This window comes from Eleutherodactylus coqui, chromosome 8, assembly GCF_035609145.1.
Source record: "Eleutherodactylus coqui strain aEleCoq1 chromosome 8, aEleCoq1.hap1, whole genome shotgun sequence".
Lineage (NCBI taxonomy): Eukaryota > Metazoa > Chordata > Amphibia > Anura > Eleutherodactylidae > Eleutherodactylus > Eleutherodactylus coqui.
In genome coordinates, this window is record NC_089844.1 from 169985386 (window position 1) to 170057474 (window position 72089).

The 72089-nt window shown below is 49.7% G+C and overlaps 2 protein-coding genes across 2 annotated transcripts; both read right to left on the reverse strand.

The window, feature by feature from the left end:
- Window positions 1–5444: 5444 nt before the first annotated feature.
- Window positions 5445–8241, reverse strand: LOC136578013 (sulfotransferase 1A1-like). Its single transcript, XM_066577919.1, has 4 exons — window positions 8145–8241; window positions 7806–7900; window positions 5797–5977; window positions 5445–5714 (listed from the first exon to the last, which is right to left on the reverse strand). Exons 1-4 carry the CDS (start codon window positions 8239–8241, stop codon window positions 5602–5604), a joined length of 486 nt encoding a protein of 161 aa, XP_066434016.1. The 3' UTR covers window positions 5445–5601.
- Window positions 8242–8846: 605 nt separating this feature from the next.
- Window positions 8847–56748, reverse strand: LOC136578014 (sulfotransferase 1A1-like). The gene is made up of 3 exons (XM_066577920.1): window positions 56612–56748; window positions 12332–12457; window positions 8847–8872 (listed from the first exon to the last, which is right to left on the reverse strand). The coding sequence occupies exons 1-3, from the start codon at window positions 56742–56744 to the stop codon at window positions 8847–8849; spliced, it is 285 nt and encodes a 94-aa protein (XP_066434017.1). The 5' UTR covers window positions 56745–56748.
- Window positions 56749–72089: the final 15341 nt, after the last annotated feature.

Sequence of the window (72089 nt, forward strand, 5' to 3'; positions counted from 1 at the left end):
CACAAGTTGGTTCAGGTAATTGTCTTTAATTACTCTCAAGAACTTATCACCCCTGTGAGATTTGCAGGTTTCGTTCTCCCATGTTATATCTGGATAATTAAAGTCCCCCATGATAATTACTTCGTTTCGCTTTGACACCTCTTCTATCTGCCTTAGTAGTAAGTTTTCAGTTTCTTCTGTTGCTTTTGGTGGTCGATAGAAGACCCCTATCAGGATTTTGTTATTTTTTCCTCCCTGTATTTCTACCCACAGAGATTCCACCTGTTCGTCTCCTACCCCTATATCCTCCCGTAGCCTCGGCTTCAAGTTTGATTTGACATACAGACATACCCCTCCCCCTTTCTGGTTCCTTCGGTCTCTTCTGAAGAGATTGTACCCCTGCAAATTTACCGCCCAATCGCACTTATCATCAAGCCATGTTTCAGTAATTCCGACTATATCATAGTTTTCATCAGTCATTCTCGCTTCAAGCTCACCTACTTTACCGATCAGACTTCGTGCATTCATGGTCATACAATTTATATCATTTTTTTTGTTTTTTAAATTTGTTTTGTTGCTATTCGTACTTATGGCTGATCGATCAGTTCTAACTGTACTAACCCCACCCCCTGCTCGACCCCCATTCCCTTTGCTTGGACCCGGATCGCTAGTTACACTGGCTACCCCACTATTTCTCATTTTACCCTCCCCCCCAGTCCCTAGTTTAAACACTCCTCCAGCCTTCTAGCCATCTTTTCCCCCAGCACAGCTGCACCCTCCCCATTAAGATGCAGCCCGTCCCTACGGTAGGGCCTGTAGCCAACAGCAAAGTCAGCCCAGTTCTCCAGGAACCCAAATCCCTCCTTTTTACACCAACTCCGGAGCCACTTGTTTACCTCCCTAAGTTCCTGCTGCCTTTCTAGTGTGGCTTTAGGTACAGGCAGTATTTCCGAGAAAACCACCCTGGAGGTCCGCGCCCTAAGCTTGGACCCTAAGTCCCTGAAATCATTTTTGAGGGCCCTCCATTGACCTCTAACTTGTTCATTGGTGCCAACGTGCACCATGACTGCTGGATCCTCACCAGCCCCTCCCAGTAATCTGTCAATCCGATCCGCGATGTGTCGAACTGGAGCGCCAGGAAGACAACACACCGTTCGACGATCCCGGTCTTTATGGCAGATTGCCCTCTCTATCCCCCTAATAATTGAGTCTCCCACCACTAGAACCTGTCTAGCCTGCCCTGCGCTCCCTGTCCCCGTCTCACTGGAGCAGTCATCCCCCTGGCATTCAGAGGGCACCTTCAAGTCACAGCGTCGCAGAATAATTTGGGGGTATAAATTTATGGCAATGTCTGATACCCTCAAGAATGGAATGAACCTCAGCCCGAGATTCTTGCATAAGTGGAGAATATGAAAGGTCTGAAGAAAGTCAAGACTTTGTCCTCTTCACAACCATTGTCTGTGTTTTGTTTTTCTAATAAAAATTCTGAAATTTATTGTAGGAATGTTGCCATCCAATAGGTGGTGCTACAGAGCTAGTATTACCATCTTTCCATGTGCAGTTCAAGTAAAAATAAGAGGCATCATAAAACTGTCACATTCTGCAGCTCAGTGGACTAATTAAGCATCTGTGTCTTTGTTTAGATTGAGCGATAAACTAAAACCAAAAAACGTTGAGCGATCACCTTGCGCTTCAAGCGGGGGATGCAGAAGACAAGCCGTATCACTTGTCTTCTGCATCCAGCTTTTCTCTGCTTGGAGCGCCGAGCTGTTATACAGCTGAGCGCTCCGAGCGGGGTATGAAGAAGGCAGCTGGACAGCTGTGTTCTTCCTACCTCGCCTGTCTTCAGGTAGCGGGATACAGCTGAAACAATAGTATCAGCTGTATCCCACTGTGAATCACTGATAAGTTGTTGCTGAAGGATCAGCAATCAGTTAACGAAAACTGCACAATCTCAGTGCAGTTAGACCGAACGATTATCGCTCAAAAGATGGCTTTGAGCGATTTGAGGGAAAATCGGTGTCCAAGTCAGCCTTAAGTCTCAAATTTCTGTTTGTGAACATTTATTTAGATCAAAAGGTGTATCTCCCACCCCTCCCCCTCACCTCCGCATCTGTGTGTTATAATTGTGTGCCATCCAAACCAGTTTCATTTTAGCCTGATGAAGTGTGGATAACAGAACCATCCGAAAGCTCGCTGTAACATCATGTATTTTTGTTAGCCATTAAAAGGTATCATATCTACAAGATTGCCTGGTTTCTCTTACTGAGAACAATCACACTAGACATTGGATGTAAGCAGAAGTCTAAGGATCTATCTGGCCCGGACAGAAGACTTCTGGAGGACAGATCATCTTTTGTGCTCAATAGTGGCCCAAAAAAGGGGGATAAGACCTCAAAATTAACCATAGCTTGATGGTGGCTACCAGATCTTGTTATAGCAGAAAGGAATATTTCCCTCTGATGGAATTCAGGTTCATCTACTAGACCAACAGCAACTTTATGAGCAGGAGGTGCTCAAGTTCCAACTGAAAGCATCTGCCGGGTGACATGGTGGAGAACTCTTAATACCTTCATTTGCCATTATAGACTAGACTTCTCAGCAAGGGAAGAATCTTCCGTTGGACCTTCAATATAAAATTTTTGGTATTTCCCACCCTTAAGAAATTGTGCTATAATACACATACACACTAATTATATTTATATATATATATATATATATATATATATATGAGCTGCTGTTTCAGATGGTAGAATTTATTATGCTGGCCTTTGTTGCTGTAGTCCAAACAGCAGCACTTAACTTCCCTCCCAATCAAGTTTTTTTTTAGTTAATGCTTCTGGTACCTTCTTTTAAAATACACAAAGGGGGAGGGGCTTAGGACCCTTTTATAGGGCTGCTCTATACCTTTTAACTCTTTGTGTCATCTGTTCAAAACATGAGGTAGGGGAATAAATATGTATATGCGCTGCTTTTGAACTACAGGAAAGAAGAACATATTAAACTCACCCTATATAACCACCTTATAATGTGGCAGGCTTAGGTACAGCGGATCTGTTCTAGTTTACCTATAAATAATGCAGTCACCATATAATGTACTCAATTAACAGCTCTCTACAGTGATAGTCATTACAGTGCAGTTACCTCCAGTGATCACAGGTGACATTTCAGCTTGCAATCGTCCATATACGGTTTTCTTCTCTCTATAGAGAATAGGGACTTTCACCTTACCCCCCATGAATGACCCAACTCCGTAATAGGGACTCCCTCTCCCCATATGCATGCCCCTACTGGGTAATTATGACACTCCCATATGCATGGCCCCACTCTGTAATAGGAACCCCCCCCCCATGCATGGCCCACTCAGTAATAGGGACTCCCTCCTTACCCCCCCATAAATGACCCCACTCGGTAATAGGGACTCCCCCCCCCCCCCAATATTCATGGCCCCACTTGGTAATAGGAACCCCCCCCCCCCTTCCCTCAAATGACCAAACTCAGTAATAGGGTCGTTCTCCCCCCCCCCCCCCTTCCCCATCCGCCCATATGCATTTCCCCACTCAGTAATAGGGATTCACCCATCCTCCACATGCATGGCCTCACTAGATAACAGGGACTCCCGCCAATGTAAATAAACCACATATTGGCTTAACAAAGCAGTTAGCAACCGAAACGTTGTCTTTTCTTACATGGGCTCAATAAAGACTCAGTCCCTTTTATGGATGTGACAATTACCTCATATACACGGACACCCTAGGATACTGCTTTAGAGGTAACAAATGTGTGGGACCCCCCTCATATGCATGGCCCCACTTGGTAATACGGATACCCCATATGCATGGCTCCATTCAGTAATAGGGACTCCCCCCCCCCCCCTTAATGACCCAACTCTGTAATAGGGACTCTCCACCCCCACCCCCCATATGCATGGCCCCACTCGGTAATAGGGACTCTCCCGTATGCATTGCTCCACTCGGTAATAGGGACACCCCCCTTACCCCTCATAAATGACCCAACTCATTATTAGGGACTCCCCCACCCCCATATGCATAACCCAACTTGGTAAAAGGAACTCCCTCCCCCCTCTCCCCCATATGCATGGCCCCACTAGATAATAGGGACTTCCCCCTTACCTCCTGAATGACCCAACTCGGTAATAGGGACTTACATCCCCCCCCCCCATATGCATAGCCCCACTTGGTAATAGGGACTCCCCTCCCTCCCCCATATGTAGGCCCCACAAGGTGATAGGGACACCCCCCCCCCCATGCATGCCCCCACTCGGTAATAGGGACTTCCCTGCCCCCATGCATAGCCCAACTCGTAATAGGGACTCCCTCCACGCATGGCCCTACTCAGTGATATGGTCTCCCCTCCCATATGCATTGCCCCACTCAGTAATAGGGTTTCCCCTCCCATATGCATGGCCCCACTCGGTAATAGGGTTTCCCCTCCCATATGCATGTCCCCACTCGGTAATAGGGTCCCCCCCCCCCAATGTATTGCCCCACTCGATAACAGGGACCCCCCCTTCACCATATGCATGGCCCTACTGGGTAATAGGGACTGCCCCCCTATGCATGGCCCCACTAGGTAATAGGGACTCACCACTTACCCCCATCCATTGTACGTCTCTCTACCCAAGACAAGATATATCTCAAACTACACACTCAACATGTTGATTCTGGTGTGTGCATACACCAATAAATACCTCTCCCCAGACACGACTATCTGCCTTGGCTCTCGGTCCAGAACAATGATGGTTCAGAAGTCATGTCTGAAAGAATCACACACTGTATACTCCTGACTGAAGGAATTAAAATGAAATTGAATCTAAATATTCATACATTCAGTATTTTCCTGACACTCGGGAATAGGGATCCCCTATGTGGCCCCACTTGGTAATAGAGATCCCACTATGTAGACCCACCTTTATAATGAGACACCCTCTGTGGTCCCGCCTAATAATTGGACCCTCTGTGTAGGCCCATCTAGTAAAAGGGATCCCTCTACATAGATTCACCCTTAGTGGCCCCACCTAATAATTGGACCCTCTGTGTGGCCCCATCTAGTAACAGAACTCCCTTTATCACCCCAGAACTGGTATCTGATCCATGGTAGAGATTACCTTCATCATTAATACACACAATAGCAGTCTGGCAATGTTACACGCATAGCTTCGTTACTCCTCCTCTCCCCGATACTCGCTGTACTCCGAGCACTGGAGCCAGGAGGAGGAGTAAAAAAGCTATACGGTGCACATCGCACGCAGCATCAGACAGCTAGTGCGTGTATTAATGATGAAGGTAATCTCCACTACAGACCTAATCAGGTGTGGGGGTCATTAAGGTGCCAAAAGCCCGACAGCGCTGTTACCTCCTCGCCCCCAGCCTAGACTTTAAGCAATGACCCGTACACAAATTGGCTGCCATTTACCTGCCAGAAGACGTATTCCTCCACTGCTATAAATCATGAAATGTCTTTATTTTTGGAACGGGGTAAATACAGAAGAAAAGGTGATAAGAAGTCATGGGGCAGTAATTGTATTCTTTAGGATGTCTGTCCATGTGCAATGCGGGCAGAGACTGGGAATGGAAGGGAGACAGTCAGTAGGTCATTGACTCAGACCTCGAAGCGGAAGGTCAGGTCGGTGTCAGACATCTCCCTCTTATAACAGGCATCAAGTAATTCATTGTGAGCCACAGTGAGATGGTTCTTCCAGTCGCCGCAAATTCCTAGAAAGGCAGAAGTGCAGGATTTAGTGACCATAAGTAACACGCTATCAGTAGTTAATAGTAACGCGGAAATAGACGGTACCTTTCCTCATGAAAGGAGAGACCTCGTGGTCCATAACATGGGTCGGGATGGAGCTGTAGTTGGCCATGTGGTTTTCCTTCATGGTCTTGAAGGTTGTACGCTGGTGGATCTTCTCCAGAACATCCTCAGGTAGATACTTCCCCATGTACTTCATCACCTTCCTGATCTCACGTTTTGAGTCCTGTACCAAGCAGATGGAGAAGTTTAGAAAACCGCCTCAACCCCTCATCCAAGGGTACGTCAAGGGTAAGAAAGTTGCACAGAATTTGTAGAGTATCATTAAAGGAGCTGTACAAGAATTTCAAGTTATTCCCTATCCACAGGGCAAAGTGTAACTTGCTGATCGATGGGTCTCATGTCCCCCATCCTCCTCAGTGCGATGTTACTGCACCCCCCAGTAAGGAAGAGACTGAATGAAGCGCTGGTCATATAAGTATACCAGTGATACATTCACTTCTCGCTCGGGTATTTCCATCAGCCCCATTGAAGTGAATGGAGTACTGACCGCACATGAGCAGCCAATGCTGCATTCAGAGTGACGTCACTGCGGGGAGAGAAGCGATCCCCATAAGGACAGGAGAGCAGGACATGGGAGTCCTGTTCTCAAGATTGAGGTGAGACCCCCATTAATCAGTTATTCCCTATCATGTGGTTAGTGGATAACTTGAAATTCTCTTCTGCGCAGCAACGACCCCAGTTGGGACTAGTTGAACAGTGAGCGTCTTCTTCTTGTTGAACTGAGCTAAATGATCTGGCTCAGCAAAAAGCGAAAAAAACTGTCATCATTGCAGGTTATGTGGGCTTAGAGCGGCATCTATGGGTGTGTGGCACCGCTCCATGAAGTCCTACTTCCCCCACCCCCATCGTTTACTTACAGGAGCCGGCTCGTTAGCGGCCGGCCCATCACTACTAACAGGGACTGTGCAATTCTATGAAACCAAAGGTTACTCGGTGACTAAATGTACCTTCATACTGCGCAGCAGGGGTGCTATAACATTGCTGCTTCCTGGGTCACTGTACTGACCGCAGGAGACGGGAGAGAGGAGACATGTTAAACTCTACATAGAGCGCTCAGCATCAAGCAACAGACAGCGCAACGCATGTGGGATTGTTAGGCTGAAGCCTGTATTGGGTGCTGGCTGGGCACTTTAGTAAGCAGAATCAAAGAAGGGGCACTATAAGCAGATGGGGCCACAGAGGGGACACTAGTAGTAACTGGGGCCACAGTGGGGACAACTAGGAATTAGGGCCATAGATGGGGCAATATTACAAATTTGGGCATTAATAAGAAGCTGGGCCTTAGAAGGGACACTACTAGGAAGCAGGGCCACAGAGGGGACATTATGGGGAATTGGTAAAGTCATCTTGGTATTCTGGGTCGGATGGAGAAGAAAAGGGAAAGTGAACAACTCCAGTCAGAGAGGACATAACCTGTTATCATTAGAGGTAACGGTACTGTAATTACTAATATGGTCTGCAGAGAGCCTGTCTAGAGCAGATATCTACCACTATATAGCGGCAATATTGGTCTTTGTATAGTATTTTTCTCAGTAACAGTATGGCGGTATTATTTGGCTCTTATATAGTTTCACTATTAGCAGTACTGATCTTTGCAGTGGTCTTACTTTAGTAACACTATGGTGGTATTAGTTACTATATGGTGATACTATGTGATCATGGTGGGTCCTTTTTTTCTTGTTTAGAGGTTGGTATGTAGATATCTTGGTTCTGTTATCGTATCTATGGAATGAGCTTGGTTCTGGTATTGTCTCTGTAGTAAATATCAGATTATTATAGAACTTTAGACTCCTTGGGGGTCCACAGTTTCCAGACAGGCCAAGACCCTTGGTAACCGTAATCGGCCCCTGGTGTGCACAATATAGCTACTGATTTGGCTAACCCCCGTCTGTCTAATATAAAGTGAACATTATCTTGGTCATTTCCAGGGTGCTCTGCACTCGGATCTAATCCACAATGGATACCTAGGATGAGTAAATATCTATTGCTACCTCTAACAGGTCCTCGTAGAACAGGTAGAGGACGTCCTTCTGCTGTCTGATCTTCCACCAGCACTTCACATGGTCACTCCATGGCCCAAAGGCAACTATGGGAGAAAGGACAAGTATGAGCATGGACAGGACATCTAGAAGGTGCCTGCTGAGGGTCGTAATTCTATAACAGCGGGGGTCTCACAGGCTGCAGACCACCGGTTTAGTAACTGGTATGTGTTTGGTAGAGGAAGCATTTCCTTGCACCAGAGAAGGCTGCAGTCCAGTTCCCCTACTACAGACCCCTATAGGAGTTAACCCTTATGCTACCAGCATAATGAGAGGATACATTACTTGTACCTGTTCCTTTTAGGATCTTCTGGATATTCTTCAAGCGTCCCCGGATCTGGGTGCACATAGGACATGCGATAAGAGTGATAATATGACACAAATACATCCTTAGGCCTCATGTCCACGGGGAAAATCAGATCCGCTGCAGATTCTCCATGTAGAATCTGCAGCGGGTCCCTCCTGCCCCGCGGACATGAGCGCCGAAAATAGCAATTTAAAAGAATTTACCTATCCGGCGCGGGCGACGAAGCTCTGCTCTTCCTCACGGCCGGATCTTCATTTTCGGCCGGCGGATGAATTCCTGACGCCGGCGGCACGTCGCCGGCACGTCGTCGACGTGCCGCGCGCATGCGCCAGGCACATCCGCCGAGCCGAAGCAAGGGAGATGCGGCCGTGAGGAAGAGAAGAGCTTCGCGGTCCGCTGCGGGTGAGTAAATGCTTTAAATTCCTATTTTAGGTCTCCCGCGGATCCGGACGGCTTCCATAGGCTTCAATAGAAGCCCGCGGGAGCCGTCCCCGCGGGAGACCCGCATGAAAATGGAGCATGGTCCAGATTTTTTCATGCTCCATTTTTTTTTAAATCACTTTTATTGACGATCCGCGGGTATTTATGTACCCGCGGGTGGTCAATGCATCCCTATGGGGTGCGGATCCGCATGCATGAAATCCGCTGCGGATCCTAAATCCTATTTTCCCCGTGGACATGAGCCCTTAGGGTTCCGAGCCACGTAAATTATCTGCAGGGAGAAAAGGCGACAAGAAGTTACTGATTCTGCCATGAAAGGAGGGCGAACTAGAGATAGAGATGTGATCGGCCTGATGAGGGAACACATTGATTTATGAACCAGGCTCTACGCAAGAGAGATGGCCCTGGGTATAGGAGCAGGGGGTGATCAGGGTCTACAGGAGGGGAGAAAGCTATTGAACGTGTATGACCACCTTAACTCCTTGACACTAGATGGCATACATAGACGCCCAGCAGCAGCAGGGTTTGTATGGATGGTGAGCCCATCCTGCTCCATGCACAGCGAGGGCCAACTGCCTCTGACACCATCCACAACAACTGCAAGCAGCAGTCACACCACTTTTGACAGCGGAATTCAAATGACCCAATCGGCATTAGGGTGTCCCGAATGGCTCCACAGTGATGAGATTGTGCAACACTCCAGAGGGGTGACCCTGGGCACCTGGCTAACGTGAAGAGCTGGGAAGGTTAAGTGCTGACGTGTCACTCGCCATGCTCTGGTCCCGGAGGGATGACATGCTGTCAAGGCCAGTGTAGATTGCATGCCAGGCTTCAACACTCCTTTGGCTGGGAGTGCCAATAAAGGGGATGATAGTGGTGTGTGTGGGTGTTGTAGTAGATATCACTTGTGATGCAACAGTTCCCACATACCATTATTCTATGCGGCGGAGTAATAAACACAGAGAAAGATATAGATATATAACCTCGAGTCCTTAGGAACAGTTAATGCCCAGTATAACTTTTACCTGAAAAAAGACTTGAACAGGTATTACAGGTACAAGTCACTTGACGTACTGACAGGCTATAGCTCAGAGGTAGGGAGGATACACAGGATCAATACAGTCCAGAGGAGGAGGGGGGGTAAGGAGTCCCCCCACAGACTCTTTGGCAGGCAGTTACTCCAGAAAAGGCTTAGCCTAGATACACCCCACATACGCATGGGTGTCACAATCAAGCACCTCTGTGCGGTGATCCTAGAGTCGGATGGCCGCATAGAAAAACACCTGTATTGTGAATGGGTACCTGCTTTTTTTTTTTTTTTAAGAAGTTGGGGTCGGTTCTCTCTCCTCACATCAACACTACATGGTGAACATAATAAACATTTAAATACTAATAAATAAAAAAAGGCAAAATTGCACTTCTATTGGTCATCCCATCTCCAAGTAGAAACTTAATGAAGTGATCAAAAAGTCGTAAAAAAAATAAAAAAATAAAATTATATATGTATAAATTTGGTATCGTCGTAATCCTACTGACCCACGGAATAAAGTTATCATGTAATTTTTGCCGCTGTGTGTACACTGTAAAAACAATTCCCTCCCACCAAAGATATTGAAATAGTGTCTTCTTCCATTTTACACCATATATAAATGTTTACATTAATGTGAATGATACATTAAAAATAGTAGAATTGAAAAATATAACTTGCCCCACAAAAATAAGCCCTCAGACAGCCACATTGTTGGAAAAATAAGAGTTAAGATTTTTTGTAAGTTGGAGAAGCAAAAAACAAAACAAAACAGTGCCTTTAAGGCACAGGTATCAAACACAAGGACCGCTGCCTCATTTTATGTGGCTCGCGGCGTGCCGACAGACGCTCACCACTGTAGTGATTACCAGCTGGGGTGCCGTAGCTCCCCACTGGAAATCACGTTGGCAGCGCTGATTCTGGCGCACACTCTGACGTCAGTGTGCAGCCAGGATCCTCCTCCCCTGAGTCCTCTGCTCCTCAGTTCCGCAGGAGAGGACTCAGGGAGGAAGTGTGCCAGGCTACACGCTGACGTCAGTGTGCATCCAGGCTCAGCGCGAGCAGAGGAGGAGCGGTGCTGACAGCAAGGAGGAAGTATATGGGTTGGGGTTAATATTGTTATGGGGTTAATATTACTGACGGGGATTTATTACTATGGGGGGTTACTATTACTGTGGGGGTACCCTGTTACTACTGGGGCTACTATGAGAGTCACTATGACTACTGCGACCACTAGAGGGGGGTGAGGGTGTCACCATTAGGGCTCGTTCACGAGGGCGTAATAGTGTTTCGGTCGTACAAATACACTGCGTATTTCCACAATAGAGAAAAAAAAAACACGCAGATGGGCCCACTGAAATGGTGCGCAAATAAGCAGTGAATACACAGGTTTCCTGCGCATTCACCATGTATTTGCGCGGCCCATTCACTTTAATGGCCTATTGCGGTACGTAGTATGTAACATAATAGGTCATGCTTTGTGAAAATCTATATTCATGTGAATGACTCATTGAAATCAAATCTGTATGGCTTGAGAAAGGTGCTTTGTTGTGCACTGAAACGCGTCGCCTTATTAAAAGTTTCGTCAGACTTTAAACTCCTGGACTACTATTATGCATCTTGGAGCACAGCTCTGCATTGTGTTGAGGACACTCTGAGGAGGGGGCATTTGTGGATCATACCCCCCTCCTTTCAAGTAAGTGTCACACCTCACTATTACTTTCATGTGAATTTGTCCTCAGTTGACTCCATCTTTGAGCGCAGATTCTTTTTTCTGACTTCATGTTTTCATTGAAATCAATGGCTTCTATTCACTGCATATTTTGTACGCAAATACGCTGGTGTGAACAGGACCTCACTATACTGTCTTACAATCGGCCCTTTGAAGGTCACTATAAGCCTGATGTGGCCCTCGGTGAAAAGGAGTTTGACACCCCTGCTTTAAAGGGAAAAAGAGACTGTGCAACTCTTTATATAGGCTGTTTGCAGGCAAGTAGGCAGATTAGGTTCTACAGCAAGTCCAATAGACCTGGATACATTGTAGTAGGGGGACCAAACTCTACAAGACAGATTTTGCTCAAGCAAGAAATGGACCAGACTCTTCCAATAGGCACTGCAAAAAAACAGACCAGGTTCTAAGGGAAGACAGATAGCAAAAGAATCAGGCTGTAAAGAAGGAAAGACCGACCTGTTATATGGACCAGCCTGTTATCTAGAGAGAGGTAGACCTCATCATACAAGCCTTCTATACTGATAAATCAAGAACTACAGCAAGAGTTATAGGCCAGCCATTATAGCATGGGAGGGAAAATGTAAAAGGCCTGGCTATAAGGGGAGGAAAAACGGGGATTCACACCAAAGTGAAGGAAATCAAGACTCCATATCAAACCAGACTCCAGTGAGATCAGCTGTGGTCTACAAAGAACTCACTACCTTGGACTTCTTCTACCAGAAGCTGCTTGGCAGGAGGTGCACGGGTAAATGAGTTTTAATCACGCGGGGAGAGTCCATAGCATCAAGGATCTCCGTTCCTGAGGAAGAGGTGACAAGTTGGACTTATGTATGAAGGAATGTGATGACAACATAAGACATGGACTCCTACAAGGCCGATGGTTCATCAAGGTTTTGGTGTTACCTGCTCATTTATTGGGAAATTCAAACCCCAAAAAAACACTGTAAAATAACTTTATTGGCACCACTTACCTGACGACATGTCAGGCACCGCATACTCCAGAAAGGGCACCCGCTCAAATATGGCTCCACGTTGGCTTTTTGCAACATCTCCATTTTGGAGCATTAAGTCCACAACCTTGCTCACCCAAGTGGTACCTGTAAAGAGTCAACATCTATGGCGTGGTTAGCGGATGGCCGAGCAGGACGCATGAGATCAGCGCTCCCGGTCTAACCTCTCCTAAAACCATCATCCACCTCCAAATAACGGCGAAATCACCACCAATGAGCCAGGCAAGGAAGCGGGCGACGGCAGAGGCTAAAACCCCGGCGGAAAACAAAAGAAAAAGCGGCATGGAGCGCTATCTCGGGACGCCGGGGTCACACACGAGAAAGTGCAGGATGGCACCGGAGAGCGCCGAGACCTTCCTCCCACAGGCAGCCGGCTCAAAACAGAAGCGCTCACCTTCACAACCCCCGCAGGCAGAAGCGGTGAGAGGAGCGGCAGCAGCGGACCACAGCGCCGATATCCCACAGAGGGGAACACAGAAAATAAAGATGGCGCCGACCCCAGAGAACACACGTGGAGTAGAACCTCCCGCGGAGCACCCACACCAGCAGCACTCACCCCTGCAGCGCTCACCAGCCAGCAACTCATCAGGAGAAGATGAGCAGAGGGGACCACAAGACACAAGCAACGAGGAGCAGGAGACCTCCCAAACTGCCCAAAGGAACAGCAAAACTGTGAGTAAAGGGCATGATAGCCCACTTGCACCCATACCGCATAAGTCACCCTACAGGGAGTCACAAACAGCCCCCAATGCAAACAAGAAGGCAGACAGCACGGGGTGGTCAATATCATCAGACCCAAGTCCCGCCAGCAGCCCAGAGCGCACCACAAACATTCAAAACACGAGCAAGGAAGATAGCGATGCGTGGAAAACGCGCATCATGTCTATACCCACCAAAGATGAACTTTATGCCCTGTTCACCAGACTCGAGACATCTAACAAACAAGCGCTAGAGCGGATTCACACAGACATACAGCAAATGGGCCACAGACTCCTAGAGGTAGAGGAAACCCAGGAAGAAACAACAGCTATACTCGAATCACACAAACAAGCCATTCAGTATCAGGCAGACCAAATCCACAACCTCACAATGCACCTCGATGATCTCGAGAATAGAAACTGAAGAAATAATTTGCGCATCCGAGGTGTAACAGAGGAAATCGAGGGCCACCAATTAGAAGATTGGGCACAAACACTCTTCTCACAGCTCCTAGGTCGCTCATCAGACAACCCTGTCATGATGGACAGAATCCACAGAGCATTGGGGCCAAAAGCAACAGACCCCAAACGGCCCAGAGATATAATTTGCAGAATTCATTTCTACAAGGAAAAAGATGCTATCCTGCGTGCCGCTAGGGAGAAGGGAGACCTCCTACATAAAGACAGACCGATTATAATATTGCAAGATCTCGCGCGCCACACACTCCGGCTCAGAGGAGCCCTGAAACCGCTCTTAACAACACTTAAAGATAACAATATACCATACCGCTGGGGGTTCCCGTTTTCCCTGACGGCCACAAGGGAGGGCAAAACAGCAACACTGCGCTCACTGGGAGATTTACCCAAGTTTCTAGGAACACTCCAGCTTCCGCAGATCAATCTCCCAGACTGGCCCACAATGCCGAACCTGCTTACGCAGAAGACCAAAGAACAGTGGCAAATGGCTCAACCAAAACAACGACGCGAACGACGTAGAGGACCCATAGCAGACACCTGAAAGCGTACCTTGGTACACCATGTGACCCACATAGTCCCAGGACTTTGAGTCAGGGCCCACGCCCCATTAACAAAAAGTTCTGAACCATCGTTGACACAATTTGCCTGTTGATTGTTCTAATATAGCTTGCTTAAAGTTTCTAGAGTTCGTGCTCAGATTGTATTGCAGTTTAAACTCGCCAAAATTTGGAGGCACCATATATGAATAGGACCCCTTACGGGTACCTCAGCTTACCCATATTCACTCTGGAGGGGAAGACGACCGGAGCCCAACCCCACTCTTGCAGACCTCCCGCCACTTCCCACCCAGGGTGAACCGTCGCATAATATAGCGACAACTAGCACTTTGCTAACACCTCACCACGAAATCACGTGCAGCTGTCTGTAGTTGCACAAGGTTTGTTATACAAAACCTTACTTCTACCTCCCCTCACTCTTTCTTTCAGTCTTCTTTTCCTCCCCCCCCCCCCCAAGATCTACCCTCCCCCACCCCCACTCAACCTTAAGGTAACAACGGTAATTGAGACCACAAATGGATGACATCTCATTCGGCACATACAACGTAAGAGGGGTAAACAAACCCGCCAAGAGGGGACAGATATTGGATCACCTTCATAGACACAAAATTATGGTAGCCCTATTACAGGAGACACACTTTCAGGCCCATAAAATTCCCAAAATCAAAAACCGCAACTATACCACTTGGCACCATAGCCCACACCCCACCAAAAAAGCAGGAGGCACATCAATTGCAATCCATAGACAGTTTCCCCATAAATTTATCTCCTCATCAGTAGATCCAGAGGGACGATATCTTTTTTTTAAAATTCAAACTGGAAGTGAAATCTTGACTTTTGCTAACGTATATTTCCCAAACCAAGCACAGGTACGCTTTGGAATCCGGATACTGGGGGCACTAAGGGCCTTTGCGGACGGCTCCAACATTATCCTTGGAGGTGACCTTAACCTTAGCCTGGACCCCGCGCTCGACTCCTCCGAGGGTAAGTCTAAAACCACACACACAGCACTACGCAGACTCCGCAAGGAGCTCCACAACCTTAGACTGGTTGATCTATGGAGGACATTACACCCAAAAACAAAAGACTACAGTTTCTACTCGCCCTCCCACAACTGCTACCAGCGCTTAGATTATTTACTTGTCTCGCACAAACTCCTTGACCGAAACCCCCTCAGTTCGATAGGGTCACTCATATGGTCTGATCACGCTCCGGTATGGGGATCGCTGAGAGGAAAACCCGGGGAACAGAAGGAGTTTAACTGGCGTCTAAACGATAACCTGCTGAATGACGCAATATGCATGCAGGAAATTCAGCAGACTATCGAAAATTTCACGAACGACCACACCTCTGACCCCACCCCTGCGCCGACTAAATGGGAAGCACTTACGTGCGTGATCCGCGGAGTCCTCATCTCACATGGGGCACGGTTAAAAAGAGAAAGGGCCATTACCTTAAAAAGCCTCCTTGACCACCTAAGTCACCTGGAGAACCTAAACAAAAAAGCAACACAAGATACCAGAACAGCAGAAATATCCGCAACCCGAAATAAAATACTCCTCCTCATGGACCAGATCTCATTATGCCAAAGGGATAGAGCCCGGGGAAAATTTTATGAATATGGCAACAAATGTAGCAGAGGACTAGCCAGGGCCCTGAATCCCCGAGCACCGCAGACATACGTCTTTGCAACCCAAACCCCAGGAGGCGGGCTGGTCCATACCAACACCGAAATAATTGACAATTTCTATAACTATTATCACAACCTGTATAACCTACCGGACAAATACAGGGAACAAAACATAGAACTGACCCAGGACAGAAACGAGTACCTAACCAGTCATGCCCAAAAACGGATATCAGAGACAATGCAGGCGGCCTTAGAGGGAGACATCTCCCCTCAGGAAATAAAAGAAGCGATCCATTCCCTCAAAAACGGTAAAAGCCCGGGACCTGATGGCTACACCCCACGCTTTTTCAAACTTTTGGGAGAAAAATTAACCCCCCTAATGCTTAACGCATTTAACGCCATATCGGGGTCCTGCCCCTTTCCCGCCCAGGCACTACAGGCAGTAATAACTGTAATACCTAAACCAGGTAAAGACCCAGCTGCCTGTGGTAGCTATAGGCCGATATCCCTTCTAAATATAGATACGAAAATATTTGCAAAAATCCTGACAACACGTCTTCAGACGTGTATCCCAACACTGGTACATAGAGACCAGGTGGGCTTTGTCGCGGGGAGGGAGGCAGGGGATAGCACAATAAGAACACTGGCGTTGATGTCTAGAGCCCGTAAGCTCGGGGAGCCCCTATGCCTACTCTCGGTGGATGCCGAGAAGGCGTTTGATAGGGTGAGCTGGGGATTCATGGAGGCGACATTACAACGCACTGGCCTTGGGCCCAGGTTCATGGACTGGGTGATGGCATTATATAGAGACCCCTCAGCCCGCGTAAGGGTCAACGGCCTACTGTCACGCCCGATCCACATCCACAACGGCACCCGACAAGGCTGTCCCCTGTCCCCCTCCCTGTACATCCTAGTCATGGAGACTCTGGCGAGTGCTCTTAGGACGAATCCCAACCTGCAAGGAATTAGAACAGGAGAAAATGAACATAAAGTAGCTTTATACGCAGATGATTTGTTAATTTACATCAGAAACCCAAGAATAGCACTCCCTAACATACTAGAAGAGTTTAAAAGATTTGGTAGACTATCCAATTTTAAAGTCAATCTAAGCAAGTCACTGATCCTTAACGTAACCCTACCAAATACAGAAGTCGAAACCTTAAAACCATCTCTCCCATTCCGATGGAAAACCAAAGAAATAACGTACCTAGGAACGGTGCTCAGTACAGACCCGGGCAAACTATTTACAAAAAACTATGTGCCTCTCTTAACCAAATTAGAGTCAGACTTTAATAGGTGGAAAGGAGTCTCCTTGTCCTGGTTTGGAAGGATTAGCACAGTAAAAATGAATGCCCTCCCGAGGTTTCTTTACATCCTCCAGACAGTCCCAGTCGCCCTACCGGGCTCTTTTCTGGCACGGGTTAGGAAGGTGATCATGAGCTTCATATGGGGAGGGGCCAAACCTAGGCGCAGGTGGAAAGCCCTAACCAGCCTAAGAGAATCAGGCGGCATGGGGGTCCCGAATATAGCCCTATACTACAGAGCGACGCTGTCCAAACGAATTCTTGATCTCCTTCACGGCAGATCACAGAAGCTATGGGTTGAGACGGAGCAGGACATGACACATTTCCAGGGCAAGGGGATCATATGGCTACCAGGCAAAGGGAAACACAGAGGGATGGGACTATCCCCATTCATAGAAGACATGGTGACAGCTTGGATAGGCCCTGCGACTAAGACGGGCTTGATTCACAGGCCGGGCCCACTGACACCCTTGGTAGGAAACCCTGATGCCCCCTCCTTCCCACGGGGCTCCGCGTTGACCAACATGATCACAAACACAATCCCAAGAGTACGGGACATGATCTCTGATACCGGTATTAAACCGCTACACGAGATCATAGAGGAGCAGCGGCCCCATACCGGAGCGTGGTTTCAGTACCTGCAATTACGCCACTATGTCGGCTCGTTAGGGGATATACATCAGCTGAGGCGCCCCATCACTCCCTTCGAAAACCTATGCATGACAACACCCACAGACCACCACAAAATCTCAAACCTATATCGTATGCTCTTGGTCGAAGATACACAACACTGTAATGAGGCGTTGGAGCGGGAATGGGGGAGAGAGCTGAACACTATGCCCTCAGAGGAGTCATGGGCAAGGGCCTATACTTTGACTCACAAAATAAATACATCCAGCAAGTCACAGGAATTAAATTATAAAATCTTAACTAGATGGTATCAGACACCAGCAAGATTGGCGAGGATGTTCCCCCAGTATCCGGATACCTGCTGGAGATGCATGACGGGAACTGGAACATTTATACATATTTGGTGGGACTGTCCACTGATCTGTCCCCTCTGGCGGGAGATAAACTCCCTCTACACCGCAGTTAGCAGAAACCAAATACAACTAACCCCCGAGATCGCATTACTGTCAATGTTCCCGGGCCCGCTGGCACAATCAAAAAGCTCCCCGTTAAGATTCTTCGTCCTGGCAATGCGCCAGATAATCCCTAAGAAATGGAAATCACCAACCCCCCCCTCCAGACTAATGTGGCTAGAGGAGTTAGACCACATAAAATATATGGAGGAGCTATGTGCCAGGGACGAGATGAGATTTGACAAGTATCAGACCACCTGGATGTCGTGGAATCAGTTTCGCCTCTCCCGCGATCTCGACCTCTGGCTAGAAAGGGGGTTGCCCCCTAATACGAACGCAGTCAGCAACCCCTTCTGACCCCATTAGACCTTGAAACCGTAACCCCCACCTCAAGGCGTAAGATGTCGCCCCCCTCAACCTTCTCTCCCCCCCTTTATTCTTAATACCTTAACCCTCTTAACTTCACTCTCTACTTCCATAGTTATCTTCATAGGAAGTCATCACATTAGAATTGTTCAGCTTTTCTTCGTTTGTTTTATTCAATCAGTAACTGAATCCAGAGACTTAAGACCTCAACGTGAGAGTTACAAATTACAAATGTTGATAGCATCACGGTTAATGTTATAATTTAGATAGTCTGTTTTAAGGAACAAGAAAGTAGGCCAGTTAAGGAAAGACAAGCTCTGTTACTGTAAAAATGTTTATTTGATGAAAATGACACTACCATTTTGTAATCCTCATAACTATAATACAGACAAAATAAAAAACTTTTGAACCATAAAGAGTCAACATCTATTGAGCATGGTCATGTGAAGGTCCCCGTTGTCAATGGTAATTAGAGGAGTTGTGGGAATTGACACTGTGCACGGTGCCAATAGTCATGGGTTACTGCTCTACGACTTCAGTTATTGAAAACAGTCTGTAACTTTTGTTGTTAAGTGCAGTTATGCTAGAGAGATAATTCCACACCAAGCCAGGTACGTCTCCTGCCATCAAGCACACCATGGACACAGCTCAGCCGTACTGGAGGAAACGGCTGGCATGTCACTGACCGCCAAGGGCGCTCAGCAGCTGACCAGGAGGAACCCGCCCTGCCGGCAGCCTCCCGAGTAGCTCCTGCAGCCATCCAGAAGGCACCTGCCCTGCCGGGGGCTTAAGTAGCCCCTGCACCCATCCTAGGGAAACCCGCCCTGCCGACAGCCTCCTAAATAGCCCCTGCACCCGACCCAGACCAGGAAGCTTCTCTATTCTGCCTGCCCCAGTCTTCCACACCAGTGTGGAAATCACCATGTGTCAAGCAGCTTAGGCTGCCTGTCCACGGGCATTGCGGTCGCCGCAGGAAACGGTAGACGGATCTCCCCTGTCAACCTATCTGACAGCTAGGCTGACCATGGAGAATCACAACTATTCGCGAAAGCTTCAGACAGCGTGATTTGCCAGCGATTTACCGCCAGCATCACGCCCGTGGACACCAGATGCATTTATGCAAACAAACCCATTCAAGTCAATGGCGGCACCAGGTTACGACCGTTGTCACACACGAACATGCCCGGTTGGAGGCTCAGCGGCGCAAGCCAGCGGTCGGTCTGCTCTGTCAGACCCTGCAGCAGTTCGTGGGCCATGTGCCTCTTCTCTCCTAAGCTGAGTAGTTTTAGCACGGCCTGCTGACGCTTGCCCACCGCTGTGCTGCCACGCCGCGCGACACCGACTCCTGGCGACGTGCTGCTGCTGACACATCTTGATTGCGAAAGAGAGGTTGCGTAGGAGGAGGAGGAGGAGGGTGGTTTAGTGGAGGAAGAATACACCGCCGCAGATACCACCACCGAGCTGGGGCCCGCAATTCAGGGGGTGGGTAGGACGTGAGCGGTCCCAGGCTCTGACTCTTTCCCAGCCTCCACTAAATTCACCCAATGTGCCGTCAGGGAGATATAGTGGCCCTGCCCGCCTGCGCTTGTCCACGTGTCCGTTGTTAAGTGGATCTTGGCAGTAACCGCGTTGGTGAGGGCGCGTACAATGTTGCGGGAGACGTGGTCGTGCAGGGCTGGGACGGCACATCGGGAAAAGTAGTGGCGACTGGGAACTGAGTAGCGCGGGGCCGCCGCCGCCATCATACCTTTGAAAGCCTCCGTTTCCACTGGCCTATACGGCAGCATCTCCAGGCTGATAAATTTGGCTATGTGCACGTTTAACGCTTGAGCGTGCGGGTGCGTGGCGGCGTACTTGCGCTCCAACACTTGCGCTAGCGACGGCTGGACGGTGCGCTGAGAGACATTGGTGGATGGGGCCGAGGACAGCGGAGGTGAGGGTGTGGGTGCAGGCCAGGAGACGGTAGTGCCTGTGTCCTGAGAGGGGGGTTGGATCTCAGTGGCAGGTTGGGGCACAGGGGGAGAGGCAGCGGTGCAAACCGGAGGCGGTGAACGGCCTTCGTCCGACCTTGTGGGGTGCTTGGCCATCATATGTCTGCGCATGCTGGTGGTGGTGGCTCCCTGGCTGATCTTGGCGCGACAAAGGTTGCACACCACTGTTCGTCGGTCGTCTGCACTCTCAGTGAAAAACTGCCAGACCTTTGAGCACCTCGGCCTCTGCAGGGTGGCATGGCGCGAGGGGGCGCTTTGGGAAACAGTTGGTGGATTATTCGGTCTAGCCCTGCCTCTACCCCTGGCCACCGCACTGCCTCTTGCAACCTGCCCTGCTGCTGCCCTTGCCTCCCCCTCTGAAGACCTGTCCTCAGTAGGCGTAGCAAACCAGGTGGGGTCAGTCACCTCATCGTCCTGCTGCTCTTCCTCCGAATCTCTGTGCGCTTCTCCCTCGGACTTACTCCAATTACTACTACCTGAGTGATAGACAACTGTGTCTCATCGTCATCGTCCTCCTCACCCACTGAAAGCTCTTGAGACAGTTGCCGGAAGTCCCCAGCCTCATCCCCCGGACTCCGGGAACTTTCCAAAGGTTGGGCATCGGTCACGACAAACTCCTCCAGTGGGAGAGGATTCGGAACCATTGCCGCCCATTCTGGGCAGGGGCCCGAGAACAGTTCCTGGGAGTCTGCCTGCTCCTCGGAATGTGTCATTGTAATAGAGTGAGGAGGCTGGGAGGAAGGAGGAGCAGCAGCCAGAGGATTCAGAGTTGCAGCAGTGGACGGCGCAGAATTCTGGGTGGTCGATAGATTGCTGGATGCACTTTCTGCCATCCACGACAGGACCTGCTCACACTGCTCATTTTCTAATAAAGGTCTACCGCGTGGACCCATTAATTGTGAGATGAATGTGGGGACGCCAGAAACGTGCCTCTCTCCTAATCCCGCAGCAGTCGGCTGCGATACACCTGGATCAGGAGCTCGGCCTGTGCCCACACCCTGACTTGGGCCTCCGCGTCCTCGCCCGCGTCCACGTCCTCTAGGCCTGCCCCTACCCCTCAGCATGGTGTATTACCAGTAGTGCAGAAACAGAATGCTGTAATTAAATGTGCCGCTTATTGGCCTGTGGTTGGAGGCTGACTTTGTTTACGGAACGCACAGCAGAGCCAGGAAAGAATTTTGCGCAAGCCTGCTGTAACACTTAGCTGGCTGCTTATTAATTAGGACTACTACCCCCAGCAGAGACGCAGTACACTGAGGACGGTCACAGGCAGCCCAAATAGATTTTTTTTCCCCAAATTCTTTGGAACAAGTCCACTGCCTATATAGACAGTATATCTCTTTCACCTTTTTCACTGTCCCTGCCTCAGCACTACTGGCCCTATACTATGTAAAATTACTGCAGACTGTTTCCCTCTGGAGAGGATGACAGCGGTGATGTGTAACGCACAGCAGAGCCAGGAAAGAATTTTGCGCAAGCCTGCTCTAACACTTAGCTGGCTGCGTATTAATTAGGACTACTACCCCCAGCAGAGACGCAGTACACTCAGGACGGTCACAGCAGCCCAAATAGAATGTTTTTTCACAAATGTTTTTGGAAAAGCCCACTGCCTATATACACAGTATATCTCTTTCACTGTCCCTGGCTCACCACTACTGGCCCTGGACTATGTAAAATTACTGCAGACTGTTTCCCTCTGGACAGGATGACAGCGGTGATGTGTAACGCACAGCAGAGCCAGGAAAGAATTTTGCGCAAGCCTGCTCTAACACTTAGCTGGCTGCGTATTAATTAGGACTACTACCCCCAGCAGAGACGCAGTACACTCAGGACGGTCACAGCAGCCCAAATAGAATGTTTTTTCACAAATGTTTTTGGAAAAGCCCACTGCCTATATACACAGTATATCTCTTTCACTGTCCCTGGCTCACCACTACTGGCCCTGGACTATGTAAAATTACTGCAGACTGTTTCCCTCTGGACAGGATGACAGCGGTGATGTGTAACGCACAGCAGAGCCAGGAAAGAATTTTGCGCAAGCCTGCTCTAACACTTAGCTGGCTGCGTATTAATTAGGACTACTACCCCCAGCAGAGACGCAGTACACTCAGGACGGTCACAGCAGCCCAAATAGAATGTTTTTTCACAAATGTTTTTGGAAAAGCCCACTGCCTATATACACAGTATATCACTTTCACTGTCCCTGCCTCACCACTACTGGCCCTGGACTATGTAAAATTACTGCAGACTTAGGACGCAATGCTCTGCATGGCCGATATACAAAAAAAAAAAAAGTGCAACACTGCAAAAAGCAGCCTCAACAGTACTGCACACAGTCAGATGTGGCCCTAAGAAGGACCGTTGGGGTTCTTGAAGCCTAAAATCACTCCTAACACTCTCCCTATAGCAGCTCCACCATCAGCAGCACTTTCCCTGAGCTATGTCAGAATGCATCTGTGGCGAGCCGCGGGAGGGGCCGATTTATATACTCGGGTGACACCTGATCTCGCCAGCCACTCACTGCAGGGGGGTGGTATAGGGCTTAAACGTCGCAGGGGGAAGTTGTAATGCCTTCCCTGTCTTTCTATTGGCCAGAAAAGCGCGCTAACGTCTCAGAGATGAAAGTGAAAGTAACTCGAACATCGAGTGGTGCTCGCCTCTAGTAACGAGCATCTCGAACACGCTAATACTCGAACGAGTATCAAGCTCGGACGAGTACGTTCGCTCATCTCTAGTACCGATCCATCTGGTGAGAATTTGATGGATGCAGATAAGGCTTGTAAGATATCAGTACAAATAACAAAAGACATGAATTACAACAAGCCCCTGCAGAACATTCTCTCAGAGACAGTACAGTACTAACAGCATTCAGCAGTGATACAGACATCCAACCAATCACAGAACTGACATTTACCCAAAAAGCAAAAACATACCTCAAAATCCCTACATGCTTTCCACTTTCAAGACAATTAATTTATGTAATTCATTACAAGTTTCTTATTTCATCAACATCTTTCTTTCTATGACCTTGAATTTTATCTCTCTATGAAATAGAACAACAACCAAGACTCTAGAAAGTGGCCAGAACATTCAGACTCCAAACAACACCAATCATTAGCAACAACAAGAGGTATATTTCTCTGCACAGACTATCAAACACGGACGGCAGGGGAATAGTTAAACACATAGAAAAGACAACATGCTAAGCGCTTTTGACATGGCAGCATTTTTAACCCTTGTATTCTTAAAAGCCCCCACAGCCGTGAGGAGGGTATAACTTTCTTACACTTTCTTACACTTGTATGACGGAGACTAAGACGTACAACAAAGATTAGATTACATAACATCAAGACATACAAGACAAACAATGATGGTTATTTGTCACATAATTGTCAACAGATTCTGCATGAACTTGCTTTATGTCCCAAAGGAACACAGACTATAAAGGATTCCCTTTCTCTGATAACTGCCGTATCTACACTTGCCTCAATCCATCTGTCTAGCTTACTTTTATCCAACCTTTGACTATCTCTGAATCTTTCCCAAACTCGTTGGTCTAAGGTTCCCAAAATTCTAAACACCTGCTTTTCTCAACAACTTACTACATTCTCTAGCTGTTTTCTATATTGTCTGTTCTTTTTAAGTCCTATCTGTTGATATATTTTATAGGCTTGCCTACAAATGTCCTTCCCTTTCCCCAATCTTATTATTTCAATGGGTGTCAAGAAAGTCTGAGACTGGTCGGACCCCATTCTAACTATGGACTTAGCTCTCGATTTACCACTATTGTCCCTACTGCCGAGTCCGCAACTGGCAGGATACTTATGGACTTTTCAGTCCCTTCTGCCACGTCCGCAACGGGCAGGATATTTATTTAGGGCCCTCCTGCCAAGTATTGGCAGGATACTTCTCTTCTGCGAGTCCGCAACTGGCAGAAATACTTATGGACTTTTCAGTCCCTTCTGCTACGTCCGCAACAGGCAGGATATTCATTCGCAATATCTTTACTTCTTACGGGGATAGAGGAAGGACCACAGCTTGCCTTGCTGGGCGGCTTTTAGTAATCTTATTACAAATTACAGCTAACATTATGAGTGCGGCAAAAAGCAATAATTTCTACAGCAGACAGCATGGCAATATACACACAAGGGTTCTTCCGTCTAGCACGGTTACTAAGAACACCGTAAATAACAGGCAGTAGCGTCCTATAAAGATGCAGCGACTCACCTCCTGTCAACACGTTACCGAAGTCAGGGGAGCCCAGAGCTGAAGTGGTAAGTCAAGGGCTTACCTTACACCGGTGTTTTGTAGATCTGGGGTCCCGTGGCCTCTGGTCCGGCTGGTCGGCAGGTAGGGTCGTCAGGTATCGGCTGCAGGTAAGAAGTTAACTTTTGCCCCACGTTCTGGCGCCAAGTAATGTTAGGGGGGTCACAAGAGGACCCGTTAGCTGATGCTGTCTGCTTCCCAATCTGTTTGAATCTTGCGAGTATACTCTGAGGAGTTCAATGGATACCACACCGTATGTTTTAACCAAAGAAATGCCTGTTTAATGTACAATGTATTCAATCTTTATACATTTCTATGAAGCAAGTGGCTTTATGCCAGATACAATTAAAATTAATACGCACATGTATTGATTTAAAACATCTCAGCCTCTTATCAGTATGTCTTCCTCTGTGTAGGTGTAATCGGGAGGTACATTCCTGTAAGCTTGTTAGTAAGTTTCAACTAGAATTGTTTAAAGATAAGAACAGGACAGAAACCTAGTGGTAATCCAATTAATATTTCCAGGTGGATCATTCTAACTGCAATCTAACATTTTTCTCAAGTGAAAGTTGAAATTAATACAAAATATATGTGTATTATAGCAGACAAGCAAAGAGACAAAATGGAGCCTTTGTAGTCCATTTTAAAAGCGTCAAACGTTACACGTATTTGTGGTTAAGCTTAAGAAGATGAAATACACTTATCTTTCTCTTTAGAAAAGCATAAACACGAATTAACCCCTCACAATATGACTGCCCCACTGACCTCCTGCTGCAATACTGACCAAAATGCCTGCCCCACTGACCTCCTGCCACCATACACACCATATGACTGCTCCACACACCTCCTGCTGCAATAATGACCATATGACTGCCCCACTGACCTCCTGCCACCATACAGACCATATGACTGCCTCGTTTGCCTCCTGCTGCAATACTGACCATATGATTGCCGCACTGACCTCCTGCTACAATACTGACCATATGACTGCCCCACTGACCTCCTGCCACCATACAGACCATATGACTGCCTCGTTTGCCTCCTGCTGCAATACTGACCATATGACTGCCCCACTGACCTCCTGCCACCATACACACCATATGACTGCCCCACTGACCTCCTGCCACCATACAGACCATATGCCTGCCCCACTGACCTCCTGCCACCATACACACCATATCACTGCCCCACTGACCTCCTGCTGCAATACTGACCATATGACTGCCCCACTGACCTCCTGCCACCATTCAGACCATATGACTGCCCCACTGACCTCCTGCTGCAATACTGACCATATGACTCCCCCACTGACCTCCTGCCACCATACAGACCATATGACTGCCCCACTGACCTCCTGCCACCATACAGACCATATGACTGCCCCACTGACCTCCTGCTGCAATACTGACCATATGACTGCGCCACTGACCTCCTGCCACCATACAGACCATATGACTGCCCCACTGACCTTCTGCCACCATACAGACCACACGACTGGCCCACTGACCTCCTGGCACCATAAAGACCATATGACTGCCCCACTGACATTCTGCCTCCATACACACCGTATGACTGCCCCACTGACCTCCTGCCACCATACAGATCATATCACTGCCCCACAGACCTCCTGCTGCAATACTGACCATATGACTGCCCCACTGACCTCCTGCAACCATACAGACCATATGACTGCCCCACTGACCTCCTGCCACCATACAGACCATACGACTGGCCCACTGACCTCCTGCCACCATACAGACCATATGCCTGCCCCACTGACCTCCTGCTGCAATACTGACCATATGACTGCGCCACTGACCTCCTGCCACCATACAGACCATATGACTGCTCCACTGACCTCCTGCCACCATACAGACCATACGACTAGCCCACTGACCTCCTGGCACCATAAAGACCATATGACTGCCCCACTGACATTCTGCCGCCATACACACCGTATGACTGCCCCACTGACCTCCTGCCACCATACAGACCATATGACTGCCCCACTGACCTCCTGCCACCATACAGGCCATATGACTGCCCCACTGACCTCCTGCCACAGTACAGACCATATGACTGCCCCACTGACCTCCTGCCACCGTACTGACCATATGACTGCCCCACTGACCTCCTGCCACCATACAGACCATATGACTGCCTCGTTTGCCTCCTGCTGCAATACTGACCATATGATTGCCCCACTGACCTCCTGCTGCAATACTGACCATATGACTGCCCCACTGACCTCCTGCCACCATTCAGACCATATGACTGCCCCACTGACCTCCTGCTGCAATACTGACCATATGACTCCCCCACTGACCTCCTGCCACCATACAGACCATATGACTGCCCCACTGACCTCCTGCCACCATACAGACCATATGACTGCCCCACTGACCTCCTGCTGCAATACTGACCATATGACTGCGCCACTGACCTCCTGCCACCATACAGACCATATGACTGCCCCACTGACCTTCTGCCACCATACAGACCACACGACTGGCCCACTGACTTCCTGGCACCATAAAGACCATATGACTGCCCCACTGACATTCTGCCTCCATACACACCGTATGACTGCCCCACTGACCTCCTGCCACCATACAGATCATATCACTGCCCCACAGACCTCCTGCTGCAATACTGACCATATGACTGCCCCACTGACCTCCTGCAACCATACAGACCATATGACTGCCCCACTGACCTCCTGCCACCATACAGACCATACGACTGGCCCACTGACCTCCTGCCACCATACAGACCATATGCCTGCCCCACTGACCTCCTGCTGCAATACTGACCATATGACTGCGCCACTGACCTCCTGCCACCATACAGACCATATGACTGCTCCACTGACCTCCTGCCACCATACAGACCATACGACTAGCCCACTGACCTCCTGGCACCATAAAGACCATATGACTGCCCCACTGACATTCTGCCGCCATACACACCGTATGACTGCCCCACTGACCTCCTGCCACCATACAGACCATATGACTGCCCCACTGACCTCCTGCCACCATACAGGCCATATGACTGCCCCACTGACCTCCTGCCACAGTACAGACCATATGACTGCCCCACTGACCTCCTGCCACCGTACAGACCATATGACTGCCCCACTGACCTCCTGCCACCATACAGACCATATCACTGCCCCATTGAACTTTTGCCACCATGCACACCATATGACTGCCCCACTGACCTCCTGCCACCATACAGACCATATGCCTGCCCCACTGACCTCCTGCCACCATACAGACCATATCACTGCCCCATTGATCTTTTGCCACCATACAGACCATATGCCTGCCCCACTGACATCATGCCACCATATAGACCATATGACTGCCCCACTGACCTCCTGCTGCAATACTGACCATATGACTGCCCCACTGACCTCCAGCTGCAATACAGACCATATGACTGCCCCACTGACCTCCTGCCACCATACACACCATATGACTGCCCCACTGACCTCCTGCCACCATACAGACCATATGACTGCCCCATTGACCTCCTGCCACCATACAGACCATATGACTGCCCCACTGACCTACTGCCACCATACAGACCATATCACTGCCCCACTGACCTCCTGCCACCATACAGACCATATGACTGCCCCACTGACCTTCTGCCACCATACAGACCATATCACTGCCCCACTGACCTCCTGCCACCATACAGACCATATGACTGCCCCACTGACCTACTGCCACCATACAGATCATATCACTGCCCCACAGACCTCCTGCTGCAATACTGACCATATGACTGCCCCACTGACCTCCTGCCACCATACAGACCATATAACTGCCCCACTGACCTCCTGCTGCAATACTGACCATATGACTGCGCCACTGACCTCCTGCCACCATACAGACCATATGACTGCCCCACTGACCTCCTGCCACCATACAGACCATACGACTGGCCCACTGACCTCCTGCCACCATACAGACCATATGACTGCCCCACTGACATTCTGCCTCCATACACACCGTATGACTGCCCCACTGACCTCCTGCCTCCATACACACCATATGACTCCCCCACTGACCTCCTGCCTCCATATACACAATATGACTGCCCCACTGACCTCCTGCCTCCATATACACAATATGACTGCCCCACTGACCTCCAACCACCATACACACCATACGACTGCCCCACTTATCTCCAACCACCATACACACCATATGACAGCCACATTGATGACCTGCGTCCATACACACCATATGACTGCCCCACTGACCTCCTGCCACCATACACACCATATGACTGCCCCACTGACCTCCTGCCACCATACAGACCATATGACTGCCCCACTGACCTCCTGCCACCATACAGACCATATGACTGCCCCACTGACCTCCTGCCACCATACAGATCATATGACTGCCCCACTGACCTCCTGCTACAATAATGACCATATGACTGCCCCACTGACCTCCTGCTGCAATACTGACCATAGGACTGCCCCACTGACCTCCTGCCACCATACAGACCATATGACTGCCACACTGACCTCCTGCTACAATAATGACCATATGACTGCCCCACTGACCTCCTGCTGCAATACTGACCATATGACTGCCCCACTGACCTCCTGCCACCATACAGCCCATATGACTGCCCCACTGACCTCCTGCCACCATACAGCCCATATCACTGCCCCACTGACCTCCTGCCACCATACAGCCCATATTACTGCCCCACTGACCTCCTGCCACCATACAGCCCATATCACTGCCCCACTGACCTCCTGCCACCATACAGCCCATATCACTGCCCCACTGACCTCCTGCCACCATACAGACCATATCACTGCCCCACTGACCTCCTGCCACCATAGAGACCATATGACTGCCGCACTGACCTCCTGCCACCATAGAGACCATATGACTGCCGCACTGACCTCCTGCCACCTTACAGAACATATCACTGCCGCACTGACCTCCTGCCACCATACACACCATATGACTGCCCCACTGACCTCCTGCTGCAATACTGACCATATGAGTGCCCCACTGACCTCCTGCCACCATGCAGACCATATCACTGCCCCACTGACCTCCTGCCACCATAGAGACCATATGACTGCCCCACTGACCTCCTGCCACCATACAGACCATAAGACTGCCACACTGACCTCCTGCCACCATACAGACCATATGACTGTCCCACTGACATCCTGCGAACAAACAGGCCATATGTAAGCCCCATTGACCTGCTGCTGTACAGACCATATGACTGCCCCACTGACCTCCTGCCACAGTACAGACCATATGACTGCCCCACTGACCTCCTGCCACCATACAGACCTTATGACTGCCCCACTGACCTCCTGCCTCCATATACACAATATGACTGCCCCACTGACCTCCTGCCTCCATATACACAATATGACTGCCCCACTGACCTCCAACCACCATACACACCATACGACTGCCCCACTTTTCTCCAACCACCATACACACCATATGACAGCCACATTGATGACCTGCGTCCATACACACCATATGACTGCCCCACTGACGAGCTGCCACCATACACACCATATGACTGCCCCACTGACGAGCTGCCACCATACACACCATATGACTGCCCCACTGACCTCCTGCCACCATACAGACCATATGACTGCCCCACTGACCTCCTGCCACCATACAGACCATATGACTGCCCCACTGACCTCCTGCCACCATACAGATCATATGACTGCCCCACTAACATCCTGCTGCAATACTGACCATAGGACTGCCCCACTGACCTCCTGCCACCATACAGCCCATATCACTGCCCCACTGACCTCCTGCCACCATACAGCCCATATCACTGCCCCACTGACCTCCTGCCACCATACAGCCCATATCACTGCCCCACTGACCTCCTGCCACCATACAGCCCATATCACTGCCCCACTGACCTCCTGCCACCATACAGCCCATATCACTGCCCCACTGACCTCCTGCCACCATACAGCCCATATCACTGCCCCACTGACCTCCTGCCACCATACAGCCCATATCACTGCCCCACTGACCTCCTGCCACCATACAGCCCATATCACTGCCCCACTGACCTCCTGCCACCATACAGCCCATATCACTGCCCCACTGACCTCCTGCCACCATAGAGACCATATGACTGCCGCACTGACCTCCTGCCACCATACAGAACATATCACTGCCGCACTGACCTCCTACCACCATACACACCATATGACTGCCCCACTGACCTCCTGCTGCAATACTGACCATATGACTGCCCCACTGACCTCCTGCCACCATGCAGACCATATCACTGCCCCACTGACCTCCTGCCACCATAGAGACCATATGACTTCCCCACTGACCTCCTGCCACCATACAGACCATATGACTTCCCCACTGACCTCCTGCCACCATACAGACCATATGACTGCCCCACTGACCTCCTGCCACCATACAGACCATATGACTGTCCCACTGACCTCCTGCGAACAAACAGGCCATATGTAAGCCCCATTGACCTGCTGCTGTACAGACCATATGACTGCCCCACTGACCTCCTGCCACCATACAGACCATATGACTGCCCCACTGACCTCCTGCCACCATACAGACCATATGACTGCCCCACTGACCTCCTGCCACCATACAGACCATATGCCTGCCCCACTGACCTCCTGCCACCATACACACCATATCACTGCCCCACTGACCTCCTGCTGCAATACTGAGCATATGACTGCCCCACTGACCTCCTGCCACCATTCAGACCATATGACTGCCCCAGTGACGTCCTGCTGCAATACTGACCATATGACTCCCCCACTGACCTCCTGCCACCATACAGACCATATGACTGCCCCACTGACCTCCTGCCACCATACAGACCATATGACTGCCCCACTGACCTCCTGCCAATATACAGACCATACGACTGGCCCACTGACCTCCTGCCAACATACACACCATATGACAGCCACATTGATGACCTGCGTCCATACACACCATATGACTGCCCCACTGACGAGCTGCCACCATACACACCATATGACTGCCCCACTGACCTCCTGCAACCATACAGACCATATGACTGCCCCACTGACCTCCTGCCACCATACAAACCATATGACTGCCCCACTGACATCCTGCCACCATACAGATCATATGACTGCCCCACTAACCTCCTGCTGCAATACTGACCATAGGACTGCCCCACTGACCTCCTGCCACCATACAGCCCATATCACTGCCCCACTGACCTCCTGCCACCATACAGCCCATATCACTGCCCCACTGACCTCCTGCCACCATACAGCCCATATCACTGCCCCACTGACCTCCTGCCACCATACAGCCCATATCACTGCCCCACTGACCTCCTGCCACCATACAGACCATATCACTGCCCCACTGACCTCCTGCCACCATAGAGACCATATGACTGCCGCACTGACCTCCTGCCACCATACAGAACATATCACTGCCGCACTGACCTCCTGCCACCATACACACCATATGACTGCCCCACTGACCTCCTGCTGCAATACTGACCATATGACTGCCCCACTGACCTCCTGCCACCATGCAGACCATATCACTGCCCCACTGACCTCCTGCCACCATAGAGACTATATGACTGCCCCACTGACCTCCTGCCACCATAGAGACTATATGACTGCCCCACTGACCTCCTGCCACCATACAGACCATATCACTGCCCCACTGACCTCCTGCCACCATACAGACCATATGACTGTCCCACTGACCTCCTGTGAACAAACAGGCCATATGTAAGCCCCATTGACCTGCTGCTGTACAGACCATATGACTGCCCCACTGACCTCCTGCCACAGTACAGACCATATGATTGCCCCACTGACCTCCTGCCACCATACAGACCATATGACTGCCCCACTGACCTCCTGCCACCATACAGACCATATGACTGCTCCACTGACCTCCTTCCACCATACAGACCATATGACTGCCCCACTGACCTCCCGACCATACGGACCATATGACTGCCCCACTGACCTCCCGACCATACAGACCATATGACTGCCCCACTGACCTCCTGCCACTATACAGACCATATGACTGCCCCACTGACCTCCTGCCACCATACACACCATATGACTGCCCCACTGACCTCCTGCCAGCATACAGTCCATATGACTGCCCCACTGACCTCCTGCCACCATACAATGTGACTGCCTCACTGACCTGACCTCCTGCCACTATACAGACCATATGACTGCCCCACTGACCTCCTGCCACCATACACACCTTATGACTGCCCCACTGACCTCCTGCCACCATACAGACCATATGACTGCCCCACTGACCTCCTGCTACCATACAGACCATATGACTGCCCCACTGACCTCCTGCCACCTCCTGCAAAAATGACTTTCATGATGGTAAGGGGAAAACAGTTATAAACTACAGGAAAGTAAACTACTGGTGACAGGACAAAATTGTTTGATAATTCCTATGCATAAATGGAGGTGTGCAGCCTCTACAAAGGGGAGGAGCCATCATAAAGGGGAGGGACCTGTAGAACAGCTTTGACATTAAATACACGGTAATATATTAAACACAATCCACATTCCGTGTAGAAACACTAGGTGGCAGCAACACACCATTGCATTGTACTAGTGAGAGCCTTAGTAGTGCAATGTCGCCACCTAGTGGTAGTAGATACTGATTACAAACTAATACAAACACAAGTCTAATCAGTGATTTTTTATAAATCGTTCTTCTGCTCAGCGATCCTATCTGCACCGTGTATATAGTGCATCCCTTATATATAATACATCACTCAAGTATAAATAGGGGGAAATAAGATTATATGGGAACAATGGATACATTACCTCCACAATACACTGTGCATGCAGAGACCCCTCCGCCATGCAGACAATATGACTGCCCCACTGACCTCCTGCACCATACAGACCATATGCCTGCCCCACTGACCTCCCGCAACCATACAGACCATATGACTGCCCTACTGACCACCTGCTGCAATACTGACCATATGACTGCCCCACTGACCTCCTGCCACCATACAGACCATATGACTGCCTCGTTTGCCTCCTGCTGCAATACTAACCATATGACTGCCCAACTGACCTCCTGCCACCATACAGACCATATGACTGCCTCGTTTGCCTCCTGCTGCAATACTGACCATATGATTGCCGCACTAACCTCCTGCTGCAATACTGACCATATGACTGCCCCACTGACCTCCTGCCACCATACAGACCATATGCCTGCCCCACTGACCTCCTGCCACCATACAGACCATATGCCTGCCCCACTGACCTCCTGCCACCATACAGACTATATGACTGCCCCACAGACCTCCTGCCTCCATACAGACCATATGCCTGCCCCACTGACCTCCTGCTGCAATGCTGACCATATGACTGCCCCACTGACCTCCTGCCACCATTCAGACCATATGACTGCCCCACTGACCTCCTGCTGCAATACTGACCATATGACTCCCCCACTGACCTCCTGCCACCATACAGACCATATGACTGCCCCACTGACCTCCTGCCACCATACAGACCATATGACTGCCCCACTGACCTCCTGCCAATATACAGACCATATGACTGCCCCACTGACCTCCTGCCAACATACAGACCATATCACTGCCCAACTGACCTCCTGCCACCATACAGACCATATCCCTGCCTCACTGACCTCCTGCCACCATACAGACCACATGACTGCCCCACTGACCTCCTGCCACCATACAGACCATATGACTGCCCCACTGACCTCCTGCCAATATACAGACCATATGACTGCCCCACTGACCTCCTGCCAACATACAGACCATATCACTGCCCCACTGACCTCCTGCCACCATACAGACCATATCCCTGCCTCACTGACCTCCTGCCACCATACAGACCACATGACTGCCCCACTGACCTCCTGCCACCATACACACCATATGACTGCCCCACTGACCTCCTGCCACCATACACACCATATGACGGCCACACTGACCTCCTGCCTCCATACACACCATATGACTGCCCCACTGACCTTCCGCCACCATACACACCATATGACGGCCACACTGACCTCCTGCCTCCATACAGACCATATGACTGCCCCTCTGACGACCTGCCACCATACAGACCATAAGACTGCCCCACTCACCTCCTGCCACCATACAGACCATATGACTGCCCCACTGACCTCCTGCCACCATGCAGACCATATGACTGCCCCACTGACCTCCTGCCACTATACAGACCATATGACTGCCCCACTGACCTCCTGCCACTATACAGACCATATGACTGCCCCACTGACCTCCTGCCACCATACAGACCATATGACTGCCCCACTGACCTCCTGCCACCATACAGACCATGTGACTGCCCCACTGACCTCCTGCCACCATACAGACCATATGACTGCCCCACTGACCTCCTGCCACCATACAGACCCATATGACTGCCCCACTGACCTCCTGCCGCCATACAGACCATATGACTGCCCCACTGACCTCCTGCTGCCATAGAGACCATATGACTGCCCCACTGACCTCCTGCCACCATACAGACCATATGACTCCCCCACTGACCTCCTGCCACCATACAGACCATATGACTGCCCCACTGACCTCCTGCCACCATACACACCATATGACTGCCCCACTGACCTTCAGCCACCATACACACCATATGACGGCCACACTGACCTCCTGCCTCCATACACACCATATGACGGCCACACTGACCTCCTGCCTCCATACACACCATATGACTGCCCCTCTGACCTACCGCCAACACACACACCATATGATGGCCACACTGACCTCCTGCCTCCATACACACCATATGACTGCCCCACTGACCTCCCGCCAACATACACACCATATGATGGCCACACTGACCTGCTGTCACCATACAGACCATATGACTGCCCCACTGACCTCCTGCCACCACACAGACCATATGACTGCCCCACTGACCTCCTGCCACCACACAGACCATATGACTTCCCCACTGACCTCCTGCCACCATACAGACCATATGACTGCCCCACTGACCTCCTGCCACCATACAGACCATATGACTGCCCCACTGACCTCCTGCCACCATACAGACCATATGACTGCCCCACTGACCTCCTGCCACAATACAGACCATATGACTGCCCCACTGACCTCCTGCCACCATACAGACCATATGACTGCCCCACTGACCTCCTGTCAGCATACCTACCATATGACTGCCCCACTGACCTCCTGCTACCATACAGACCATATGACTGCCCCACTGACCTCCTGCCACCATACACACCATATGACAGCCCCACTGACCTCCTGCCACCATACAGACCATATGAAGGCCACACTGACCACCTGCCTACATACACACCATATGACAGCCACACTGACCTCCCGCCACCATACGCACCATATGACTGCCCCACTGACCTCCAGCCACCATACACACCATATAAAGGCCACACTGACCTCCCGCCACCATACGCACCATATGACTGCCCCCCGGTGACCTCCAGCCACCATACACACCATATGACTGCCCCACTGACCTCCTGCCACCATACAGACCATATGACTGCCCCACTGACCTCCTGCCACCATACAGACCACATGACTGCCACACTGACCTCCCGCCAACATACACACCATATGGTGGCCACACTGACCTCCTGTCACCATACAGACCATATGACTGCCCCACTGACCTCCTGCCACCATACAGTCCATATGACTGCCCCACTGACCTCCTGCCACCATACAGTCCATATGACTGCCCCACTGACCTCCTGCCACCATACAGACCATATGACTGCCCCACTGACCTCCTGCCACCATACAGACCATATGACTGCCCCACTGACCTCCTGCCACTATACAGACCACATGACCGCCCTACTGACCTCATGCCTCCATTCAGACCATATGACTGCCCCACTGACCTCCTGCCACCTCCTGCAAAAATGACTTTCATGATGGTAAGGGCAAAACAGTTATAAACTACAAGAAAGTGAACTACTGGTGACAGGACAAAATTGTTTGATAATTCCTATGCATAAATGGAGGGGTGCAGCCTCTACAAAGGGGAGGAGCCATCATAAAGGGGAGGGACCTGTAGAACAGCTTTGACATTAAATACACGGTAATATATTAAACACAATCCACATTCCGTGTAGAAACACTAGGTGGCAGCAACACACCACTGCATTGTACTAGTGAGTGCCTCAGCGGTGCAATGTCGCCACCTGGTGGTAGAAGATACTGATTATAAAATGATGCAAGCACAAGTGTAATCCGTGGTTTTTTATAAATCGTTCTTCTGCTCAGCGATGTTGTCTGCACCGTGTATATAGTGCATCCCTTATATATAATACATCACTCAAGTATAAATAGGGGGAAATAAGATTATATGGGAACAATGGATACATTACCTCCACAATACACTGTGCATGCAGAGACCCCTCCGCCATGCAGACCATATGACTGCCCCACTGACCTCCTGCCACCATACAGACTATATGACTGCCCCACAGACCTCCTGCCTCCATACACACCATATGACTGCCCCACTGACCTCCTGCTGCAGTACTGACCATATGACTGCCCCACTGACCTCCTGCCTGTGTATATACCATATGACTGCCCCATTGACCTCCTGCCACCATACGCACCATATGACTGCCTCACTGACCTCCCGCCACCATACAGACCATATGACTGCCCCACTGACCTCCTGCTACCATACAGACCATATGACTGCCCCACTGACCTCCTGCCACCTCCTGCAAAAATGACTTTCATGATGGTAAGGGGAAAACAGTTATAAACTACAAGAAAGTAAACTACTGGTGACAGGACAAAATTGTTTGATAATTCCTATGCATAAATGGAGGTGTGCAGCCTCTACAAAGGGGAGGGGCCATCATAAAGGGGAGGGACCTGTAGAACAGCTTTGACATTAAATACACGGTAATATATTAAACACAATCCACAATCCGTGTAGAAACACTAGGTGGCAGCAACACACCATTGCATTGTACTAGTGAGAGCCTTAGTAGTGCAATGTCGCCACCTAGTGGTAGTAGATACTGATTACAAACTAATACAAACACAAGTGTAATCAGTGATTTTTTATAAATCGTTCTTCTGCTCAGCGATCCTGTCTGCACCGTGTATATAGTGCATCCCTTATATATAATACATCACTCAAGTATAAATAGGGGGAAATAAGATTATATGGGAACAATGGATACATTACCTCCACAATATACTGTGCATGCAGAGACCCCTCCGCCATGCAGACCATATGACGGCCCCACAGACCTCCTGCCACCATACACACCATATGACTGCCCCACTGACCTCCTGCTGCAATACTGACCATATGATTGCCCGACTGACCTCCTGCCACCATACAGACCATATCACTGGCCCATTGATCTCCTGCCACCATACAGACCATATGCCTGCCCCACTGACCTCCCGCCACCATACAGACCATATGACTGCCCCACTGACCTCCTGCCACCATGCAGACCATATGACTGCCCAACTGACCTCCTGCCACCATACAGACCATATGACTGCCTCGTTTGCCTCCTGCTGCAATACTGACCATATGATTGCCGCACTGACCTCCTGCTACAATACTGACCATATGACTGCCCCACTGACCTCCTGCCACCATACAGACCATATCACTGCCCCATTGATCTCCTGCCACCATACACACCATATGACTGCCCCACTGACCTCCTGCCACCATACAGACCATATGCCTGCCCCACTGACCTCCTGCCACCATACACACCATATCACTGCCCCACTGACCTCCTGCTGCAATACTGACCATATGACTGCCCCACTGACCTCCTGCCACCATTCAGACCATATGACTGCCCCACTGACCTCCTGCTGCAATACAGACCATATGACTGACCTCCTGCTGCAATACTGACCATATGACTGCGCCACTGACCTCCTGCCACCATACAGACCATATGACTGCCCCACTGACCTCCTGCCACCATACAGCCCATATCACTGCCCCACTGACCTCCTGCCACCATACAGCCCATATTACTGCCCCACTGACCTCCTGCCACCATACAGCCCATATCACTGCCCCACTGACCTCCTGCCACCATACAGCCCATATCCCTGCCCCACTGACCTCCTGCCACCATACAGACCATATCACTGCCCCACTGACCTCCTGCCACCATAGAGACCATATGACTGCCGCACTGACCTCCTGCCACCATAGAGACCATATGACTGCCGCACTGACCTTCTGCCACCATAGAGACCATATGACTGCCGCACTGACCTCCTGCCACCATACAGAACATATCACTGCCGCACTGACCTCCTGCCACCATACACACCATATGACTGCCCCACTGACCTCCTGCTGCAATACTGACCATATGAGTGCCCCACTGACCTCCTGCCACCATGCAGACCATATCACTGCCCCACTGACCTCCTGCCACCATAGAGACCATATGACTGCCCCACTGACGTCCTGCCACCATACAGACCATATGACTGCCCCACTGACCTCCTGCCACCATACAGACCATATGACTGCCCCACTGACCTCCCGCCACCATACAGACCATATGACTGCCCCACTGACCTCCTGCTACCATACAGACCATATGACTGCCCCACTGACCTCCTGCCACCTCCTGCAAAAATGACTTTCATGATGGTAAGGGGAAAACAGTTATAAACTACAGGAAAGTAAACTACTGGTGACAGGACAAAATTGTTTGATAATTCCTATGCATAAATGGAGGTGTGCAGCCTCTACAAAGGGGAGGAGCCATCATAAAGGGGAGGGACCTGTAGAACAGCTTTGACATTAAATACACGGTAATATATTAAACACAATCCACATTCCGTGTAGAAACACTAGGTGGCAGCAACACACCATTGCATTGTACTAGTGAGAGCCTTAGTAGTGCAATGTCGCCACCTAGTGGTAGTAGATACTGATTACAAACTAATACAAACACAAGTCTAATCAGTGATTTTTTATAAATCGTTCTTCTGCTCAGCGATCCTATCTGCACCGTGTATATAGTGCATCCCTTATATATAATACATCACTCAAGTATAAATAGGGGGAAATAAGATTATATGGGAACAATGGATACATTACCTTCACAATACACTGTGCATGCAGAGACCCCTCCGCCATGCAGACCATATGACTGCCCCACTGACCTCCTGCTGCAATAAAGACCATATGATTGCCCCACTGACCTCCTGCACCATACAGACCATATCACTGGCCCACTGATCTCCTGCCACCATACAGACCATATGCCTGCCCCACTGACCTCCCGCAACCATACAGACCATATGACTGCCCTACTGACCTCCTGCTGCAATACTGACCATATGACTGCCCCACTGACCTCCTGCCACCATACAGACCATATGACGGCCTCGTTTGCCTCCTGCTGCAATACTAACCATATGACTGCCCCACTGACCTCCTGCCACCATACAGACCATATGACTGCCTCGTTTGCCTCCTGCTGCAATACTGACCATATGACTGCCCCACTGACCTCCTGCCACCATACAGACCATATCACTGCCCCACTGACCTCCTGCCACCATACAGACTATATGACTGCCCCACAGACCTCCTGCCTCCATACACACCATATCACTGCCCCACTGACCTCCTGCTGCAATACTGACCATATGACTGCCCCACTGACCTCCTGCCACCATTCAGACCATATGACTGCCCCACTGACCTCCTGCTGCAATACTGACCATATGACTCCCCCACTGACCTCCTGCCACCATACAGACCATATGACTGCCCCACTGACCTCCTGCCACCATACAGACCATATGACTGCCCCACTGACCTCCTGCCAATATACAGACCATATGACTGCCCCACTGACCTCCTGCCAACATACAGACCATATCACTGCCCAACTGACCTCCTGCCACCATACAGACCATAAACCTGCCTCACTGACCTCCTGCCACCATACAGACCACATGACTGCCCCACTGACCTCCTGCCACCATACAGACCATATGACTGCCCCACTGACCTCCTGCCAATATACAGACCATATGACTGCCCCACTGACCTCCTGCCAACATACAGACCATATCACTGCCCCACTGACCTCCTGCCACCATACAGACCATATCCCTGCCTCACTGACCTCCTGCCAATATACAGACCATATGACTGCCCCACTGACCTCCTGCCAACATACAGACCATATCACTGCCCAACTGACCTCCTGCCACCATACAGACCATATCCCTGCCTCACTGACCTCCTGCCACCATACAGACCACATGACTGCCCCACTGAGCTCCTGCCACCATACAGACCATATGACTGCCCCACTGACCTCCTGCCAATATACAGACCATATGACTGCCCCACTGACCTCCTGCCAACATACAGACCATATCACTGCCCCACTGACCTCCTGCCACCATACAGACCACATGACTGCCCCACTGACCTCCTGCCACCATACACACCATATGACGGCCACACTGACCTCCTGCCTCCATACACACCATATGACTGCCCCACTGACCTCCCGCCACCATACACACCATATGACGGCCACACTGACCTCCTGCCTCCAAACAGACCATATGACTGCCCCACTGACGACCTGCCACCATACAGACCATAAGACTGCCCCACTCACCTCCTGCCACCATACAGACCATATGACTGCCCCACTGACCTCCTGCCACCATACACACCATATGACGGCCACACTGACCTCCTGCCTCCAAACAGACCATATGACTGCCCCACTGACGACCTGCCACCATACAGACCATAAGACTGCCCCACTCACCTCCTGCCACCATACAGACCATATGACTGCCCCACTGACCTCCTGCCACCATACAGACCATATGACTGCCCCACTGACCTCCTGCCACTATACAGACCATATGACTGCCCCACTGACCTCCTGCCACTATACAGACCATATGACTGCCCCACTGACCTCCTGCCACCATACAGACCATATGACTGCCCCACTGACCTCCTGCCACCATACAGACCATATGACTGCCCCACTGACCTCCTGCCACCATACAGACCATATGACTGCCCCACTGACCTCCTGCCACCATACAGACCCATATGACTGCCCCACTGACCTCCTGCCACCATACAGACCCATATGACTGCCCCACTGACCTCCTGCCACCATACAGACCATGACTGCCCCACTGACCTCCTACTGCAATACTGACCATATGACTGCCCCACTGACCACCTGCCACCATACAGACCATATGACTGCCCCACTGACCTCCTGCTGCAATACTGATGATATGACTGCCCCACTGATCTCCTGCCACCATACGACTGCCCCACTGACCTCCTGCCTCCTTATACACCATATGACGGCCACACTGACCTCCTGCCTCCAAACAGACCATATGACTGCCCCACTGACGACCTGCCACCATACAGACCATAAGACTGCCCCACTCACCTCCTGCCACCATACAGACCATATGACTGCCCCACTGACCTCCTGCCACCATACAGACCATATGACTGCCCCACTGACCTCCTGCCACTATACAGACCATATGACTGCCCCACTGACCTCCTGCCACTATACAGACCATATGACTGCCCCACTGACCTCCTGCCACCATACAGACCATATGACTGCCCCACTGACCTCCTGCCACCATACAGACCATATGACTGCCCCACTGACCTCCTGCCACCATACAGACCATATGACTGCCCCACTGACCTCCTGCCACCATACAGACCCATATGACTGCCCCACTGACCTCCTGCCACCATACAGACCCATATGACTGCCCCACTGACCTCCTGCCACCATACAGACCATGACTGCCCCACTGACCTCCTACTGCAATACTGACCATATGACTGCCCCACTGACCACCTGCCACCATACAGACCATATGACTGCCCCACTGACCTCCTGCTGCAATACTGATGATATGACTGCCCCACTGATCTCCTGCCACCATACGACTGCCCCACTGACCTCCTGCCTCCTTATACACCATATGACTGCCCCATTGACCTCCCGCCACCATATGCACCATATGACTGCCCAACTGACCTCCAGCCACCATACACACCACATGACGGCCCCACTGACCTCCAGCCACCATACACACCACATGACGGCCACACTGACCTCCAGCCACCATACACACCATATGACGGCCACACTGAGCTCCTGCCTCCATACACACCATATGACGGCCACACTGAGCTCCTGCCTCCATACACACCATATGACGGCCACAATGACCTCCTGCCTCCATACACACCATATGACGGCCACACTGACCTCCTGCCACCATACAGACCATATGGCTGCCCCACTGACCTCCCGCCACCATACGCACCATATGACGGCCACACTGACCTCCTGCCTCCATACACACCATATGACTGCCCCACTGACCTCCTGCCTCCATACACACCATATGACTACCCCACTGACCTCCTGTCACCATACAGACCATATGACTGCCCCACTGACGTCCCGCCACCATACACACCATATGACGGCCACACTGACCTCCTGCCTCCATACACACCATATGACTGCCCCACTGACCTCCTGCCTCCATACACACCACATGACTGCCCAATTGACGACCTGCCACCATACAGACCATAAGACTGCCCCACTGACCTCCTGCCACCATACAGACCATATGACTGCCCCACTGACCTCCTGCCACCATACAGACCATATGACTGCCCCACTGACCTCCTGCCTCCATACAGACCATATGACTGTCCTACTGACCTCCTGCCACCTCCTGCAAATATGACTTTCATGATGGTAAGGGCAAAACAGTTATAAACTACAAGAAAGTGAACTACTGGTGACAGCACAAAATTGTTTGATAATTCCTATGCATAAATGGAGGGGTGCAGCCTCTACAAAGGGGAGGAGCCATTATAAAGGGGAGGGACCTGTAGAACAGCTTTCACATTAAATACAGGGTAATATAGTAAACGCAAGCCACATTCCGTGTAGAAACACTAGGTGGCAGCAACACACCACTGCATTGTACTAGTGAGAGCCTTAGCAGTGCAATGTCGCCACCTGGTGGTAGAAGATACTGATTACAAACTAATACAAACAGAACTGTAATCCGTGATTTTTTATAAATCGTTCTTCTGCTCAGCGATCCTGTCTGCACCGTGTATATAGTGCATCCCTTATATATAATACATCACTCAAGTATAAATAGGGGGAAATAAGATTATATGGGATCAATGGATACATTACCTCCACAATACACTGTGCATGCAGAGACCCCCTCCGCCATGCGGACCATATGACTGCCCCACTGACCTCCGGCCACCATACACACTATATCACTGCCCCACATACCTCGTGCCTCCATACACACCATATGACTGCCCCACTGACCTCCTGCCTCCATACACACCATATGACTGCCCCACAGACCTCCTGCCACCATACAGACCATATGACTGCCCCACTGACCTCCTGCCACCATACACACCATATTGTCAGGGTAAAATATTCTAAGTACAGCACCAATCGGGCCCACCCCACTTGCCCCGTTGCCGGCGGTAAGAAGAGACACCACACAGGGAGGTCTGGTATAATTCCTCACATGGGACATGGCTGCGCTTTGCCGACGTGTCGAGCTTTATTACAGATTACATGAGATCTTATACCCTTTGTCCCATCACCATCAAGGGGTGATGGGCTAATAACCATATATGGGCAGTCCGGATTTCCGGCCTGAGACAGTGAAAATTATGTACATGGTTGAACATCTTGATATCTTGTTCCAGCGCTTCTGGGGAAACGGCCAAGTACACGCGGCCTTCATGTCTGGTTCGGTATCATCTCTGAATTTCTAGAACATCTCTCAGCCTTGCAAAGCCTTGGAATATCTGATGTAAGGCGACATATAAGTTTTTTCTCATTTGGAATTGAATAAAACTTGCATATAGGTATAAAGCATAAAAAAACATATGGCAATATATATATATATATATACCCTCACAATATGACTGCCCCACTGACCTCCTGCTACCATACAGACCATATGACTGACCGACTGACCTCCTGCCTGTATATACACTATATGACTGCCCCATTGACCTCCCGCCACCATACGCACCATATGACTGCCCCACTGACCTCCAGCCACCATACACACCATATGACTGCCACACTGACCGCCTGCCTCCATACACACCATATGACTGCCCCACAGACCTCCTACCACCATACACATCATATGATTGCCTCACTGACCTCCTGCTGCAATACTTACCATATGACTGCCCCACTGACGACCTGCCACCATACAGACCATATGACTGCCCCACTGACCTCCTGCCACCATACAGACCATATGACTGCCCAACTAAGCCCCGGCCACAATACAGACCACATGACTGCCCCACTGACCTCCTGCCACCATACACACCATATGCCTGCCCCACTGACCTCCTGTCACCATACAGACCATATGACTGCCTCACTGACCTCCTGCAGCAATACTTACCATGTGACTTCCCCACTGACCTCCTGCCACCATACAGACCATATGACTGCCCCACTGACCTCCTGCCACCATACAGACCATATGACTGCCCCACTGACCTCCTGCCACCATACAGACCATATGACTGCCCCACTGACCTCCTGCCACTATACAGACCATATGACCGCCCTACTGACCTCCTACCTCCATTCAGACCATATGACTGCCCCACTGACCTCCTGCCACCTCCTGCAAAAATGACTTTCATGATGGTAATGGCAAAACAGTTATAAACTACAAGAAAGTAAACTACTGGTGACAGGACAAAATTGTTTGATAATTCCTATGCATAAATGGAGGTGTGCAGCCTCTACAAAGAGGAGGAGCCATTATAAAGGGGAGGGACCTGTAGAACAGCTTTGACATTAAATACACGGTAATATATTAAACACAATCCACATTCCGTGTAGAAACACTAGGTGGCAGCAACACACCATTGCATTGTACTAGTGAGTGCCTCAGCAGTGCAATGTCGCCACCTGGTGGTAGAAGATACTGATTACAAACTAATACAAACAACTGTAATCAGTGATTTTTTATAAATCGTTCTTCTGCTCAGCGATCCTGTCTGCACCGTGTATATAGTGCATCCCTTATATATAATACATCACTCAAGTATAAATAGGGGGAAATAAGATTATATGGGAACAATGGATACATTACCTCTATAATACACTGTGTATGCAGAGACCCCTCCGCCATGCAGACCATATGACTGCCCCACTGACCTCCTGCTGCAATACTGACCATATGACTGCCCCACTGACCTCCTGCTGCAATACTGACCATATGACTGCCCCACTGACCTCCTGCCACCATACAGACCATATCACTGCCCCCCTGACCTACTGCCACCATACACACCATATTGTTTGGGGGGGGTCACAAGGGGACCCGTCAGCTGATGCTGTCTGCTTCCCAATCTGTTTGAATCTTGCGAGTATACTCTGAGGAGTTCAATGGACACCACACCGTATGTGTTAACCAAAGAAATGCCTGTTTAATGTACAATGTATTCAATCTTTATGCATTTCTACGAAGCAAGTGGCTTTATGCCAGATACAATTACAATTAATAAGCACATGTATTGATTTAAAACATCTCAGCCTCTTATCGGTATGTCTTCCTCTGTGTAGGTGTAATTGGGAGGTACATTCCTGTAAGCTTGTTACTAAGTTTCAACTAGAATTATTTAAAGATAAGAACAGGACAGAAACCTAGTGGTAATCCAATTAATATTTCCAGGTGGATCATTCTAACTGAAATCTAACATTTTTCTCAAGTGAAAGTTGAAATTAATACAAAATATATGTGTATTATAGCAGAGAAGCAAAGAGACAAAATGGAGTCTTTGTAGTCCATTTTAAAAGCGTCAACCCTTACACGTATTTGTGGTTAAGCTTAAGAAGATGAAATACACTTATCTTTCTCTTTAGAAAAGCATAAACACGAATTAACCCCTCACATTCCCCCATTTGGACATAGGGTCCACCATCATGCTAGGTACTTCACCCGAGTGGTGCCAGCTCCTGCCAGATTCCCTAGAGTCATGTGGTGGTCCCAAAGTCCATCTGGGTTAAAGTTTAGCAAAAGCTTTTTCACTACAACGTGTGGTACAAGACGTGATTAACTTTAAAGCAATATATATGTGACGAGCAAAATCATTGCTACTTGAAGCATACCTTGTAAAATTCCCATGAACCACCCTCCCAGACCAGAGAACCAATTGGCAGGGTTCAAAGAACTAAATGTGTTACCCCACCAGCTATCTCAGATTTCTGAGTTTTCATTTGTCCATGTAAGCAATTCTTTCGGCGGAACAGTAACAACCAGGAAAAGAAAACTAGTGGCACCAGGTGTGTGTGTGCAAGTCCAACAGTCCTTCACCTGTGCGGTGTTCAGTCCATCTACCAGTATTTGGTGGTGTCTAACAAAGTGGTTCTGGGCATTGTCATTTTGCACCCTCTCATAGGGGCGAAGCATGGAGTGAGGAGTCCAAAAAGTCCATCAATAAACAAAATGTCCTTCATTTTTCCTTCTCATGGGGAGGGGGGGCAAAGCAGGGCGTGAAAAGTCCCATTAGTCCCAAGACAAGCAACAGTTCCTTCAACTTTTACTGAAGTAGGTGTGGTCAGCAGGACTTGATAGGGCTCCTTGAATCTGGGCCCTAGGGATTTCCGGACACGCCTCTTTACGAGCACCCAGTCTCCAGGTTGTAGAGAGTGTGATACCTCTAAATTGTCTGGGTCTGGAATGGAAGAAAAAGACTAGATTCTGTGTTATTGTTAGTTGGTCACACAGGTGCTTTACATATCCGGCTACTGTGTCATAGCCCTGCTGTAGGGCCTGTGGATGATACAGCCCCAATCTTGGCATAGAGCCAAACAACACTTCTTTCAACTTAAGCGTACCATTTAGTCTTTCAACCTTGTCTGAACTCTGCGGGTGGTATGGGGTGTGAAACGCTTGTTCCACCCCAAAGGCTGACATCACCTCTCGCATCACTTCACCTGTAAAATGTGTACCTCTGTCACTCTCAATTGTCTCTAATACCCCGTATCTGCGGATTACCTCATTCATGAGCTTCTGTGCAGTTACCTGCTTATTTACTTTAGTAACAGGGTAGGTCTCCAACCTGAAAAGAAATCAACAACAACAAGCACATATTCATACTTCCTAACAAGTGGGAGCTGAATGTAGTCAATTTGCAATCCCTGAAATGGGTAGAGTGGTCTAGGCAAGTGTTATGTGGCAAATTTACTTCTGCCCTGTTGCTTAAGGCAAAGATCATGCAAAATTGGACAAATGATGCAGCAGCTACAGAAAACCCAGGAGCCACCCTTCCTTGTTCAAGCGTCGACATCATTGCTACTTTGAGAGGTGCGTCTTTCCGGGCATCAGCTGGGCCATCATGGGGCACAGGGACTGTGGTAGGCAAGTTCTGTCGACTGTCCGCCATACACCGTACTGTTTCTGCTGCTCCCATATTAAGTCCATTTGTCTTTTCCTTCCTTGCTGGCTTTTAACTGTAAAGTCTTTAGCATATCAAAGTTCAAAGTTTTTGTCAATGTCCAAAGTTTTTGTCAAATTCTTCTTTTCTTCCACGGCTTGAGGGCCGCTGCCTTTGCTGTGTGGTCTGTGATGACGTTGCCTCTTGCTTCTCTGATGTAGGAATTGGTGTGAGCTCTCCACTTTGTCAGGTAGAAGTAGGGCTTCCAAGAGACTCTGCACCGCTGCATGATTCTTAATTGGCTGTCCTGCTGAGGTTAAAAAACTGTCTGGCCTTCCATGTTGGGCCGTAATCATGAGCTATGCCAAATGCATACCGGGAGTCAGTGTAAATGTTTGCCATCTTACCTTCTGCCACTCTACATGCCTCAGTGAGGGCCTTCAGTTCCGCTTCTTGTGCTGAGACATGCGGAGGCATTCTGCTTTTAGGACATCTTGTTGTGTGACCACTGCATATCCAGTGTGGAGTTGTCCATCCTCACCCTGGGACCATGTATATAAAAAAAAAACAACTCAAAATATGCATTTGTTAACAGGGGCTTCAGTAACCTTTATTATGGCCACCTGTTCTGGCAAGATGATGGCTTTCATTAGTAAACTTACAGCTTTTCTATTCTTGATCGGCTTGCCTTGAGCTGTGAAGCTCTGCGCGCGCCAGATAGGCCCATAGTCAAGTGCAATACCAAAGGCGTACCTGGAATCAGTGTAGATGTTAGCAGTGGTATCCTTCGCGATTGTACAGGCCTGCGCTGACATGTGTGGCGGCAGTGGTTTTGTACAAGTATCTCATTCAGTGTGACTACTTCAAAACCGGTTACAAACCTTCCTTCGTCATTCATGTATCTGGATCCATCCACAAACAGCTCAAACTGGGGGTTCTGCAGGGGCTTGTCTGTGACATGCGCAAACCCAGCCATTTCCTGGGCCATGAGGGCCACACAGTCATGCTGGTTTCGGGTGTCAAATGCCTCCTGTTCGTCACTCAGGGAGTTGTAAAACAACTGGTCCCCTGTACTTACTCCCCCCATTTGAATCTACGTCACCTAGTAAACGTAAGGTGGCTGGATTCAAGGTGGTGCACCTTTGGAATGAGATGTTCGAGGAGGAATGCACTGCGAGTTCAATTTTTATCTGTCTGGCAAGAGACAGATGTCTATGGCTTACCTGTGTCAGGATACCATGTATGTCATGTGGGGTGTAGATCACCATGGTCTGATCTAGGACAACGTCAGAACTTTTGTCCAGTAGCGCCTGGACTGTTAGAACCGCTCGGACACATGATAGAGACCCTCTAGCCACCGCGTCAAGATGGGCACTGTAGTATGCTACAGGTCGCTTTTTGTCACCATGCATTTGTGTCAGTACAGCGGTGGCGTGTCCCGCCATCTCAGTGATGTACATTTGGAAAGGTTTGTCATAGTCTGGCAGTCTGGTTATCTGTACTTTCAGCTGATGGAAGGCTGACTCGGCCTGCGGGGTTAGGGCAAATGGCCGTGAACCCAAACAGTCGTACAGAGGCTGCATGGTCATGGAGGCAGAGCGTATCCACGGACGACAGTATGAAACCAGTCCCAAGAAGGTACGCAACTGGGCATGGGAGGTGGGAAGTTGCATGTCACTTACCACCTTCGTGCGCTCTGGCGTCAGGTGTTTAGCACCTGGACCTAGGCAGTGGCCCAGGAACACTACGTGAGATTTGCAGAACTGAAGTTTGTCTTTGCTGGCTTTGCGGCCATTCTACTCTGATGGAGGAAACACAGAAGGCTTAGTGATGAATTGAGGTAACTATTTGGGTCAGGAGTACATAAAAAAAAGTAAATCATCAACATATTACAAGAGGGCGGTGCCCTCGGGAATTGGCCAGGCATCTAATACCAGCTTCATGCATCTGGTGAACTGGTTTTGGGCTATTCTGTGCCCCTTATGGCAGCACTGTCCAACAGTACTGCTTTCCTCTGAAAATAAATGCAAACAAATACTGACAGTCTGGCTGGCCCTTTAAACTCTTTCTCTTTAACGGGGAACAAAAGGGGTATTGGCTGGGAAGACACAGTCCTTAAGGGCATTAAGTTAACATAAAGAAGAGACAGTGTCTGCAATTGTATCTTCCTGGACATGTGCCAGGGGGTACTGACGGACCAAGGGGGCTTTTTCCCCTTCCTTTAGGTAGACCATTACCAATGAGACTGACAGTCTGCCAAGGTCCGTCTGTCTTGTATCCCAAAGGCTCGGAGAATGACATTAAAATCTTGCTCCTCTGCGTGCATAAGAGTGAGGACAGGGAGAGGTGTCGCTTGGTCTGCTGCCATCCGACAGAAGGTCGGGTGACTTTCAGACCCGGGGTGTATACGAGCCTCACCGGACGGGTGAAGTTCGATACAACATCCCAAGGGCCCCATCACATCGGTTCCCAATATGCTTTCAGGACCTTCCAGCACAAGGAAGCGCGTGAGGCATCACTACCCTTTAAACATTACCTCAAGCGGTTCAGTTTCTGCCAGCTGAATTGGAACTCCTGAAACCCCTTGCACCGATTACCGCTAGACAATCAGGCTGGTATTCTATTTCAAACAGATCAGAACCTTGTTTAAAAATAGCTGACCTGCAATACCTAGATCACCTATGTCTTCTCCTCCCCCCCTTTTGAACTAGGATACTTAATTGGAAGAAGAGTAGCCGGGTTCAAGGTAGTAGTAACATTGAAAAGAATGACAGGAGCACATTGTGGCTAAATTTGATGGGCCAGAAAGAAGTGCTTGGGTTGCACTTGCGTGTATATGCTCCGGATGTCATGAGGGGTGAGGACCACTACGGGGTAGTTCAATACCAACTCCGAAGATTTGTCAACCATTGCCTGTACTGCTGCCACCGCGCACATACATGAGGGAGCTCCTCGAGCCACTGGATCCAGCCTCATGGAGTAGTATCCAAGTGGCCGTGGTTGTCCCCCGTGCTTTTGTGTCAATACTGTCGTCATATGGCCAGAAAATTCAGTACAGAAAAGAATAAATGATAAAGTGTAAAAGGGTGCAGGGGTGAGAGAGAGAAAAGAATGATTGAAAGACAGTCATAGAGTAGTTGCATAAGAGAGGAAACAGAGTGGATCCATGGGCGGCAGCATGAAACAAAGCCCAGAAAGGTGCGGAGTTTAGAAGCAGGTGTAAGTACAGGTGTGGCTTTTGTTCCTATGTCAGATGTCTAGTTCCTTGGGCTAAGCGATGACCCAGGAGAACCTTTGTTTTGCAGAATTGGACGTGGCTTACTATTTGTCAGGACCTGCGGAAAGCTCAGTTTCTGCAGTGGCTGTCAAGACAAATACATGAGCCGGATCCACCAAGAGAGCAGTTAGTTTACAAAACTCTTCTGAACTGGCACCTGAGGTCTCAACCCGTACCAATTAGAGATGAGCGAGCACCAAAATGCTCGGGTGCTCGTTACTCGGGACGAAAATTTCGCGATGCTCGAGGGTACGTTTCGAATAACGAACCCCATTGAAGTCAATGGGCGACCCGAGCATTTTTGTATATCGCTGATACTCGCTAAGGTTTCCATTTGTGAAAATCTGGGCAATTCAAGAAAGTGATTGGAACGACACAGCAACGGATAGGGCAGGCGAGGGGCTACATGTTGGGCTGCATCTCAAGTTCCCAGGTCCCACTATTAAGCCACAATAGCGGCAAGAGTGCCCCCCCCCAACAATTTTAACTTCTGAAAAGCCCTTATTAGCAATGCATACCTTAGCTAAGCACCACACTACCTCCAACAAAGCACAATCACTTCCTGCATGACACTCCGTTGCCACTTCTCCTGGGTTAGATGCTGCCCCCCCCCCCCGCCCGCACGACCCAGTGTCCACAGCACACACCAAAGTGTCTCTGTGCAGCCTTCAGCTGCCCCCATGCCACGCCACCCTCATGTCTATTTATAAGTGCGTCTGCCATGAGGAGGAACCGCAGGCACACACTGCAGAGGGTTGGCACGGCTAGGCAGCGACCCTCTTTAAAAGGGGCAGGACGATAGCCCACAATGCTGTACAGAAGCAATGAGAAATATAATCCTGTGCCACCGCCATCAGGAGCTGCACACGTGGGCATAGCAATGGGGAACCTATGTGCCACACACTATTCATTCTGTCAAGGTGTCTGCATGCCCCAGTCAGACCGGGGTTTTTTATAAATAGTCACAGGCAGGTAGAACTCCGCAATGGGAATTCCGTGTGCACCCACAGCATGGGTGGCTCCCTGGAACCCACCGGCTGTACATAAATGTATCCCATTGCAGTGCCCTGGACAGCAGGGCTAACGTCAGATTAAATGCAGGTGGGCTTCGGCCCACATTGCATGCCCCAGTCAGACTGGGGATTTTTATAAGTAGACACAGGCAGGTACAACTCCCTATTGTGAAGTCCGTGTGGACGAACAGCATGGGTGGCTCCCTGGAACCCACCGGCGGTACATAAATATATTCCATTGCATTGCCCATCACAGCTGAGGTAATGTCATGTTTAATGCAGGTGGGCTTGGGCCCACACTGCATGCCCCAGTCGGACTGGGGTTCTTTAAAAGTGGACTCATGCAGTTACAACTCCGTGTGGACCGACAGCATGGGTGGGTCCCAGGAAGCCACCGGCGGTACATAAATATATCCCATTGCATTGCCCATCACAGCTGAGGTAATGTCATGTTTAATGCAGGTGGGCTTGGGCCCACACTGCATGCCCCAGTCAGACTGGGGTTCTTTAGAAGTGGACACATGCAGTTACAACTCCGTGTGGACCGACAGCATGGGTGGGTCCCAGGAAGCCACCGGTGGTACATAAATATATCCCATTGCAGTGCCCAGCACAGCTGATGTAACGTCAGCTTTAATGCAGGTGGGCAAAAAATTAATTGGATTACACTGTAGGTGAGGGCCCAAAAAAATTACCAACAGTACTAATGTACCTCAGAAAAATTGCCCATGCCCAACCAAGAGGGCAGGTGAAACCCATTAATCGCTGTGGTTAATGTGGCTTAATTTGTAACTAGGCCTGGAGGCAGCCCAGTTAAAATAAAAATTGGTTCAGGTGCAAGTTTCAACGCTTTAATGAGCATTGAAACGTATAAAAATTGTTTACAAAAATTATATGACTGAACCTTGTGGGCCTAAGAAAAATTGCCCGTTCGGCGTGATTACGTCAGGTTTCAGGAGGAGGAGCAGGAGGAGGAGGATGAATAGAATATACAGATTGATGAAGCTAAAAGGTCCCCGTTTTTGATGGTGATGGAGAACGATGCTTCCATCCGCGGGTGCAGCCTACTTATTGTTTAGGTATCGCTGATGTCCGCTGGTGGAGAAGAGAAGTCTGGGGAAATCCAGGCTTTGTTCATCTTGATGAGTGTAAGCCTGTCGGCACTGTCGGTTGACAGGCGGGTACGCTTATCCGTGATGATTCCCCAGCCACACTAAACACCCTCTCTGACAAGACGCTAGCCGCAGGACAAGCAAGCACCTCCAGGGCATACAGCGCGAGTTCAGGCCACATGTCCAGCTTCGACACCCAGTAGTTGCAGGGGGCAGAGGCGTCACGGAGGACGGTCGTGCGATCGGCTACGTACTCCCTCACCATCATTTTACAGTGCTCCCGCCGACTTAGCCTTGACTGGGGAGCGGTGACACAGTCTTGCTGGGGAGCCAGAAAGCTGTCAAAGGCCTTAGAGAGTGTTCCCCTGCCTATGCTATACATGCTGCCTGATCTCCGCGCCTCCCCTGCTACCTGGCCCTCGGAACTGCGCCTTCTGCCACTAGCGCTGTCGGATGGGAATTTTACCGTCAGCTTGTCCGCCAGGGTCGTGTGGTATAGCATCACTCTCGAACCCCTTTCCTCTTCGGGTATGAGAGTGCAAAAGTTCTCCTTATACCGTGGGTTGAGCAGTGTGTACACCCAGTAATCCGTAGTGGCCAGAATGCGTGTAACGCGAGGGTCACGAGAAAGGCATCCTAACATGAAGTCAGCCATGTGTTCCAGGGTACCTGTACACAGCACATGGCTGTCCTCACTAGGAAGATCACTTTCAGGATCCTCCTCCTCCTCCTTAGGCCATACACGCTGAAAGGATGACAGGCAAGCAGCATGGGTACCCTCAGCAGTGGGCCAAGCTGTTTCTTTCCCCTCCTCCTCATGCTCCTCCACCTCCTCTTCCTCCTCAACGCGCTGAGATATAGACAGGAGGGTGCTCTGACTATCCAGCGACATACTGTCTTCCCCCGCCTCCGTTTCCGAGCGCAAAGCGTCTGCCTTTATGCTTTGCAGGGAACTTCTCAAGAGGCATAGCAGAGGAATGGTGACGTTAAAGATTGCAGCATCCCCGCTCACCATCTGGTTAGACTCCTCAAAGTTTCCAAGGACCTGGCAGATGTCTGCCAACCAGGCCCACTCTTCTGTAAAGAATTGAGGAGGCTGACTCCAACTGCGCCGCCCATGTTGGAGTTCGTATTCCACTATAGCTCTACACTGCTCATAGAGCCTGGCCAACATGTGGAGCGTAGAGTTCCACCATGTGGGCACGTCGCACAGCAGTCGGTGCACTGGCAGATTAAACCGATGTTGCAGGGTGCACAGGGTGGCAGCGCCTGTGTGGGACTTGCGGAAATGTGCGCAGAGCTGGCGCACCTTTCCGAGCAGGTCTGACAAGCGTGGGTAGCTTTTCAGAAAGCGCTGAACCACCAAATTAAAGACGTGGGCCAGGCATGGCACGTGCGTGAGGCTACCGAGCTGCAGAGCGTTCTATTCACTACATATTGTACGTGCAAACACTTTGCAAATACATTCGTGTGATGCAGGCATAAGGCTGGTGGTCCATGGGCGGGTTTGGATTGTATTCCCTGTAGTGATAATTCGGCCGCAGGGAACGCAGTGAACCAGGGGCATACCTAAAGGCGTACCACGGGCCCGGGTGCAAAAGTTCAGCTTGGGCCGTCCGCCCTCCCCCCCAGGCCCTTTCCCCCCCCCTCCCTATACCTGAGGGCCAATGCCCACGTGCAGATTTTACTTATAAAACTGGCGCGTGGCCCCTGCAGGGAGATCCGTGCCTCTTGCTGCCCATAGGGATGCATTAGCATCAGTAAGGCAGCTAAAAGCATGCAGATGAATTCCTTCCTGGCGTGCGGGTCGCATGCACGAGAAGGAATCGCAGCATGCTCCATTTTCCTGTGGATCTGCCACACAGGCGGCTCCCGCAGCTTCCTTTGAAGCCTATGGAAGATGTCCGTATCCGCAGCTGTTTTTGTGCTGTGCCGCGGATATGCGGAAAGACAGATTTTTTAAAAGAAATTGGTGCGCATGTGCAGGATTCAGCAGTGAAATCCGTGCGTGCGAGTGGACATGAGGCCAGATAGATACTAGATAGATACCCCGGGGCCTGGACTACTTCTGTGGTGAGGAGAGCAGCTGTACACAGTGTCAGCAGGAGGGAAGCAGCAAGGAGAGGACCTCATCATCCATGCTCCATGCCATGCTGTGCACGAGTCTGTGTCCTCTCTGCTCCTTCCCTCATCCCCCCTCCTCTTCCCCTGTCCTCATCTAGTCCTTCCTCCTCCTCCTCTCGTCTCTGGCTCATGCTGTCGGCCAGACCGCACTAATCAGGCGGCCGCAGACAGTGCGATCTGAAAGTGTACCTGTATATGGTGGAGGACGGCCTCTGGGCCCCCTCAAGCACAGGGGCTGGGTCGCCGGTTCAACCCCTGACAGTATGCGCATGCCCCCTGTCCACGAGTGGAGAATCATTGCGATTCTTCGCTGCAGCCAGCAAGTCGCAGCATGCTGTGATTTGCTGCGATTTTCTGCGGTCAGCCTATCTGTCAGATAGGCCGACAGCGGAGATCCGTCTGACAGCCCCTGCTCCCATATGGCAGAGATCTGCCGCAAGATACCGCAACGCCCGTGGACAGGCAGCCTAAAGATGGTATTATGAAGCACTCAGGAGCGGGGCAGAGCACACAAGGGCAGGTTTATAGGGTAGGTCAGAGGTAACGACAAGTCAGACCCGCAACAAGACTGGTGAAGCTACAAGGACAGTGGAAGAGGAGCGGTGCCACATACCGATACCCCAGCCAGCAGTGCTACTACCTGAAGAGCAGAGACTCTGGGACTGACAAGGATAGGGACGCCCCTGTGTATAAAGTTCCTCAGTCTCACCAGATTTCGGGTATGTAGCGATCAGCAAGTCCTCTTCTCTGGCCTGGAAACACTGAACACTCTCCCAGTTTTCTGCAAAAGGCCCTAGGAGGGGCATCCCACCGACCACCTTCATCGCAGGACGATTAGCCATGGCTGTAGCCTATATAAGAGAAGAGAATGCAGCTCTGGATGTGACTAGAGCATAATTATAGAACTTGTTTAACCCTTCCTGCTGCAGCCTTTCTCCGTTCTTTGGTGTACCCCATAATGTGCTGGAAAACTCTGAAGTATTAATGTGTGAAAAGACCTAGGAAATAAAATTGTGCCATTATTGGGGGGGGTTACAAGTTTTAATTTTCTTTCTAATATTTAATAAAAAACTCCTATAAACTTGTTTTTAATGGGATTTAAACTTGCAATCTTTTGATCGCTCATACAGTATACTGCAGTACAATAGTATTGCATTATACCACGTTCTGAAAGGGTAATCTATGAAGGTGTGCCTTGATAGATGGTCATTCATGGCATCCCTGGGGGCCTTCAGGAGGCCCTAGGCTGCCATGACAACCGATCCTAACTCTCCGATAACACTGAAGGCAGAGTGGGACGTTCAGGACCTCCAAACGCCGATTGGGGCATTTAAATGATGCAATGAGAGAGTGTGCAATGTACCAAATTGATAACACTTTTACCTTTTCAGTTGGAATTAGGAGGTGGTTGAGCGTTGGGTCTCACAGGGTGTATACCGGTGTGTAGGGTCCCCCAAAGGGCGCAAGGCCAAGACAGCCAGACTAGAGAAACCCAAAAGTGTGAGGCAGGAGCAGCGTTGTGCCTGCGGTGGAGCACCACCCGCCTGCAGGCTCCTTCACATCAGCATATCTGAGCAGTGCATTTGTAGTAGACATGAAGATTAGTTAGCGTAAAATGTCTATTGATTTGTAATAAACTAGAAGTATTGCACAGCTGTAGTGATTTAACTCTGTAGAGGCTAATGGCTGCATAATTTCATTATGGTAATTGCAGGACAATGGCATGATGAAAGATGTGTGTTTTATAACTTTAGCCTAATATAAAGCTCCACTACATAAGGAAAGAGTTAAATCACATTCCTATACTGTGTGTTTTACTTGTATGCATTTTGGGCGTTCTCCTCCCACCTCCCCCCACCTTCAACTTCTCCAACAAAGGAATTACTTTAAAGGGGTTGTCTCGAGGAAGCAGTGAATTTTTTTTTTGCCCAGTCCCCCTAATTAAGCATACATTACTAAGCCCCCCTGTAAATGACTTTTCTAGCTGGTTTGTACTTACAGTTCCAGCGTTTCAGCAACTTATAAAAATTTTCCCAAGATGGCCACCGGCTCTTTTCCCGTTGCTTGCTGTAGCCCGACGTGCGCGCTCCCGAGACGCTACCAGCTGTGTCTCCCTGACAACCAGACGCCCCGCAGCCGCCGACCGGACCCCGGGATTGAACGCGGCCGACCAGTCACCCATCGCCAGGGAGCAGGTAACCGGCGCTAGCCCCCGGCTCCCCAGCGCTACGCCCCGGCTCCCCAGTGCTACGCCCCGGCTCCCAAGCGCTACGCCCCGGCTCCCCAGCGGTAGGCCTCGGGGCCCAGCGGTAGGCTCCGGGGCCCAGCGGTAGGCCCCGGGGCCCAGCGGTAGGCTCTGGGGCCCAGCGGTAGGCTCCGGGGCCACAGCAGTAGGCTCGGGGGCTCAGCGGTAGGCTCCGGGGCCACAATGGTAGGCTCCGGGGCCACAGCGGCAGTCAGTCACGCGTCACCCCCGTCAGTCCGTCACCGATCACTTACCTGGGCGGCTGGGCTGGGCTGGGCAGCTCTGCTGGAGGGCTGGGCGGCTCTGCACCTTCCTCTAAGAGAGGATGGTAGCAGAATGGCCGCTCCAGCGCGCTCCCGAGAAGATACAGCTCGTCTGCGCATGCGCAAAAGAGCTGTAGCGGCGAGCACACTGAAGCGGCTCGTGCTCAGAGCAGAAGACCGGACTGCGCAAGCGCGTCTAAAAAAGCAAGCCGCCAGCGAATTTAGACGGAACCATGGAGACAAGGACGCTAGCAACGGAGCAGGTAAGTGAATAACTTCTGTATGGCTCATAATTAATGCACGATGTATATTACAAAGTGCATTAATATGGCCATACAGAAGTGTATAGCCCCACTTGATTTCGCGAGACAACCCCTTTAACTGACCGCATGCTGAGAGGACAAAGTCCACACGTACACTGGACTTGAGAGAAGGTGGGGAGGGAGGCAGGGAATTCTATATGACCCAGCGAATAAGAATATGTATACGTTACTGATGTAATCTGTTATACGCCCATAAAGGGCAGGTATTATGTGTTTCAATAAATTAGGGCTCTGGAATTGTAACTCCAGAGAGCTGGTTGAGCTTCAAGGCTGATGACTTTTGTCGGATTGGTTTCTTTCATTATGTGTGCACACTATACAATTAGGAAGCAACAGAATACCCTGAAACCTGCTGGAGAAAAATATGATCCAGTACAATTTGGCGTCCCTTGGTGGGCCGGGTAGATTTGTGATTTTTTTTTTATTCTGGAAAGATACAGAGACTGGTAGATAAAACGCAGAACTCAGGGGCCCGAAAATCTACGGAATATGGTAAGATAGCTTTATGTTAATCTACCTGTGTGAGATGACTTCTGTCTGTTTATCTGCCCACCTCTACAGCCAGAGTAATAAATCACTGAAAGGCAGGTAATATAGTTCTGTCTACCCGATTATCACCGTTTAACCTGTCTAGTGGTATTCTGTATGCTGTGAATGTTGTGTCTGAGGCGGTTAAAGATTGTGTATACAAGACCAAGAGACAGATTCTGTGAGGGTTAATGTGTCAGAAGGGCGGACTTGGCTGTATAAGCCTGAGGGAGCGCGCCCGGGGCGTACTCTCCTATGTAATAGTGCACGGTTTGCTCTAATACACTTGGAGAGCGAGGCCAGGAAAATTTTAAATAGGCGTATGCACTTGTATGATCGAGCGTGGTATATGCTCTCATATGTAAGGAGGGATACGCAGGGGTTAAAATAGGCGTATTTACCTGTATGATCGAGCGTGTTATGTTCTCATATGTGGAAAGGGATACGCGGGGATTATAGCCGTGGTGTGAGACGGCTTGATACTCCAAATACTGTTAGTCTTGGTCACTGAATATAATCGTCAGTCTTTGTGTATAGTCAAAGGTCTTGTTTAAAGAATGTGCAGTGTTTGTTACTGGGGGTTTTACTGATAAGAGAGTGGGCTGATGTTAAGCCACTGAGCATTTCCCAGTTAACCCGTCTGTTCCTTTTGTTTTGTGTTTATACAGTTAATGTACATTGTGATTTGCGAGGTAAGAAGAGATAGGTGGAATCTAGTAAAGTTTTACTGCGTCCAGAAATTTCAAATAGGATAGAATGAGCAGGCAGAATAGAATACGGCATAGATCTAGGTTGTCTAGGAATTCTAGAGAATGGTGGGGAAAAAAGCAAGCAAAGATAAGGATCAGGAAAGTTGCTGAAAGAAAGGAATGTTGGGTTGTAGACAGACCGCAGAAAAGTTTTCAGAAGATAAGCAGGAGGCCCTGGCAGACAGAATGGTGCTTTAGATTGCTAGGAGGTTGTATAATGTAGGAAAGGGGTTCGCGAGCAGAATTGGGGGGGGGGGGGAGTGTAGTTGGGGATGTGTATTGCCTGTATCATGAACAATGTAATGCCTTTGTGTTGACTATAGCCCATCCCTATAATGGCGGCTGCACTTGCAATGTTTAAAACCCCCACATAGTGTGACTCTGCAGCAAGTGTGGTGAGCCCTGCCCCCATCCTGAAATTACTTCCCCCCATTTGCTCACTTTCAGGGTGTGTGACGTTACTTCCGGTCATTCCGATCCGGGACAGGACTAAGCCCCTGCCCCTTCCTCCTCCAGCAGCCATCTTGCCTCACCTGGGAGATTTGTAGCCCTGCCCCTTTCTGCCTCTGGTGGCCATCTTGCTGCACTTGGGAGGCCTACATTCCCCAATGCCACTGTATCTAGTGCTAACATCAAGATTGTCTGAAGTAAGGTCTTGTTTGACCAGACTTTGTTACACTCCAAAATGTGGCCACCTTGGATGTGTGATAAGTTCAGGGAAACAAACCTTTGTTCTTTGTGAAGATGCAGCTTAGGACATAGTAGAAGACTAAGCTGGTTTATAGTGTATAGAAGATTGGAGTTGATGCATGGAGGACAGAAGCCGTGAACCCATGAGTAGGGGACGCCCTCTCATGGTGTGTTCCCAGGGGCTCTGTTTTCCGCTGCCTGCTTCTCCAATGGATGTTCAGACAGATGATGTTAAGGAAGGATCCTACAGATGGAATAATTTCCCTACAGTCACCCAGCAAACTTTTTCACGTAATTTGACGAAGTAGTTTTGGTTTTTACGTGAGAAAGAGGGACTTAATTGCTCAGAGTAGGATGTCAATTCATCCGCATTCTTTTTAGTTTTTTTCCTTATGTCTTTGTATATTCTAGTGTCAGTCTACACTGAAGGTATAATTATATTCTGACAGGATAGTGAAAGTTAAACAGTGAAATTCCCTGGATGCTATTTCACTGGGTGGCTGTAAATTTTGCTTGCGTTGCGCCTCCTTGTGTTAGAAATGCTAACTGCGACTTGAAAAAAAAAGGATATTTTCGCTCAGACTTCGCTGCATACAATGTCACCTTGACCTACAAAGTGCTTGTTTTTGTGCCTCTTGGTTTCCTTTTTCAACGTTGTACTAGTTTGAACCCGACTACTCTTTTTTCAATTGAGTATTCCGGTTCAAAAGGGGGGAGGCATAGGTGATCTAGGTCATAGGTGATCTAGGTGTTGTAGATCAGCTATTGGATTTTTAAAAAATAAATAAATAAAATAAAAAGGAAATAAATGATTTTGTGCTACAAGACTCTGATCCATGTGAAATAGAACATCAACATGATTATTTAGTACTGATACAGCAAGAAACTGCAGGTATGCAAACAGTTACTGGAACCCCTGTTGACAATGCATATGTTGAGCTTTTTGCAGATGGTACTAGGGTGAGGATTGATGACTCCACATCGGATATGCAGTGGTCACACAACAAGATGTCCTAGAAGCAGAAGCTCTGCCTCCGCATGTCTCAGCACAAGAAGCGGAACTGAAAGCCCTCACTGAGGCATGTAGAGTGGCGAAAGGTAAGGCGGCAACCCTTTACACTGACTCCTGGTATGCATCTGGCATAGCTCATGATTACGGCCCAATATGGAAGGCCAGACAGTTTTTTACCTTAGCAGGACAACCAATTGAGAATGGTGCAGCGGTGCAGAGTCTCATGGAGGCCCTACTACTACCTGGCAGAGGAGAGTTCACACGGATTCCTACAATGGAGAAGTGAGAGACGACACCCTCGCCGACAGCACAGCAAAGGCAGCGGCCCTCAAGCCGTGGAAGAAAGAAGAAAAGATACTGACAGCATGAGTCAGTGGCAAAAACTTTGGACATTGACAGAATTTGGACTTTGATATGCTAAAGACTTTACAGTTACAAGCCAGCAAGGAAGGAAAGGATAAATGGACTAAAATGGGAGCAGCAGAAATAGAACCGTGTATGGTGAACAGTCAACAGCACTTGCCTACCACAGTTCCTGTATCCCATGATGGCCCAGCTGACGCACGGAAAGACCCACCTAGTAAAGCAGCAATGACGTCGATGCTTGAAAGAGGACGAGCGACTCCTGGGTTCTCTGTAGCTGCTGCATCATTTGTCCAGTTTAGCATGATCTATGCCATAGGTGAGACAGGGCAGAAGTAAATTTGCCACATCACACTTGCCTAGACCACTCTACCCATTTCAGGGATTGCAAATTGACTACATTCAGCTCCCACTTGTTGGGAAGTATGAATATGCGCTTGTTGTTGTTGATGTCTTTGCAGGTTGGAGGCCGACCCTGTTACCAAGGCAAACAAGTAAGTAACCGCAAAGAAGCTCATGAACGAGGTAAACTGTGAATATGGGGTACCAGAAGTGATTCAGAGTCAGACAGAGGTACAAACTTCGCAGGTGAATGTAACATGTCATGTCTGCTCTGGGTGTATCCCAGGCCTGTTGCACACTCTACCACCCTTAGAGTAGTGGAAAGGTGGAGAGACTTGGTGGCACGCTAAAAAGCACGATACTTAAAATGACGCCGAGAATGGGGCTACTTTGGAAAGACTGTCATCCAATAGCCCTATTCAGTGTTAGATATGAACCCAGGGGGGATCATGCATTATCTCCCTACGAGATTGTTTGGGCTAGCCCCAAGGCTAGGTTGCTACTATCCTCAGTAGTTACAATTACAATCTGATGTGTTGACTAAGTATGTGATGTCCGTTGTTAAAGCACTAACCAAAACCTATGCACAGGTGTTCTCTTCCAGACTTAGAGGCAGACACTGCGACACATATCTTGCAGCCTGGGGGTTGGGTGTGTGTCAAGAAGTTCCTCAGGAAGCATCCTCTTGAGCCCCGATTTGATGGTCCCTACCAGGTGCTTCTGACTACTGCCACAGCTGTGAAACTAGCCGAAAGACCTATATGGATCCACGCTTCATACTGTAAGAAAGCCTCAGATCCGGGAGACCAGTCTTAGTTGTGCCGAGGACATTACTCTGGTTGGGGCTAGTGAGAGAGGAGGGTGGCAACTGGAATCCTTAGTCGGAAGAATATGAGGGTACGGTTACCTTCTGGTATAACTCGTCCAACACTCAAGTGGCCGCATATTCCTTCGACTATTGTACTGTGGTCCAGTGTCTAGGCGCAAAATCCCACCGCAGATCAGATTTAGCTCAGTCCAGCTGGTTATATGACTTATATACCCGGGGAATACAATATGTTTGCGCCACTGATAATGTCTGGGGAGAAGACTGCCGTTATTGGGGATCAGTGGGATGGAACACAGGAACCGACTGGTCCTATAAAGTGCCTTAAATAAGAATAATAAGGATAGCGGGAAATCCCTAATGAGTCGTATGACCCTCCTTAAGAATAATAAGGACAGTGGGTATTGGAAGGCTGAACTTAGTATGTTACTTGGTTTTAATATGGTTCTTACACTAACCATGAAAAATCCAAGCCCGGGGGACTTACAGTTTGGGGACATACCGGTACGGGAGGACAGATCCCTTAGGGAAGTTTAAAATAAGGTATATGGTAGATGCTCCCGAATGGAGGCCTTCACTTAGTCCTCTGCCCATAATTAACCCTCTCCGCCGTAAGATAAAGACCTTAAAGAACATGATGATCATAGCCGACCCTACCTTTGAGGACACCTTGACAGAAGAGACTGGCTACTCCGACCAGAATCTCTGGTTGGAGTTGATGAGGTACAATGATAACAAGAGCAACAAGTCTAACTGTTGCGTGTGCGGTAGTGCCCGACCACACTCAGGGATGGTCCCCCTAAATCTCACTGTAGATGCTGAAGAGTGTTTCCTTAGTTTCGTCATTAACACTTCCACTAATTACACTGTTTGTGAGAAGTGGAAAAAGGAATACTCTATAACTACTTAAGTGTTTTGCACCAGAGAGAGTATTACTGACTACCCTGGAAACTACACCTGCCATGCAAACGGGCAGGGGGGAGGGAGATTTTTGGGGAATTCACTAACGGGTATTGCTCCTCCTACGGTACGATAGGAGGGGAATGGATGCAGAATCAGGTCCAGTCCTTAGGAGACGTTTACTGGCTTTGTGGGAACATGAGGTGCAGGACCCGCCTGGAAGGTAATTGGGCAGGGGAGTGTGCCTTAGTAAAGCACTTATGCTCCTCCACATCCTGTCAGACAGCATTGAGGATAATGAGGTTACCCCCAATAGTTACTTTATCTCGATCCAACTCTGCTGTGTTCTGTGGTTATCCTGTCATGTTGGTCTATCCTTGTTTTCTGCATAGGTACGGCGGTTCCTTCCAGTCTTGTCACTAGGCAGTATAGGGTCAGTGTTGGCGGCCTGGACCTGACCACCTTCAGGGCTATCTCCAGGAGGGACATTGGTGTGGGTGAAGATCAGGGAGTCCCACGCTGTGCGTACCTGTGCACACTACTAGTATTGTAACATTACACTAGAGCGAGAAGAAAGACCCCTGGTGGTAGTTTTGATCTTCACGCATACATTGACGTCATAGGACAGCCAAGGGGGGTACCTGACGAGTTTTAAAAATTAGAGGCCGAGTTAAAGCTGGATTCGAGTCCATTTTTCCGATCATTATGGTAAATAAAATGTTGACTGGATTAATTATGTTTATTATAATTAGCAGCGGTTTATAAATTACACTGGAGATGCCTTATAGGGACTAGTTGACCAATTAGGACTTACCTCGACTATGACTTTTCAAAATAGAATGGCCTTAGATATGATTTTAACTGAAAAAGGGGAGTGTCTGTAAGATGATAGGGGAGACTTGTTGTACCTACATCTCAGACGACACGTGACCCGCGGGTAAAGACGCAGTTGCCATTAAGAAGCTGACCGTACTAACTAAAAAGAGCTAACCTTCGGGACCAGTACTTTCCATGGATGAGTGGTGGCAAAGGATCCTGGCTCAGATAGGTGTCGCTGTTGTATGTGAACTGATTATCTTTTCCGTTCTAGTCTGCTGTGTTATCCCGTGTCAGAGAGACCTGTGAAACTGATGCTGGAAAAGCCGCTTCCACAATGAGTTTGCTGGATGTATCTCCAGAAGGAGTGGACAAGTCCTACACCGCCTTGAAGACCCTAAATCGAACCTTCAACGTGCTCCAGTTATAGGCTCACGCGCAGAGAACTGGGAAAACTTGACGGGGAGAGTTAGAGAATAGACATTTTAAGGGGGGATTGTAGTAGACATGATGATTAGTTAGCGTAAAATGTCTATTGATTTGTAATAAACTAGATGTATTACGCAGCTGTAGTGATTTAACTCTGTAGAGGCAAATGGCTGCATAATCTCATTATGGTAATTGCTGGACAATGGCATAGTGAAAGATGTGTGTGTTTTATAATGTTAGACTAATACAAAGTTCCACAGCAGCTTCTAAGAGTTAAATCACAATACTATATGTATACTTGTATTCATTATTGGGTGCTTCCCCAGCTCTACCTCCCCCAGACTGAAACTTCTCAAAGGAATTCCTTTAGCTTGAGTGCATGCTGAGAGGACAAAGTCCACAGGTACACTTGAGACTTGAGAGAAGGTGGGGAGGGGGGCGGGGAATTCTATATGACCCAGCGAATAAGAATATGTGTATGTTACTGATGTAATCTGTTGCACGCCCATAAAGGGCAGGTAAATGTGTTTCAATAAATTAGGGCTCTGGGAATTGTAACTCCGGAGAGCTGGTTGAGATTCAAGGCTGATGGCTTGTGTCCGATTGGTTTCTTTCATTATCTGTGCAATTAGGAAGCTACAGAATACCCTGAAACCTGCTGGAGGAAAATAAGATCCAGTACAATGGAGCATGCTGCGGGTGATTTGCCGCACGTGCGATCCACACGGTAGGGAAAAAGGACACCCGCAGGTATTTACTTACCTGCGGGTGTCCAATGCATCCCTATGGGCGCGGATCATGTGTGCGGGACACCAGCGCGGATTTCCTAAATCTATTTAACCAGTGGACACGAGGCCTAAAGAGGTGAAATCTGCTGTGGATATGGACCAAAATACGTATCAAAATCCACAGAAAATGGGACAGAAAATCCCCCCAAACCGTCCGTGTGTGAACAGCCCCCAGGGGGGCCGCTGCTCATGGGCCAGTGCTCAGTGGCCGGCCGGTCCCTGCTGAGCAGGATAGAGTCACACGCTCTCGGCTCGGGTCACTTTCTACAATCTGCTTTGGGCTCTCAAATGGGTTTTCTTCCTACTTACAGCAGCGGCAGCGTTTAGCGCCATTTTATGTTATTCGCCGTTTTTGTATCACTTGGTTTATTTCAGAGGAAACAGGAATTCCCGGATGGTAACTTTCATCACATTCAGCCGCGTTCAGATGGGCGTATTTTACTTCCGTATTTGCTCCGTGTTTTGCGGACTGTAATGCGGCGCTAATGTAAATCTGTGCATCTCTTCACTCCGACGTATTTTTTGCAGCCATTTTTTGAAAATTCAGCATTACTTCTGTTTTCGCCTCGTTTTGTTGTTCTTTCCTATTGGACAAATCTGGATCGGTATTCGTCCAGTAAGATAAAATATGCGGAATCCAAAACCTCCAATGCTGATGGCGTCCGGCTGTGATGTCACCTGCAGCATGTGCGTATGACACGTACGTATTATGGGCGTGTGATAATATGCGCGGCTCAGCCTTAGGCCTGCGTCACACCAGCGGCAGCGGATTTGCGTTCGCATTTGTGCTGCGGTTTTTCGGAATGAGCGTTGCGTATTTGTGCGTGCAGAAAAACACGTAACAATGCCGCAGCCAGTGAAATGGCCAATCAGTGTAATGGACTCACGATGAGTTCTCTTCCTGTGCAAATGTGGAGGAATATAGAGCGAGCCACGTTTATTGTTTGAGATATGGAATTACGCAAGCAAAACCGCACTTGTGCGTGAACGCATACGGGTTCTATGTTCTGTATATCGCGCGCACAAAATGTTCAGACGAAAAAACCGCATGCAAATGTGCCCATTTGTGGCAAGTCTCAGGGCGGAGTCACACGGGCACATTTGCGCATTACATTTTCGTCTGTGCGATATGCTGAGAACAGAACCGCTGATTTCAGTGAATTTGCGCACAAGCGCTTTTTTTGCGTACACAATTACGTTGCACGAACAAACAGCGCGCTCTATTTCCCTGCGCAGTAAATGAACATGTTTGGCGCACATTAAATAATTTGTCCGTTTTGCTGGCTGGAAGCGTCGGCGGTCGTTTTTCACACACAATTGCGCACGACTTGCTTGTGCAAAAAGTTCAGTAAAACCTGCAGTTGTGGCACAAATACTCATCCGCAAAAACACGTCCGTGCGTGAATCCGGTCCGGGACCAACGCCCTGGGGGTGCGGCCCAATACATAGCCGTGGCTGCTAACACCGCGCACATTGCGGCTATGTCCGCACGGATTTGCAGAATTCGCCCCTCATCTGACGAGGTGAATCGGCACAAGATCCGGCGCTATGATTGGCATTCGGCGGACCCACAATCCCCTCCGCAGTCAATGTCCGCGGCGGATCTCGTCCCCGGCGTGTGGATGATTGTCAGTGCGAGGGCCCATGTGGTACATCCACGGCAGATCCGCTGCGTGTGAACACGGCCTAAGGCCTCTCACACGGGCGCAGTTAGCTGCGTGCCAAGAGGTATGCAGTGACATGGGTACTTGCTGCGTGCCGCCATGCCCCGTACCCAGTATTGATGGGTATGTGTGCCAACATGGGGCGCGCCATGATGGTTTCGCGCACGTATTTCTCATGCTGAGTCACAGTAAAGTCTATGGGAGATCGGTCCTGCGTATTACACCACACACTGCAGACGTAATACACAGTGAGCAGACGCTGGGGGGAGGGATTGCTAGTCCAGCAATGTCCTGCCCTCTTCTGCCATCTGAGGTAATATCCCCCACACTGTGGCCCCCGGGGCCCCTGCACAGACATATAGCGGGGCATGTATCACTCTCTCACGTTCTCCTTCCTTCATCCCGCCTGTCACTTTGACAGAAACTGCGTTTTCCCGCGTGAAATTTGCCGTCCTCTCATTGGCTGGCGAGAAGGAGTACTTGACAGTGATTGGCCAATCGCTGCGTGTGCCTCTGGATGATTGGACAGTAAGATTTCAGCACCCAGCTATGGCTGTCAGACTGTGCCGCGTTGTGGGACCGGGAGCAGACAGGGGGCGGCGGAGAGGTGAGTGACCGGGGAGGGTGTACGGGGGGCAGCCCGGGGGTCCACAGAGGAGCTGGGGGCGCGGAGGGGGGCGCGGGCGGGCTGTACTGTGATATCAAGTTGGCTGTCATTGAGGTCCGCCCCGGCGGACGGGGATTGTCTGAGCGAAGGAAGGTCGGCTTCAGCCCCGGCGGACGAGGGTTGTCGGGGGAAGGTCGGCCTCTGCCCCTGCGGTCGGGTGCTGTCAGGAGGAGGGGGAGGAGGTCACCCTTTGCCCCGGCAGATGGGGATTTAGTTTGTGGTACCGTTCTTTAAGTAGTGTGATTGCTGGTGAGCCGCAGCGGGTACAAAGGTTGGTCCCAGTTGCCCCTTAACCCTTTAAGGACGCCGTCCTCTTTTCCATCTTGGTTTTTTCCCGCCTCCGTTATTGCCCGTTGCTGTCGCTGTTATCAGGGTGTTTTGTTGTAGTTTTCCGCGGTTCCATATAACGTGCAGGAATCCTAAATGCAGTAAGATGAATAATCCGACATTCCGCCGTTTTCTCGTTTGTCTCGTTTCTACGGCACAAAAAGCGCAACAAAAGTGACAGAACGTTATTTTCTGTGAGATTCTTGTTTTTCAGCCATTTAATGTTTTTGAGTTGTTCTGCCGCCGTCCTCCGACCGCTGTAACTTAGTTATTTCCCCGTCGCTGTGCGAGGGCTCATTCTGCGCGGTACGTCCTGTTGTTTGCGTTGCCGCCATCTTGGAATACATACAACTGTTTGATCGCTTTTCATTGCATTTTTACTTTGAGACGGGAGGGGGGGGGGGGCGCATTTCGTGTGTTCTGTACTATTTTTTTCCCGGCCGTTTACCATGTGACATAAATAACGTGTTACTCTGATAGATCAGACTCTTACGGACGCGGCGATACCAGATATGTATTTTTGTTTTATTACTCAGGTTTTAATGTAAACATGGAAAAAAAAATTTTTAAACTTAGCATTTTTTTTAATAATTAGTACAACTTTTTTCAAATTTTTTCCTTTTTAGCCCCCACAGGGGACCACAGCTGGCGATGCTTTACATCATACTGCGATCGGGCATCCCCACGGGGGCGGCTTGAAAGGCATTCTGCCAAGACAGCCCTGGGGCCTTTCAGAAGACCCCCAGTTGCCATGACACCCACACTGCTCCCTGCGATCTCATCTCGGGTAGGGGGGCAATATGGGACCACTGAACACCATTGAGGGCATTTAAAGTGTAAATAGTGCCAAGCAGCCACGTGGCTGATTGCAGCTATTGCCCACAGGTGTCAGCTGTAATAAAGATCCGGCGCCCTGCAGCGTTAAGGGGTTAAAGAGCGCTTTGCTTTGTTCCCTCAGACCCCGGTATCTGGGTGTTTGGTCCGGCTTCTCAGAGGATTACCCGGACCGGATACAACTCTGGGAGTAAACAAGAATGCTTCCATTCATTAACAGCAAGCAAAGATCTTGAAATGCTGCAGAATTAAAGCTTTGTGTTTTGTCTTTGCTCCAGGGGTGAAGTATCTGAGGCAGGATGACGGCCGACTCCCCGGTGATGAATGGCGGGCATGCCGATCTGTGGGCATCTCATAACCAGATGGTCCTGGAACCTCCTGAAACAAATGGTCCAGAGGTCAGACATCGAGGCGCTCCGCTCTCACTGCACTATAGGCGCTTCTACACAGCAGACGGATCCCCTGCTGGCTGTAATGAGCGGCTGACAGTATAGCCGGCCGATCAGTCCTCGCTCTGCCGCTCGCGGCGCGGAGGATCACTAGTATTGGGGGGAACGGTCACTAATATTGGTGATCCTTCACCAGCAGCAGCTCTTGTCAGCAGCCGCCCCCCTAATTACACGGAGGATGTCCTGCCCACGGATAAGACCCAGTCAGCCGGTGAGCGGGCGTTCTGGATGTTCATCAGCTGATTGGGGCGCATTCAGGCGGGCCGATGATCGGGGAGATAACCTTCTGACAAATGTTTGTTCCCATGTAAAAGGGTCTTACAGAATGACCCGCACATCCAAGTCTCCAAGGCATCTTGGTTCCCTACATGGGTAATAGATGCCGGGTGCTGACCACTAATGGTACGTCACAGAAGGGGAAACCTAAACCAATCACAGGTAACGGCCATATACTTACTGACTAAGGAGGCAGATTGCTGCATCCTCTCACCATGCAGGTAGCAGACTACCAGATGAGGGAGCTAATTACACCTGTGAGGGACACCGATGAGACAGCCACTCACACAGCCTCCTATATAGTGGGGGTGGCTGCTTGGTGTATACTCCCACACAGAGTAAATACAAAGTGGCAGACCATTCTGATACATGTAGTGCACCATGCAGACCAGCAACCTATTAATGACGCCATAATAGTTCGGCAGGTTGCCCTGCACTTCCATCAGTGAACCACATTGGTACTGCCACGCTGGGCTCCCCCTGGAGTCTTAAAGCCGCACTGCATGTGAATGATAGATAATAAATGCAAGGCATTAGTTGGATTTTGGCCAAGATACATCAGCCCACTAACCTCGTCAAGGTTCCTTGCATGTAGTGTCCCTCACAGGTGTAATTAGCTCCCTCATCTGGTAGTCTGCTACCTGCATGGTGAGAGGATGCAGCAATCTGCCCTCCTTAGGGCTTATTCAGACGACCGTATATCGACCGCGTATTCACGCAGGCTGATATACGGCGTCTCTCTCTGCAGGGGGAGGAGGCTGGAAGAGCCAGGAGCAGTGCTCTGAGCTCCCGCCCCCTCTCTGCCTCCTCTCCACCCCTCTGCACTATTTGCAATGAGAGGAGGTGGGACGGGGGCGGTGCTAATTAAAAAACCCCCACAACTTAGCCCTGCCCTGTCCCGCCTCCTCTCATTGCAGATAGTGCCGAGGGGCGGAGAGGGGGTGGAGAGGAGGCAGAGAGGTGGCAGGAGCTCAGAGCACTGCTCCCGACTCTTCCTCCTCCCCCTGCAGAGAGAGACAATCCCGGCAGCGGTGTCCATCATGGAATGGGAGTAACATTTTGTAATTTAGTGAAATGTCTAAATGTGAGTATTGTTTTAGCTTATTTATGCTTGAAAAGGGCGAGCTTAGGAACGTGCCGAAACGTGTTGCATGTAAAATAAAGAAGTAATATACGGACGGCAGAGTCCTACAGCGTATCCTTGGGATCCATGAGCGCGGGGAACTTTTTGTTTATTTTTTGGATTGCTGCTTTGTATCACAGCCCGTGGTGGGCTGCATCCCTTAGTCGACTCTTCGCAATTCGGATTTGGAACCCAGGGTGGTTTACGGGCGATCGTGGATATGGGGTGCCAGCGGGCTCTCAGGTTGGGAGTCCCGCTGAGCACCAGGTGAGTTTGTTCATTATTCACCGAGATTGAAATCTCTAAAAACTATGAGCCGCTGACACCCAACCTTTATATACTGCAGAGAGGGACGGCGTGAATACCCGGCCGAAATACGCTCGTCTGCATAAGCCCTAAGTCAGTAAGTATATGGCCATTTCCTGTGATTGTTGTTGTGCTGACCACTAATGGAATCCATTACGGTGGCCATCGCAGTTGTCATCCAGCTTTCCATGGATTCTGCATGTCGTGGACACCTGCATTATGCCATGTTACACTCCACAGTATTGGAGGTCTTTGTGCCATTCGGGC

Bases quoted from the DNA above. Each gene is read 5' to 3' on its own strand.
- LOC136578014 (XM_066577920.1), bottom strand. From the start codon at position 56,744: ATGGCTAATCGTCCTGCGATGAAGGTGGTCGGTGGGATGCCCCTCCTA. The intron at 12,458-56,611 runs GTGAGACTGAGG...GACTCTTTACAG, and splicing joins CGCTACATACCCGAAATCTG to GTACCACTTGGGTGAGCAAG. The intron at 8,873-12,331 runs GTAAGTGGTGCC...TTCTCCCTGCAG, and splicing joins GGTGCCTGACATGTCGTCAG to ATAATTTACGTGGCTCGGAA.
- LOC136578013 (XM_066577919.1), bottom strand. From the start codon at position 8,241: ATGTATTTGTGTCATATTATCACTCTTATCGCATGTCCTATGTGCACC. The intron at 7,901-8,144 runs GTACAAGTAATG...TTTCTCCCATAG, and splicing joins GAAGATCCTAAAAGGAACAG to TTGCCTTTGGGCCATGGAGT. The intron at 5,978-7,805 runs GTAGCAATAGAT...TGCTTGGTACAG, and splicing joins TCTACGAGGACCTGTTAGAG to GACTCAAAACGTGAGATCAG.